The following is a 72,089-nucleotide window of genomic DNA, read 5'->3' on the forward strand; positions in this document are numbered from 1 at the left end:
GCATACAATGTTCTCTTAATTTAAGAAAAACACAATAAATTGTATTAGCAACACTTCAAAATTTGAAAATATAACTTAAAGCTCATCTAAATTACTTTTTAATTCATTTTACACACACACAAATAGCTAAAGTAGAATATGGAAATAAATGTTATGGTATCTTCTGATCATGTAGCACACAAGGGTAACACTTTATAGATTAGGGACCAATTCTTACTATTAGCTAGTTGCTTATAAGCATGCATATTATTAACAGATTGGCTGTTTATTATATGTAAAGCACATATTAATGCTTTATTCTGTATTCTAGATCCCTTAAACCTACCCCATACCTAAACTTAACAACTACCTTAATAAATATTAATAATCAGCTAATTAAGAGTTTATTGAGGCAGAACTAGTAGTTAATAGTGAGAAATGGTTCCTATAGCGACAGCCTATAGCCGCTGAGAGGCTATTTTTTCTGCATAACCCTTCTGGATAACCCTTCTATTATATTGTAATTCTTTTATATATAAAATAATAAATTCAAATGTATTAAATAAAAATAATATATAAAACAATATAACTATTATAATAATAATAATGAGTATTATTATATATTAATAATATATATATAATTTTATATATACAATATTATTTTAACATATTAATTTAGATTTTATATCATATTATATATAATTATATAATTTTTTAAATAATATATTTTAAGAATGAAGTCTGTAGCAGTCTGAAGTCTGTTTTGACTATAGAGAAACCATGATTGGTTCATATTTCAAACAATCGATTATGCTTTTTTGAGAAGTTTAACTGTGAATAGACTACTAATTAATCCCAACACAACCTCTGGAGGAGGACAGATAAATCAGAATTAATCATGTGAGGTTTATCTTTGCTTCATTAATGCAGATGTTCAAGCCCTCTGATCGCATGCTGGCTCAATTCCCCTCTGACGCGGCAGCGGTTCAAAGAGGACAATGAAAAAGTTCTTCTAAAACGGGAAGATTTCTCTTCATCTTCCAGCTTCTTTCTTTCTCTCTCTCTGCCTCCAAGAATGATCCTCCACTCTATTACACCCACTTTTCCTGCTTCCCATCTCTCCGCAATCTCCTCGCTCTCCCCCCCGCGCCGCTTCCCTCTGTTCGTCTCTCTAATGATCAGTGGAGCAGTGTCTCTAAATTATTTAATGATCATGGGAGGAATTTTGGATTCTCTCTCACCTCTCTCTCTTTTAGCACATCCTCTCCTCAAGCGCTCGACACGGGGAGGAAATTCGAGAGCGAATAACCCATTTGCTCATTTGGTTTCTGTGCATGTGAATACCACCTTCATGTGTTTTCTTCCCTCTGAGAAAGAGGCCGAGTGCGTGAGCGTTAATGTGTGTCCGGGAGCAAAAGGGGAAGGATTGACGAATCCATCATTCCCCTGTGATCTGCTCTGATCGGATTTGGAGATGCACAGGGATAGAGATTGCTCAGGGGAGTGTGTGTGTGTGTGTGTGTGTGTGTTGGTCTGTTCAAATGACTGCAATTTGTTTCCCCCAGGAATATGGTTCATGTGTTTTTGTTAGAAAATACAAACAGGCAAATCATGCAAATGCTCTGAAACACACATATAAACAACATATAACAGATATGTATTTGTTTTTTGTGAATTGTATCTTTTATTTCTGACACTGGAGATTTTCATCGTCTCTCATGCAGCAGAATGAATATAAATGCTGTGCTCCTGCAAGATCTCTGGCCCGTGAATCTCTGAGGGCGTTTAACACCAATACAATCTCTCTCCAACTGCTGTTCCTTCCTTTCAGAACAAAATCCTCTGCATTATCTCATATAACGTAGATTTTGAAATTATGTAAGGCCTGGAAGGACTCTATTGTTGTGCACTGAGTCATGAAGGATTTGTATTATTCTACAACTTACAACATTTCCATCTGTTTGTTTATTATACTTTTTTTTAATATTATGGTGTATTATATATACCGTACATACCGTGTGTGTGTGTGTGTGTGTAACCCTAACACTATATACAGTATAATCCACAAAGCTTCAACCCAGTTTCAACACCAAAAATAAATAAATAAAAAATTTCACTCAAAAATTGTAAATAAATTTCACAAATAATTACAAATAAAATAATTACAAGTAAATCTCAAATATCATATTACGTAATAGTTGAAAGCCATTGAGTAAATCAATTAGTAATGTAATGTTTGCCTAGTGTTATTTAATAATAGCAACAACAACAACACTACTACTACTACTAATTATTATTATTATTAATAAAAATAAATAACACTAGGCAATCTAACATTACATTCCTAAGTTATTATATAATATTATTTTATTTATATAATTTTATTTAATATTGTTTTTTTATTTTCATTTTCCATTGATTTATAATACACCTAATTGGGTGTTTAAGGTAACTGGGACAATAACTGATTTGGCGGTCTTAAAAAATCCCAAATGCCAGCGTTGATTTCAACATGACCTAAATATAAGAAATATGTATTATAAATGGGAATAATAGGGTAACACAACTGATGGCCAATTTAAAATCAATTTAGAATCAAGATTTCATATCCATGTCTATAATATTATATTTTTCAAAATTAAAATAATTGATAACGTTAGAAATATTAGTAATTCCAGGGTTCAGGCTAATAAATTGTATAATGCTCATTTTAGATTGACATCTTGCAATCTGTAAGAGAAAAACAGCATGTAGATGATCTGTTTCTGTTTTCTTCTCCCTCTTGCTTTTCTCTTCTTTTCTCACTGACATTTTACATAAGCTGAATATTATTACATGTGAAGCATCTGCCCTGCATTTGGAAACATGACCCTCACGAAGCTATACACACACACACACACACACACACAGAGACAGAGGAGGATCATTACTAGAGAAAATGAGTTATGGATTTATCAAGGATATCACATGATACATTCTTCATCAATCCTTCCATTTAAATCCGCCGTTATCTTTCCTAGTCCAGGCACAGAGTCTCATGTTAACGGATCTGAGAGAATGTAATTACCCACAGCTAATTTAGAAACTTCTCAGAAAATGAACATACAGTGAGAGCAAGAGTGAGATAATGGCTTATGTAAAACACACACACACACTACTTACACTATCAGCCCATTTCTCACCATCAGATTCTCCCATCAGGGCTTTTCTTTCTTATAGCAATGGCATATCCTGAATAAACCACATCTGGATGAATCAAAGGGCCTTTTAAATGGCAGAAAGAGAGAGTCATATCTTGTTCAAAAACTTACTTAGTGTGTTAAATCTTTAGATGCAATAGATGCAATCACAACAGCCGACTACTCAATTAGTAGGGTTGAGAAATTGATCTAGATTTTTTTAAAGTAACTTGTTTTTGGTCTTTTAAAGGGCTTAAATCAAGAAACACAACATCTGGGTGTTTTGACAGTTCAGTTGCTTAATTTCTTTTTTGTGAGGAAATTCTATAGATCTAATTTCTATTAAAATCATTTGGATTCCATACGATAATTTTGCACATCCCTAGCGAGAATCTTCTGTGCATAAGGCAATCCCAGAATACAATGCAAAAAAAACCCCAGAAAGACGGTGGAATAAAAATTGATAGAAAAATTGGCTCTGAATATACTTACTTAGCAATCTATATATGATTTAATTCTAAATATGTTGGGAATGAATTAGAATTTTAATTAGAATATTTGTAATTAAAAGTCCAATTAAAATGCATGTTTAATAATAGTGTTGAATAATAATTAAAGAAGCTTTAAAAATACATTTCCCATAATGCTTTGCAGATGAGTGAGAAAGAGAACTGAGTGAGTGATTCAAAAAGAAATGATTTAAACCGTTTATAATACAGATCGGAAATTCAGTAAACTGTTTGTTTTATTTTAATTCAAGTTGTCAGTTGTTATTATTGCATGCTAAGAATAAATGTTATTAAGCTAATTATAAAAATGCAAAAATGGCGGAGTAAAATATTTATTTAAATATACTTAACAAATAATATCAATATAAAAAAAGGAGGCTCTACTCCTCTGACCTGCTTGATCCTCCTCATCTGCAACACAATTCACTGACATCGGTAATAAGCAAGAGAAAGAGCCAGAAGTGGAAAGAGAGGGAGATTTAGAGGTGTATTGGAGCATAACACCCTGAGAGTCGGATGGACCGGAGGTGTTAGCGGAGGAGGACATTTATATTCATTCCATTTGTGTGTGTGACAGGAAGCGAATGCATATGTGGCCAGCGTTTTTACCACTCCGTGAAGGTTGTTTGATTGAATATCGTATAAGTGAATTCAGTTGACCGCTGCACTGGACAGACGGATTTAGCTGGTAAAAAGGACCTGACTTTTAGAGTTGGACACTTAAAATCATTAGATACTAAATAGTGAAGCTGTGAAGCATCTGGGCCTGTATTCCTAAAGATTCTAAGAATCCTTTTAAAGAGCTCCTAATTTTGCTTAAAAATGTCTAACTAGGAGTCTTAGCTTAAAAGTGATTCAGGACCAATCTAAGAGTAACTCTGAGCGAGGAAAAGACAAAAACTTTTATCTTAGTGAGGAGGCGGGCTGACCCTGTTGCTAGCTATGACACAGTCTTTTGAAGACTGTGATTGGTTGGTTGTCGAAGAAGGAAATAAATGAACGCTTTTAAGAGTAGGGTTTATTATAAGCCTTCACTTTGAAATTATAGGCGTAATTTTTCCTGTTTTACCGTACTCTCTCTCTCTCTCTCACACACAACATACACACACACACATTATATATGTATATATATTCTTTATTTTTTATTTACCATGCTGTCATACTTATTTAATAGGAAATTAACAGTGACATAATAAGGTTCTGAAAGTGCTGTAAGAGATCAAAATCATCACTGCTGCATAGTTGCATTTTTCAAGTTGCCAAATATGTTAATGTAGTTAATGTAGTGATTACGTCCATTTCTGGCGCTAGGGCATTTCTGTGATCATGATCCCTGCAAGATCTAATGTGTAGCGTCTTATTAACTCACTGTCATGGATTGTGTGCAACACATTTCTTTTCCCTCCTCATGTTTCGTCCATTTTCTCCACTGCCAAAGAAACTCCTAAGTCCCTTAAAAGTCCTCATCCGTACTCCTAACAATTTTGGACCTTAAGACCTCTTTTAAGGGTTAAGATGCTTTCTGAATGACTTTTTTCTTTACTAGGATCTTTTCTTTAATTTTAAGAGGAAACACCCACATTTCTAAGAATTTGCTTAGAATTTTATTACTAGGAGCAACTCTTAGCACTAAGATTTTTCATGAATACGGGCCCTAGTGTTTTGGTGATTTAAAGTGGTTGCTTATATATAAATAGCTTATCTAGAATGTTCCATAATGGTTATTTTAATATTTCACAGCCATAAAATATCTGCAAATCTAAAAAAAAAACATTATGGAACATTCTAGATAAGCTATTTTATGGTTTTGAAAATAAAGCCTATATAAACTTAAGGGAACATCCAGTTTGAAAAACTTCCCTGAATGTTTTTGGGATGTTAGTTTTTGATTCCGAGAATGTTCTCATTACATTCCCAAAACATACACTTTTAAATTAATTTTTTTTTTTTGTTAAGCAATAGAAACTTTATTTACTGAACTAGTCCGTTTTTTCTAGAATTTCAGAATGTTTACTAAAGGTAACTTTTAGGGAATTTTTATGGTTGTAAAAATGAAACCTAAAAATAACCTTTAGGGAACATTCTGTATAATCTATTCTCTATATGTATGTGTGTGTGTGTGTGTGTGTGTGTATATATATATATATATATATATATATATATATATATATATATATAAAACCCTTCCTGCAGCGTTCTGGGAAACAAAAAAAAATAAAAGAACATTCCTATAACATTATTATTTGGTTAAATAAAAAATAGTAAGGGAATGTTCTGTATTTGCTGGGAAATAAATACAACACTGATTTTATATAATGCAAAGACATTCCTGTAATCATAAGTGTTTTTAAGTGCTTTTTGGGGCTGTTCACTCTATGAATCACAAAATCTGATCATAAGTGCTCACATGAGGTGCATTTGAGATGCATTCAGTTCACTTCAGCTCTCTTCCCTCAGTTTCCCGGATTGTGTCTGTGAACTTCCTGCATGACCTTCAGCAGTTGTGTCACACACTTACAGCCCTACCGCTTATTAAAAATCCATCTGAGAGAGAAGAAGAAGCCTGGGATTTTATTTGTCCTTGTTACAGCTGTGAAAAGACCTCTGGATAGTAAGACTGTCTGCTGACTCACTGTCTGTCCTGCTCTTTTGTTCTTGCAAGACTCTCTCTTCTCCTTCAAGCACTGTTATTACAGCTTCACTCATTCTGTGCTCTATGTATTAATGCTTCAAACAGAGTATAGCAACTTTCGTCCTTTTACAGTATCTCTCAGAGAAACTGAACTGAAGTGGTCCGTTAGTAGACTTGAGGTTGGGGGTGAAAACTCTTAAGGGAACAAGCGCTGGCAGAAATATATTAATCAATTGCAGTCTTATGCATAATTTAAAATATCTCCTGTTGATCCAGCAACATGTTCAAACAGGTCCAGGGTTCACTAAAATCACTGATTATCCAGTTATTTGGTGATTTCAGTTTTTCAGTTTTCTTCTGTGCACTGATCTGATGTACCTTCAGATTTTGAATAGAGAAATAGAATAGATTTGTTCTTGTCAATCTTCCACAGTTTACAGAAATACATGTTGTATAACTTTAAATCTGCTCCCACAATAGAAAGAAAGGTTAGTGCAAGAGGATCATGGGTAATGGAATCCAAAGCAAGAGAATATAACCCGTAAGGGGTTGTTCAGAATAGCATACTTTCATACATCTCTTATAATTTCTGTTTCTAGCTATATATTCTAGATAATTTACACACACTCAGGCCATCCAAGATGTAGATGAGTTTGTTTCTTCATCTGAACAGATTTGGAGAAATGTAGCATTACATTATTTGCTCACCAATTAATCCTTTGCAGTGAATGGGTGCCGTCAGAACGAGAGTCCAAACAGCCAATAAAAACATCACAATAATCCACAAGTAATCCACGCCACTCTAGTTAATGTCTTGTGAAGCAAAAAGTTGTATTTTTGTAAGAAACAAAACCATCAATACGTCAGTGGAGGAAGATTTATTATAGATTATGGACTCATATTTGTCCAGAGGTGACATTAATGTTAAAATATTTTAATCCTGGATTTGTTTCTTTAAAAAATGCAGTTTATCGCTTCACAAGATGTTAATTGATGGACTGGAGTGGGGCGGATTACTTAAGGATTATTGTGATGTTTTTATCAGCTGTTTGGACTCTCATTCTGACGGCACCCATTCACTGCAGAGGATCCGTTGGTGACATACTGATGTCATGCTACATTTCTATAAATCGATAAGGAAAAAAATGTGTAAAGGATAAATTATTTAGAATTTTAAAAAATACTGTTAATTTCACTGAAGAAGACAATGAGGAATAAAAGGAAAGGTGAAAATGAGACCAGACAGGTGAAATAACAGTTTTTTTTTAAATGAGAAGAGAAAGGTGAAGACAGAAGGTGAAAAGTGAGAGAACAAGAAAGTGATGCTGCATTATAAATTGTTATTATAGACAGACATTCATCAGGATTTTTTCCATAACCACAGCCACTAGATGAATAGATGTGTTTTTATTTATTTATGTATGGCTCACAGTTTTGGACTTCCTGTTTCTGACTCTAGTTTAAGAAACCTGTCCAGACCTCCTGCAGAGAGCTGAAGGAAATCAGCAGTTCCCTCGGAACAGTGCAGACAGAAGTCAAAGGTCATGGTGGAATAAATAGACATTGCTGGATAAAAATGAAGCGAGGAAGGGGGGAGGAGAGGGATGTAAACCAATGAGATACAACCTGCATTTCTGAAACTCCTTTTAATTTCATTCGCACTGATTTGTGTAGGGAGTTTCAGTGAACCTTTAAAAGCTGGAATCTCTTTCCACCACAAAAAGACACTGAGGGCCTCATTTATAAAGTGTGCACACGCTCAGATTTGATCTTAGAGTGTGCGTACGCTTAAATCCACACCAACGTTCATATTTATACAGACGGTCTTTAACGTGGAAAAGTGCTTAGTGTCACATCAGGGTCTGAGCAGACATATGCACTTTTTATTGTTGGAGTATTGCAAGTTTTTTAAAATATAAGCTGTTCTTGCAGCTCGCTGTTCTAAACTATGATGATTGGTGATCTTTTATATGTTAATGATATTAATTAGGAGTCGTTTACAAGGCAGAGAGCTGAAACCAGTCAATTGCGTGCAAGCTCAAGATCATTTGCGATTCATAGATTTCACATCTGAAAGAGACGCTTACGCATATCTTAGAAATGATCGGAAGATCAAATTCAGGATGGTTTCTGTGCAACATTTTATAAATGAGGCCCTGAGAGTTTGTAAGCAGTAAAACATTAGCCTAAATCAATATACAAACAGGTGAAAGCGCAGCTAAGTGATTCACTCACGGCTGGTTTTGTGTGCACATTGTGGGGAAGTCGTGGCCTAATGGTTAGAGAGTCGGACTTGTAATCCAAAGGTTGCGGGTTCGAGTCTCGGGCCGGCAGGGATTGTAGGTGGGGGGAGTGAATGTCCAGCGCTCTCTCCACCCTCAATACCACGACTGAGGTGCCCTTGAGCAAGGCACCGAACCCCCAACTGCTCCCCGGGCGCCGCAGCATAAATGGCTGCCCACTGCTCCGGGTGTGTGTTCACGGTGTGTGTGTGTTCACTGCTGTGTGTGTGTGCACGTTGGATGGGTTAAATGCAGAGCACGAATTCCGAGTATGGGTCATCATACTTGGCTGAATGTCACTTCACTTCACTTTCACTTTTCACTTTCTTATATTTGAACATGATGTGAATTCATTATCATTTAAATGAATGCAGAATTAGCAAAGTACGGTATAAGCAATGGACTGAGTGAGCAAATCCAGTGTTTTCAAAAAAGAATAGCTGGAAAAGAATGATAATGTTCATTTGTAAATATTATTATTTATAAAATATTATAACATTTACTTATCTGACTAATACAGAAATGTTCAATAGCTAAATTGATTTGATTGATTGATCATAGTCTATTTATTAGGTTGTATTAATTTTGTTGTTTATTTACTTTTTGTTTCTATTTATGTATGTTGTTAGTAGGTTAGTTGTTTTTTTAGTTAGTTATTTCTACATTTAGTTGTTAAAATAATTTTTTGTTTATTTATTAGTTACACTGTAGATGTTTGTTAGTTGTTTTTATTTATTTATTTGTTTTTAGTCTGTTATTTATTTACTTGTCAGTTAGTTGTTTACTTAGTAGTTTATTTCTGCCTTAGTCATTTAGTTAGTCTGTTATTTATTTATTTCAGTTATGTAATAGTCAGTTATTGTTTTTTCTTTTGTTATTTATTTAGTTTTTTGGTTCATTTAGTTAGGTGTTTATTTAACTAATTATTTTAGTCTGTTGTCAATTTATTTAGTTATTTATTAGTAGTTGTTTATTTAGTTGCTTATTTAGTCTAACTTGTTATTCACATTATTTTAGTTGTTTATTTAGTAGTCAGTTGTTTATTTAGTTGTTTAGTTTTTTGCTTGTTTACTTAGTTGTTTAAATATGTTAGTTGTTGTTTATTAATTTAATTGATTAATTAACTAGTTGTTTATTTTATTTAGTTGTCTTTATTTATTTAGTTGTTTTAGTTTGTCCGTTATTTGTTTATTTAGTAGACAGGCTCATGCTGATCATAACGTGATGCTCAAATAAGGTGTATGGCTGTATGGGAATTCATATATGTCAATATAAATGTAAATCAGATGATTTTTTTTTTTTTTTTTTTTTTTTTTATGGATTTGTGTAGCTGTAGACATCCTAGGATCTGCTGTGAAGTGCAGATCCTCTGATGTGGACAGGAGGATCTGGTAATTTACGGGCAGGTGCATTAAGACGAGGACGGATGATTTGGGGTTGTTGTCAGATGCTCAGGAGTCATAATGAACCATCTGTGTCCAGCAGCTTCAGCTGATGTGTGTTCTTACGTGTCTCTGTTATCATTGTCTATGATGAACATCACAGAATTACATCACCCCACAGACACACACGCGCACCACATATGCAATCTCCAGTTTCATAGAAAATACTGTAAGGTGTTGTAAGTGGAAACTGATTTCCATTTGAAACTCATTGGCCATTGCAACACCCCCGGGGCACATTGACACACACACTGTGCAGGGTTCAAATAACCGAGGTGCTCCATTCACACACAAGACGTTTTGCATATGAAAATAAGGAGTAAATGTTTGCTTCCTCAGTAGATTAATAAGCTCATTCGCAGGAAATGGAAATTTGATTATATTCTCATCAATTAATGTTGTCATCTTGTCTTTATGACTAATAGAGTTGCTCTGACAAGGATGTGGCCTACAGCCTCTCTCTCTCTCTCTCTCTCTCTCTCTCACACACACACACATCTGTACAGAGAAATGTAGACATTAGGTGTGTAAGAGTTGATTCTCTTCCTCAGGTCTCACATGAACAGATGGAGTTCATTGATTATTCATAGCTGCCAATGGATGCGTCTGTCACATTATGGGAGAGAAAGAGACTTGCGTGTGTGTGTGTGTTTGTTTAGATGCAGAGCAATCCTTTGGTGAAGTGATGAGATTTTAGATGAAATACACCATCAATAAGAGAAGGACAGATGGGGAATATACCGACACACAGGAAGAAAATTGAAAGATAAAATGTTATTCCATAAGATCAAATTTATAACAATTTAACTACCATTATGAAAGATTCAAATACTTTTACTCCTACATCATTTTTAAATACTAATTTAAGTAGAAGTTTCAGGGTTTTAAGTTTTCACAATATTGTGAAAGTGAAAACAGTAATATTGTAATATATTATTACAAATTAAAAATAACTGTTTTCTATTTTAATACATTTTAAAATGGAATTTACTCCCGTGAAGCCAAGCAAAATTTTCAGCATCATTACTCCATTAAACCATGTTAATATGCAGATTTGGTGCTCCAGCAACATTTCTTGTTATTCATTTCTTAATATTATTAATGTTGAAAACAGTAATTCTGCTTCATATTTTTGTGGAAACCATAATACATTTCATTTCAGAATTTCCTTCAGAATTACCATCTCTTACTCGTGTGTGTGTGTGTGTGTGTGTGTGTGTGTGTGTGTGTGTGTGTGTGTGTGTGTGTGAAATGCACACATGCTGCATTATTTTATTTTATTGTTAAGTAATTAATTTACTTGTTTATTCATTCATTCACAGCACTAAATAAAACAGGTCACAAACGTCTAGATACATGTTTGAAAACTTTAACTAATTTTACGTCACTGTCGTAATTCACTCCCTAGTGAACACCTCTCTCTTAAAATTAAATGTAAAGGTTAATCTTCAGGGCTGACAGGTGTGTGTGTGTGTGTGTGTGTGTTTCAGTGTCATCTCAGGCCATGGCTTTTATCCAGATGTGGGATAAATATCAACTCATTTCAGCAGCTCTCTCTCATCTGCTGTGTGATTGGAGCCAGAATTCCGCTCAACAGGTGCGTGAGGACGGAGAATCAATCTGGAGGCCGCTTGAATAATGAGGAGAGCAGGTGTTACTCAGGCAGCAGTCTGGCAAAAATCATAATGCCCAGATGACATCACACTCTCAAATCTGGCAACCTGGGCATGTGTGAGACATGAATCCCAATTTACATAATTCTACATATGAGAAGTATGTACTGTTCTAAGTTAGAAGTACACTATTATGTGCTTTTCAGCTTTGAATTTGTATCATATTTAAATAATTTAGCATTGACTTGATTTATTTTCCTTTTTGTTACTGTGAAGCTGCTTTAAAACAATTACGATATGTATTACGTACAGTATGCACTATACGTGTTATTATTTCATTATTTCATTATATACTTTTGAGTCTTTTGTCTTTAAGCTTATGAAATTTATTTGATGTTTTTGTTTTTTTGGTTTTCTCAAAAGAGAAAATAATGAAGATGAAGCACATTAATCTGAAATATATTTCATTCACTTAAAAATAGGCATTAACACATTATTTAATCTAAATTCCATTTCATTTCATTTCATCTAATTGAATTTCCAGCTCAAATAATTATGACATTATGAAATGTCACAGTAAAAAAATGAGTGTAAATAAGGTGTGTGTGTGTGTGTCTATTAATTTAAAAAGACCAGTAAATCCTTTTAGGTATTATCTATTTTAATGCTGTTTTGCGTGAAAAAAATATTAGGCTAGTTATTTAAGTTTAGTATAAAAATACTGCAATCATGTTTTAAAATGAAATAAAAAGGCTGAGTGATACAAAATCTTAAAATATGAAAGTGCCACTTTGTTCCACTATCCAGTTTGCACCTATGAATTGAGAGTAGTATGATTTTTTTTATGTTTTTTTGAACATGTTTTTTTTTTTATGTAAGTCTTCTGCTCACTGCATTTATTTGATTAAAAATACAGTAGTTTGATTAAAAATACAGTTTAAAGCACCCCTGTTTTAAAGCACCTTAGAACAACACACACCAACACTACATTTGAGCGGGTGAGGTGAAGCATGGGGTCTCTTTTTTTTTTTTTTTTTTATCTCACACCCCTGTTCTCTGTTCTCTGTCCGGGGCCGGGGGCTGCGAGGATGAGCTGGCCGCCCGGTCGGGGTCTGGGCTGGTGGTCTTCTCTGCTGCTGCGGGGACCGGGGTGGTCTTCCTGTCCCCACGCCAGAGCGAAGGGGGTTCAGCTCCGGGATCGGGCGCTGATTACCCCTCTGGGGGTGGTGGTGCCTGGATCTAGGAGTATAGAGTGCATATAGGGAGTGTGAGTGTGGGTACCATGTCCATTTTTGTGTGTCTACATGTGGGGCGAGGGTGAGAATATTCGTTGCGTGCATGAGGGTGGGAACGTATGCTTGTGTATATGTGTGCTTGTTCGTCTACGTCTATGTGTCAGGTCGGGCCTTAGACTCCACCTCACTCATCATCTCAGTCGACCCCCACCCCACCACCATGCCCTGCTGGTGGAGGATGCCGCCGGTGCATTGGTGGTTTCTCGCGCCGGGGCAGGATGCTCGGGTGAGCGCTGGCCCACTCTCGGCGGTCGCTTGGCGGGGCCTGGCCCTACTGGCCTTGCTGGGCCCCGGTTGGGGGGTGGGGGGCCCTTGGATCTCCGGGCCCAGGGCTCGGTCTGCCCTGGTGTGGTCGGCTGCCGGCGGAGCCGGCGGGCTTGCCGCCACGGCACCCTGGGGTGTCTACACTGTGGCTGTCGGATGTCCCACCTTCGGGCTCTCCTCTGCCCTTTTCTGGGTGGGGGCCGCAGTTGTCCCTGCGGTGGTTCCCCTGGGGGTCCCGTGCCCTGGGGGGCCTCCGGATGTTTGGGGCCTGGGTCTCTTCCATGCCTGCTTCATGCCTTGCGGGATGGGGCTGTTGTTCCCCACACACACACTATTAAACATTTACATGGAGGAACCTTATGAACACAAGCGCGCTCACACACACAGGTGTACACTCAAGCATTCACATTGGTGTAAAAACGGGTGCTCACAGACACACATTGTTCTGATCTGCTGTTGCTTCAAAACTTATTTTGTAATATTAGTTATGCGTGTTGCTCAATAACATTTAACATTTAGAATTTATTGTGATTCATACAGATGTTGGTTGTTGCTGCAGTTTCTCTGATGTTGTGTCTTCTGTTGTGTCTTCTGTTGTTTTCTCTTTTTGTCAGCAGGTATCGAAGCAAATTGTCTGTTTTTTTTTTTGTTGTTTTGTTTTTTCCTCTCTCTCTCTATCCCCCATTCTTTTTTTTCCTCTCTCTCTCTCCCCCTTCTCTGTTGACTTTATCCACAATTTTTTTTTTTTTTTTTTTTTTCTAATTCCTTTTTTTTTTTTTTTTTTTTTTTTTTATTATTATTATTATTTTTATTATTATCATTATAATTATAATTATTATTTTTTTATTATTATTATTATTATTATTATTATTATTATTTTTTTTTTCTCTCTCTTGTTTTCTCTGTCCCCTGGTCTTGTCGGTCATAGTATGGTTAAATAAAAGGGTATATAAAATTTAATTAATTAATTAATAAAAAAAAAATAATATAAAAAAAATAAAAAAATAAAAAAATAAAAAAAAAAAAAGGCTGTGAATGATGATAGCATAACTACACATACGTACTGTCATGTGTTATCTGTGTTACTGACAGGCCAAAAGAAAAAAAAAAAAAAAAAAAAATACAGTAAAAACGGAAATATTGTAAAATATTATTACAATGTAAAATACCTCTTTTCTATGTGAATATATTTTAAAATTGAATTTTCAGTATCATTCCTCCAGTCTTCAGTCACATGATCCTTCAGAAATTATTCTAATATGCTGATTTGCTGTTCAAGAAACATTTCTGATTATTACCAATGTTGAAAACAGTTTTTGCTGCTTACCAGTTTTATGGAAACAATACCATTCAAACATTTGTGGTAAGAAAAAAGAGAAATTAATACATTTGTGGGGGAAAAAAGGAGAGAAATTAATCATTTTATTAATCAAGGGTGCATTACATTTATCAGAAGTAACAGTGAAGACATTTATAATGTTGGAAAAGATTTATATTTACTAAATTGTTTAATAAATTTAATAAATGTTGTTCATTGTTCTTTCTGCTCATCAATGAATCCTGAAAAAGGTATTACCATTTCCACAAAAACTGCTAAAAAGCAAAAACTGTTTTTTTATAAGTATAAGAAATGTAAAATTCTTTTAATAGAAAAATAAAACAGTAAATCAGCACATTAAAATCATTTCTGAAGGATCATGTGACACTGAAGACTGGAGTAATGATGCTGAAAATTCAGCTTTTTATCACAGGTTATAAATTATAATTTACAGTATATTAAAATAGACAACAGTTCTTTTAATTTGTAATGATATTTTATACTATACAATATAACTATTTTCTCTGTATTCCTAAATGCAGACTTAATGCAGACTTAGTCAGCAGAAGAGATTTTTATTTATTTGTTTGTTGTTTTTTCAAAAACATTGTAATGTTTCTAAAATTTTGACAGGTACTGTATAACATTGTTACCTAGTGCTTATATTGCTTAAATAGCATTAATTGGAAGCATATGTGGCTAAAGATGCTGGGATAGGCTTCAGCCCCCATGACCCTGGAGAGGATAAGTGGTTTGGAGAGTGAATAGATGGATGGATGAACTTCCAAACTTCTTTGACTTGCTTTGATTTTGTTTCTATTCTTACTGCTGTTCAGCTTAAAAATATCTTTGTTTGTTATTTTGCATCATTATATCTGTGCTAAACCTATGAAAATTAAGAAACTAATGAAAGTGTCTTCTTTTTTTTTGTTAGAGGATCCTATGTACCCAGCCTCAACCATCCATCAAAAGGACGGTGAAAGCGGGAACTCTTTGACCCACCTGTGGCAGTTTCCACGGGATGAAAGAGGGCATACTAATGGATGATGGGGGTACTGACATTAACCTGCTATATTCACTGTATTACACACTAGGGATGGGTATTTTTGTAAATTTTTCATTTCAAGTACTGGTGGTTTTGATTTTGTCTGGATGGCATGCTGTCCTAACACTAACAGAGCTCAGGTACCACCCAAAATACTGCCATAACCAATCAGAAAATGAGAAATATATAAAGTCAGGTGATCATCGAGTACTCAGACTTGACAGTGATGATTGATCATGAAAACGAGGATTGCAGTGACTTTAAAAAATGATCAGTCATTGCTGTCAAGTCTGAGTACTCTAGTACTTGTGCACATCCCTATTAAACACATTTACACAGTATTGAGGTATGATATATTCTGCATTGATGTATACTGTAAATGCAATAAACATTTTAATCATACATCTTGTTAAGTCGTGTTACTTCTGGATTTTCTTTTTTTTATTATTATTTTATGAACAATCCTATTAAAGAAAATTTATAGTATGATAAATGTAAGGATATTGATCTGGAAGAAATGGGGCCATAAAGAACCCATTCATCAGTGGTTCTTTGAAAAACCTTTAAAAAGGGTTCTTTGTAGTACCAGAAAAGGAGCTTTACGGCACCAAGAAAAACACCGGTTCTTTAAAGAACCTTTCACAAAATGGTTCTTCAGGGAACCAAAAATGGTTCTTCTATGGCATCGCACCGAAAACCCCTTTTTGGTTCTTCCTGGCACCTTTTTTTAAGAGTGTAATTCTTTCTACAAACCCGATTCCAAAAAAGTTGGGACACTGTACAAATTGTGAATAAAAACAGAATGCAATGATGTGGAAGTTTCAAATTTCAATATTTTATTCAGAATACAACATAGATGACAAAATGAGAAAATTTATAATTTTAAGGGAAAAATAAGTTTATTTTAAATTTCATGGCATCAACACATCTCAAAAAAGTTGGGACAAGGCCATGTTTACCACTGTGTGGCATCCCCTCTTCTTTTTATAACAGTCTGCAAACGTCTGGGGACTGAGGAGACAAGTTGCTCAAGTTTAGGAATAGGAATGTTGTCCCATTCTTGTCTAATACAGGCTTCTAGTTGCTCAACTGTCTTAGGTCTTCTTTGTCGCATCTTCCTCTTTATTATGCGCCAAATGTTTTCTATGGGTGAAAGATCTGGACTGCAGGCTGGCCATTTCAGTACCCGGATCCTCCTCCTATACGCAGCCATGATGTTGTAATTGATGCAGTATGTGGTCTGGCATTGTCATGTTGGAAAATGCAAGGTCTTCCCTGAAAGAGACAACGTCTGGATGGGAGCATATGTTGTTCTAGAACTTGGATATACCTTTCAGCATTGATGGTGCCTTTCCAGATGTGTAAGCTGCCCATGCCACACGCACTCATGCAACCCCATACCATCAGAGATGCAGGCTTCTGAACTGAGCGCTGATAACAACTTGGGTTGTCCTTGTCCTCTTTAGTCCGGATGACATGGCATCCCAATTTTCCAAAAAGAACTTCAAATTTTGATTCGTCTGACCACAGAACAGTTTTCCACTTTGCCAAAGTCCATTTTAAATAAGCCTTGGCCCAGAGAACACGCCTGCGCTTCTGGATCATGTTTAGATATGGCTTCTTTTTTGACCTATAGAGTTTTAGCCGGCAACGGCGAATGGCACGGTGGATTGTGTTCACCGACAATGTTTTCTGGAAGTATTCCTGAGCCCATGTTGTGATTTCCATTACAGTAGCATTCCTGTATGTGATGCAGTGCCGTCTAAGGGCCCGAAGATCATGGGCATCCAGTATGGTTTTCCGGCCTTGACGCTTACGCACAGAGATTGTTCCAGATTCTCTGAATCTTTGGATGATATTATGCACTGTAGATGATGATAACTTCAAACTCTTTGCAATTTTTCTCTGAGAAACTCCTTTCTGATATTGCTCCACTATTTTTCGCCGCAGCATTGGGGGAATTGGTGATCCTCTTGCCATCTTGACTTCTGAGAGACACTGCCACTCTGAGAGGCTCGTTTTATACCCAATCATGTTGCCAATTGACCTAATAAGTTGCAAATTGGTCCTCCAGCAGTTCCTTATATGTACATTTAACTTTTCCGGCCTCTTATTGCTACCTGTCCCAACTTTTTTGGAATGTGTAGCTCTCATGAAATCCAAAATGAGCCAATATTTGGCATGACATTTCAAAATGTCTCACTTTCAACATTTGATATGTTATCTATATTCTATTGTGAATAAAATATAAGTTTATGAGATTTGTAAATTATTACATTCTTTTTTTATTCGTAATTTGTACAGTGTCCTAACTTTTTTGGAATCGGGTTTGTACTTCAGAAATTTTCACATTTCAGAAAATTCTGAAATTTTCACATTTTGCACCATTTTGTTGCCAATTTTCCTTCTTTTTTTCAAAGTAGTATGATTTGGGACATTCTAATGTTAGTCTAACATTCTTCATAGGGTGGATAGTATGCAGATCGGAATTCGGTCCATGTCATGTATTTGACTTTTCGAGGAGTTTCAGGGTGATTTTTAGATTGAAAGTATGACATTGTTACAGTCTGTGTATGATAATCTCGCTGAACTTTTGCCAGACAGACCTTGGTGTGGTCACATGTTCATGATTTGTGTTGCACTCTGCTAATTGACGACTGTTGAATTTTTCACACAGAGCGCTCTTGTGTGTCAGCGGGTCATATAAAAATGATTGACAGGGCGTTTTTGGCCTGCGGGCCACAAGTGGAACATCCATGGCGTAAATGGCTGGCAGAGAGAGAAGAAGGTGAGAGAAAGAGTGATTGATGAAGAGGTGGAAGATGACAGATGTGAGGAGAAGAGCTGAGCTGGAGAGAAGAATCTCGGCCCTGTTTAGGATGTAGATTGATTCAGTCCAAATGACGGCCCATTGTTTCACACAGCGAGAGTCTGTTATTTCACTCTGTATTTTGTTCAATCTCTCTGTTTCTCCCAGACCGAGCGGCTCAGAATAGAAACAATCATTTATTCATCGATTGAAACATCAAATGAGAGAGAAAGGGAAGGGAGAGAGGAGAGGATAACAGGATGGACAGCTTGCAGGGGGAAAGAGAGAGAGAGAAAGGGGGTGAGTTTACGGAGGGCAGGAGAAACAGGAAAGATGAGGGAAGGGGGAAGGGAGGAATTAGCAGATTGAAGATTTATCATTGAGCTTTACTGAGAGCGACTGTAAAAACCCACATGAGAGAGATAAGAACACTAAATGGAGAAGGAAAGAGAAAAAGAGATTCAGAAGGAAGCGCTTGACTTGTCAGGGCCGTTTCCAGAGAGATAGAGGGATGATAGATGTCTAATGCTTTTTGCCTAAATCCCATCATATTTTCATCAGAACACGAGGGGTCACTAAGGTCTCTTATATTCATGGGAAACTGTATCTGCTCACTGCATTACTGCCCATTTCAGTTCCATTATTAACTTAGAAGGTGAAACGCTTCCTCTGGTTTTTTTGGTTCTTTTTTTAAATCAACATAAAACTGCTTTTGCTACTCATTTGGCTCCAGGTGTTTCCTAGTAGTGAAGCAGTAAGAAATCTATGGCAGGATTTTCTCCACTAAGAATTATTTGGATGATGAAAATATATACATATATAATTTTTTATTTCAGAATTTAATTTTAATATTATACATTTAATTTTAAATAATGTTTTTATTTTATATTTTTATTATTATATTATATTATTTTATTGTATTATGTCAGGTTTTATTTTATAATTTAATATATATTGTTTATAATATTTTAATAAATTGTAATATTCTAATTTAACTTAATGTGTCAGCATATGTCATGTATAATATATATATATATATATTTATATAATATAAATATATACATATACTTTCATACACACACACACACACACACACACACACACACACACATATATATATATAAACATAGTATTGAAACATAATCAGCATTGTTCAGACAGGGCTTAAAAATAGGAAACAGAAAGCAATAATCTTTGATCAGTTATGTTACGTAACTGGATGCTTTTTTAGCAGTTTAATGCAGAATCTGTTCATGAACTTTAATTCACCCTATCCTCCGCATGCAACTAATGAAGCTTGTCTAACATCAATTAACATCTAGGTATCAAGGTATTCTTGTTGGTTAAACTATAGAAAAAACAGCATCCCGAAGCCAGTTTGGGTGCTACTTTCTTTCAGCATTTGGGATGAAACCTTGATCTCACGATGAAACACACTTAGAGATCAATACCGAATGATGACATCAGGACATAAATCCTCTTTTATTGATAAGAATCATCGTATTGCGGGTACAACATACATCCAGCAAAGCGCAAAAAGAATGAAAGCTGGAATTAGCTAATTAGCTTCATAAGACAGTATGAACCTTGATAAAAATGAGTACATTATATATATTAGACTGCTCAATTATGTTATAGTTTCATATTCATATTTTAGATGTTCTCCAAAGTGACTTAGAGACATTTTACATTCTGATATCAATCTTTTTCGTGACAGAAATGTGGCTTTCTAATGTCAACGAACTAAAACAAAGACACTGAAGCATCACCCAAGCAGACGGTACTACTGTAAATTACAAAAAACATCAAACTGTAAATCTACAAAAATCAAGAATGGGCGTTAAGAAACAAGCCACTCGAAACAAACCAGATAGAAACAAGCATCTGTTTTTTAAATTCTCAGGTTTCTAAAGACTATAACCAACCTCTCTCCCACCATCCCTGATCCCAAATCAGTCATGTATGGCGTCACACAGGTAAACATTCCTTTGAGCACACCTGCGCATGTTAAATCTGCTCATGCAAAACTAAAGAATCATTTTACAAGAATTCACCAGCACGAAGACTAAATCAGAGTAAGATTGTACCTGAACCATCTGCTAGTAAAACCGGCACATCTGTTACGCGGAGTTAGCGTATCGTAGCAATCACGATGCAGATGCAGCTGACATCCATTTACAAGCACAACAACGTGTGTATCAGTAGCCTGAAGGGTGATAAACTCACCAGAGAAGGTTTAAAGTCAACATGAAATTATGTTTTTGTGTTATCAGGATATTCGACAAGAAAAATGCTGGATGAGACTTGATTTTATCCATTGGGAATTGATTGCACTGGTAAATGTGACCAGAATGATGGATATGTTCAAATAAGTTCTTGAAGATGTCGTCCAAAAATGAAGGTCGTTTCAGAGGTGGAGCAAGTTATGGTAATTATGCATATTAAGACTGGGAATGTGTGATTTCATGTTGACTTTAATAGCACGCTTTGGTCTGTTCTCAGGTGCTACATACATGTAGGTTGTTATAAAATAGCATGATATGGTCCGCGTCACAAGAACTTAATCGCAGGTAAGTTCAAGTAAAATCTCACGAGAGTCCTTTGATCAAGCTTTCAACAGTCAACGCCTTCAGCCAATCATATTTTTCATATTACCTAAAGAAATTAGCTTTGCAAAGCACACAAATTGGACTTAGGATATTGCACAGACTGGTAAGCCGTCCGTGTTAGTTTGCCAAGTGAAGCACCATCGGATTTCCTTCACACGCTCAGTTTATTAGGTTGAGTGAGAGCTACTAGTCCGTAACTAATCCCAACATTCCCTACATTTCAGTGCACAGAAAAGCATGGAGAAATGTCTTTTTAGTGCTACTGGAAAACATCTGATCAGACAGTGTCCTAGAATGCAAAGTCGTTTTGTAAAAAAAAAAAGAAAGGCGTGGCTTTGTTTATTTCAATTTTTGGCATCTGTTCATGATTTTGTGTTCTATTTTCCATTCACATGTCTATTGTTTAGGTTTAGTTTTCATTCAGCATTACATTTTTTATTACAATCTGTTGAAGAACATTCCTAAAGATTGTCTTCAGATACTCCCGCCCAAATCCTCCAAGGTTACAGTTGCTCCGAGCGGATGACGTGGAAAAGCGTAACATTGTACAGGACTTGATGTCCGTTATTCCAGGCATACAGCGCGCGATCTCGTGGGTTGTAGTCCAGCATGGAGATGTGCGAGTACTTGTTCTGCAGAACGATATCGATGTACTCGTACGTCGAAGAGTTGGTGTGGTAGGCATAGTAGACTTTCGTCCCTCCCGAGTAGCCGTTGGTCACGTACAGCGTCCCGCAAATCATAAATGACTCCCCGGCGCTGCGTCTCGGGTGATTGGTCGTCCAGCTCTGGATTATATGCAGGGTCAGGGGGTGGAGCTTGCTGATGACGATGTTCCCCGCGTTCTGATTGGTGGCGTAGACGGCCCAGAGCCCACCCTCGTCAACCATGAGGTCGATGTCGGAGTGTCCGCCCCAGGCGTAGTGGTAGGTGTTACTGTTGCCCGCGTTGTCCAGACGCTGAGATTTACTTATGGTGGACGTCCTGAAGTCAAACTTGATGATCATGTTGCTTTGGAACTTGTTGAAGTAGATGGAGCCGTTGTAGACCACCTGACCTGTCCCAGACCAAGGGTGTGGCAGGCGGTGAGACGTGAAGTTATCTGACGTCATGAAGTCCGCCATAGATTTATATTCCCGCACAAAACGGTTGTTATGATAGCCGTCCATGTACCACACCTGAACAGAAGTGAGAGAGTAAGTGATTAATATAAATGACTTAACAATACAAGGAATTGATTTAATGAGACATATCCCTATAGCATGAGTATGTTGAGCAGATGTGCATTAGTTTTCATCTGGAGGATGTCGTTTTTAGCATTTACTCAACTGGAGTATGTCTGCCGGAACATTCCCTGTCGGATGCTTGCGCAACATGCAGCAGATGTTTGTCAGAATGTATATTGAACGCAATCTTTTTAAGATGTTCATTTGGGTTGTGCACCATTTTTAAATGAGAAGTAGTATACATGAACTTCAATTGAAATCCAGATTTATTTTGAATCTTGAATGTTGGCTTTACAAAGTCTTATTTGAAAACCTTGGTGTGTGTAGATGGATGGATGGATTGAGGGACAGATGGATGGACGGATGGATTGAGGGACAGATGGATGGACGGATGGATGGATAGTTGGATGGATTGAAAGTCAGATAGATAGATAGATGCATGGATGGATTGATAGAAGAATAGATAGGCTGATGGGTGAGTAGATGGATGGCCAGAATTCTGGCTTGACATTCACAGAATCAAAACTCGAGTACAGAAGGTTAAACTATAGACTCATCCTTTCAACGATTAATGGAAGTAGGTCAAGTTGTTCCTTATTTTGTCTGTGCTTGCATTAGATTTTTTTTGTTCTGGATGAATTTGCCAGCACAGCAGGACGTGTTCAGCGAGGTCTTAATTAAATTCCAGACTGAAGGTGTCCATCCTTCCCTGGCTGTGGCAGAACGCAGGCGGTGAAAACTGACAGCCAGGAAGTTGCTGTGTGCCAGGCATTACGAACCCTATGGGGATAATTCCAGATCATTCCGGATAAAAGCGACTCTCCGTGGAGATTTCCCAGCATGGCTGGGGCTTCTGTCTCTCGGTGAGCGAATGGAAAGGTAGAGCAGTCACGCTTATGGAATATTCCAGAGCCTCGCAGCCCAGCGGGACGTCTGTGTGCTCTCTTATATGAGGCACGAAGCAGTAAACAACATCTACTGTAAATATCAACATACAAACTCACTCTTTGTGCATGTTTGAACATACTGCACAACCTTTATCTCTTTTGAAACCCACATTTGTTCACTATAAGGCTGTAGAAATAACATTTGATTAGATTTTGTTGTGTTTTAACAGCATTCTTCAAAATATAAACTGTTCCAAAGCAGCTTTACACAGAGCAGTGTGGTAATACTCTCAGTGAGTGAGTCCTGGGCATAAGTGGCAACTATAAAATCCCCAAAAGTAGAAGAATGTGCCAAGAATCAGCTGAGGGAGCTCATCCTTTGGCCAACACCGAAATAACACCATAAAACATTTTTTCCCCCCAAACAGATGTTTTTTGAACCAGGATCTAGTCAGCTTTCCATGTAAAATTTGGTTGTTGTTTAAATGTTGTTTGAAGAAGTCTCTTATGCTCGCATTTATTTGCTAAAGAAATACAGTAAAACAGCAGCATTGTGAAATATTATTTTAATTAAATGTGTTTTCTATTTAAATATGTTAAAAAATGTAATTTATTCCTGTGATGCAAAGGTGAATTTTTAGCATCATTACTCCAGTCTTAAGTGTCACATGATCCTTCAAAAATTATTCTATTATTATTAATGTTGAAAACAGTTGTGCTTCTTCATATTTTTGTGGAAAATGTACTCTTTTCCACAATTCTTTGATGCGGTGTTATTTTAGTATCATTGAGATACTGCTGAATCAGGTTTGATTTTTTTATTTTAAGTTTAGTAATTGTTTTAGTAATCTGGTTGTGTTTTTCTCTTTTTTTAGTAGATTTAGTTTTTTTGTGTCAATATAGTTTTTATTCATTTTTGTTTTATTATTTTAGTGCATCAAGTTCAACTAAATAAAAATGAGAAATATTGCCTTGGCAACTAGCTGAAATCATTTTTAAATATATTTTCTTTTACTTTCATTTAACATTTATTTTATAAGTAACAACATGTTTTTTAATGGTTTTAATTTTAATTTCCGTTTTAGTTAACTACAATAATCCTGCTTTAATGAATAGAAATATCAAAAGTATAACATTTATTTGAAATAGAAATTATTATACATGTCTTTACTGTCACCTTTGATCAAATTAATAACTAAAAATATGAATTTATTAGGCACCCCAATGTATAATAAACAATACAAAAAATGGATATTATGAGATCTGAAATGTGATGTTTATATGCAAATAAGTTGCTTTAGTGAGTCAGATGTCAATCATTATGCTAATAAACTCCTTTGCAGAGACGAGTGTGTAAAACACGGTATATAATCCTCTCTGATAATCATATACATGCAGAATAAATATGATCATATCCTGTGCGATTTGGATGCCTGGACACCTTTTTGTTGATTTGTAAAGCTACTGGTTGCATTGCTACTTTAATTTCTGTATGCATCATCTTCAGGCCACAAAATACCTTTATGGTCAGAAGTTGGAAATCAAATAGGAATATGATCAGAATATAGAACGCTGCATTAATATTTGACCATATTCTGGTCGGTCACAGGGTGTTTGTTCGGCTTTAACTTAATGCTCACGCAGAGCTTGAATGCTGCTCCATCTCTGCTTGGTATCTCTGACAGCAACACGCTGCTCTGCCAAAGCTTTTTATCTTTGAAGAGCCAAAAACCGCTCTGAGATATTGCTTCTGAGATATTGCTTATTGTTCACTCCCACACACACACACACACACACACACGTCTCTCTCTCCATGCTCTGTCTGTCTCACACATCCAGCCTACGGTCTCATCAATCTTTGAGAACAAGAGCCTCCAACCCAAAGTGTGAGAAAACCAGAATAAGAGGGAGGGGGAAGCACTAAAACCGGGTCTGTGGGTGCGAATGAAGGTTATATGTTCACCAGCCTGATTTATAATTGCTCTGCTGTGTTAATGGGGTTTGGAGGGACTAGCGTGCACAAGGCATCACTTTAATGGCTTTTTGGGCTCGTAATTGTGTATTTTGAGGTGAATGTGTCTTGTTGCTAAATCAAAGGTCTAGTATGAGTGTTTGCAATGGGATCTAATATTTTTTGGTTTTGTATTGGAGTAGCTATGTGTTGTTCTTTTGCATTTTCCAGTCTACTGTACACTGTAAAATTAGTTTGCATTGTAGAGTGCATTGTACGTGAAAATAAATTTCAGCCTATCTACTTCAACATTTTACGTTTAATTGAATGGAACACATGGAGTCTTGCCATTTTTTTTAATTATTTGTGGAATTTACTAGCAATTTGTGAGTAAAACCTTTATCACTAATTGTTTTTTTTTTCATTGTACCATTTTAATTCTTTGCAAAATGCAATAAGAGCTGAACTACATTATGAATATAGCCACAGCATTGCTATATGTGACCCTATTGCTATGTGATTCTGCTGTAAAGCAGCTCCACTGAAGACAATGTTGTCGTTATTCAGTTCAGGCCAGTGATGATTCGTTTCAGTTCAATAACTCTCTTGATGTTGCAAAAATGTTCAATTATGAAACCAGTTCGATTCAGCTATAAAGCAGCTGTCATTATTCAGCTCAATTCACTTTAAGTTTTGTTCTCATCAGAGAAAGCTGCTTGCTGAGAAACTTCTCACAAACGCAGCAGTTAAAGCATATGGGATGCCAACTGCTAATTGCCAATTTGTCATTTAGCCACACTTTAATGCAAAGTTGCGTGCAGGACATTTATTACAGGAACAGTCACTTGCAACTTGGGGTTAAGATCCTGGCCACGGATGCAGTGCTGATGCTTCATAGATCAACCCGTGTGGGTTCGATACTATAACGTTTGGTAACCGGCCCAGATCGTTAACCACAACGGCATGCGATCCAGATAAATAGGTTATAGCACGCTTCTGCTCTGCCATACAACATCACCACAAACCCTCTTCACACTCTCACAAATGTCTGAGAAACGATTAGGCTAAGAATCAGCTTATATACACAGGCTATCAGGAACGTCTCACGCTCATTTCCAGCTGCCCTCATTTATCCTCCATGGTCTGCTGTTTCTTAACCTCCACCCTTTATCACAAGCCCCTCGGCAGCCTCCATTATGAGCCCCGCTGAAGCACTTCACATCTGGACAAGTGGAAATGATCTGGCCTCACTTATTTTTCCCTCGTGCCACTGAGTGTTAGTGACCTGACTTCAACTCTGTGAATGTTCAACTTACAAACAAATTGCTGTTTTGGACTGGATCTTTTTATAAGTGATTCATAAACTGTTTATAAATGTGTTTGAAATGATAAACGGTGTAAAAGTAAACTCACAAACAAATTATTGCGAACTTGTTTGATTATTTTGTTCCAGTGGACTCACAAACTGTTTGTAAATGTTGTTTGAATGATAAATAATGTAAAAGTAGCCTTGCAAACAAATGATTAATGATTTTTTTTTCGTTCCGAGTGATTCAGAATTTTTTGTAAATGTTGTTGGAATGATAAACAGTGTAAAAGTAAATTCGCTAACAAAATGAAGAATGAAAAGAATTATAAGAAGTTTAAAAGAAGGATAAAATGCAGTGCTTTGAATCCTGGGAACGTTTATGAGTGGATTATTTCTTTTTTTTAATTTTTTTTTTTTAACCAGTTCACAAAGACTAATTATCTAGGAACCAATTCATCTCCCACACAGTGATCATGTGATTTTAGCAGATCCTGATGATGGACTAAATATTTAGATGATGAATTTTCTGAAATGGCATGAGGGCAAAGAACTTCATTGTGCATTTTCCTCAAACATGTATATTTGCATTTGTGTATGATGGCTCGGCCTTGAGGTTTGTTTTTCTTATGATTATAAAGCAACATGGTTATAAAGCGGTTGCCAGCAGCTATGTGCTTGTTGGTTTTTACTGCGGGCATAAAATAACCAGCTATCCTCCACTACCAGCATGTTAATGAAGAAATGAATCCTGTTTGTCCTACAGAAGGAATTTATTGTTATACCAATGCTAAGAAATGCAGAAATGAAAGGAATCCACATTAAATTGATCAAAAGTGACAGCCTTGACATTTATAATATTTCAAAAGATTTCTATTTTGTATAAATGTTGTTCTTTTGAAGTTTATTTTCATCAAAGAATCTTAAAAAAATGGTTTCCACAAAAATATCAAGCAGCACGACTGTTTTAAACATTGACAATCATAAGAAATGTTTCTTGAGCAGCAAGGTGTCTGAAGGATCATGTGATACTGAAAATTCAGCTTTGCATCACAGGAATAAATTACATTTTACAATATATTTCAATAGAAAACTGTTATTTTAAATTGTAATAATATTTCACAATATTACTGATTTTTGGTCAAATAAATGCAGCCTTGGTGACTTGACACTCCATTTCCCCAAACGCCTGAATGGTATTGTATGTCTGATTGCATGTGTGTATATATTTAAAATAGTGAAATATGTATATGTTTTTGAGTTTACACTCACCCTAGTGTCTCCTTCAGGAGCGAGAGGGTCTGTCATCCAGGATCCGAATCGAGACCCGGATGTTTTAATAGTGATTGCATCACTAATGCCGGTCAGTTTACCACACGCTGCAGGATGCACAACACACATATTTAATTACACACATGTATAATTGCACTCACACACACACACACACACACTCTTACGAGAAGCATATTGTCACACACACAAGTTTAATGAGTTCAGAGATTTAATGCTGTAATGTTATGATGAGTCTGATTCAGTCATAATTACTGTGGTAATCTTATATCTTGGTGCGAAGGTTATGATTAAATGACTTTAACTGAGTCACACTAAGCTTCATTATGAGTTTTCATGACGAAGAGAGAGAGAAAAAGACTTCATTGATAATAGAGGAAAGCATACGAATGTTTTTCATGTGTGTGACAGGGAGAGAGAATATAATATACAGATAAATCGTAAGATAAATATTAAAAATGATGGTTTTTGACGTCCTGTGGTGATAGTGAGTAATAACCGTGGTGTGTGTGTGTATCTTCCTGCTCGGCCTCAACCATTCTACACACACACACACACACACACACATACATGATTGAGATTAACACACTGAGCTGTAATCTGTTGTCTGGGGGGGGAGATACAGGACTAAATTATTACGCTACTATCTTTAGACTAAAGCCCTGATTCTCTCACACTGCAGACACACATCTGCAGAAAAACACACAACCCTCTAACACAATGTATGAGATTACTGATTCATTGTCAATATACACTGTAAAAATAAACTAATACTTAAAATATAAATTTATTTTAAGTATTAGAATGTTTTCTACTTCTATTTCATGTTTATTTCAGTGTTACTTCGAGTTTCTTTTCCATTATATGTGAAATTTACTAGCAATTTTTGAGGGGAAATTGTTTGTACACCATACAGGAAAAAACTAAACATGAATTTCACGTGTAAGCACATGTGAGAACATGTTAAATTCATGTGTTCTTGTTTAATCTCATATGATCGCATCAAAATGGCATTTGAGGATTTATGTTTGAACAAGTGAAATAGTGAACTACATTTTTAAGTTTCTGATGAAAATGTGATTTTTGCTGTAAATCTGAAGGCTTAGAACAGTAATAGTGCTGCATCTTTCCTTGACAAAGCACAAACTCATTCATGTCACGTGTGGGATGAAAGGTGCATGGGAATATTTGAGATTCATATGGTTTCAGAGGTGGGTAGTAACGAGTTACATTTACTTCGTTACATTTACTTGAGTAAATTTTTTGAGTAACTAATACTTTTAGAGTATATTTAAAATTGGGTACTTTTACTCTTACTCAAGTACATTTTTAGTGAAAAAACGGTACTTTTACTTAGTTACTGTGGGTGACGCTCTTCTCGTTACTTTATCTTAATGCAATACGTAATAATAAAGACAAAAATGCTTCAATGTATCCCAAACGCGCCGTCTACCTTTCTCTGGTCAACGAGCGATGTCCGTTCGCGAATGATTCATTCTTTTGAGTCAATTCTGTTCGAAGGCTCGATCAAACCAGTTGGCAAACCAGTGAATCGGTTCGCGAATCAGTTTGAATGATTCGTTCAGTTCCCTGCCGCACGCGCCGAGTCGCTGAAGCGGTTCTCACTCAGATAACAGAGAGTTTATGAACATCAAGAGCGATGAAGACGTGGCTTTGGATCTACAGTCAGTTGAAAGCAAATCTGCAAAGGCTATGGTTTGCTAGCTATGAAGATCTTCATTAGATGAACACCGCGTGTGCTGTCTACTGTTCCACAGGTATAGGCCACGATACCACTATGACATTACCAGTTTGTTGTAAATGTAGCTTACATTAAATACAATCTAGAATTAATTCATTAAATAAGTTACTAAGCTTTGCTTATACACAATTAATATTGATATTTTCACAATATTTACGCTTGCAGAAATAAAAGCTACATTTGTTTACATTTTGCGGATTTGTTCTGTTGCGGTCTTTTGAGGAGATTTCTCTCTTCTCCGTGTCAGAGGTTATATACATACAAAATACATAATTAATAATGAATTAATATACTTAATTAATAACATAATTAATATAGCCTACTTTAAAATATAATTTAATTCAGTGATGCAAATCTGAATTTTTATCAGCTGTTACTCCAGTTTTCAGAGTCATATGATCCTTCAGAAATCATTCTAATATATTGATTTATTATCAGTGTTGTTGAAAAAAAACAGCATATGCTAGTTTGGTATGTTTTGAAGCTGTGATGCTGGTCTTTTGCTGGTTTATGCTGGTCATGTGCTGGTCTTAAGATGGTCAGACCATTTTAGGACCAGCTTAAACCAGCCCAAACCAGCATCCCATGCTTTAAAACATACCTATACCAGCATATGCTGTTTTTTTCAACAGGGTTTTGCTGCTTTTTTTGGAACCTGTGACATTTTGTTCACAATTCTTTTATGAATAGAAAGCTGAAAAGAACAGCATTGATAATAAATCAAGATATTGGAATGATTTCTGAAGGATTATATCACACTGAAGACTGGCTTAAAGGCTGATAAAAATTAATTTGCATCACTGAAATAAATTACATTAAAAAAACATCTTTTGAACGGCAGTTGTGTGTGTGTGGGTGTATATATATATATATATATTATCTAAATATCTATACATCTAAATAAAAATAGACTATATTCAGTATATGATCCAAAGTAGCGAGTAACTAACTACTTGAGTAGTTTTTTTATCCGATACTTTTTTACTCTTACTCAATTATTCAGACTATTACTTTTACTTTTACTTGAGTACAGTTTTTGGGTACTCTACCCACCTCTGTATGGTTTTCCTGTAAATGTTTCATACTCATCAGAAGCGACGCACATGGATGAAGCTCAAGTGTGTGTGTGAAGGAGAGATCAGTCAGTTGTTTTAAAGCTGTATTGATCGTACAGTGAAACTGGCCCAGATTTCACTTCCAGAAACTCGGCGTGAAGGAGAAAGAAAGATGATACACACCAGAGAAAAGATTCTTGTGTGTGTTTGTGTGTGTGCGTGCGTGCGTGCATGGATGCTGGGAAATGGAGGCTGTGATGGTGAATGCATAATTTTACTCTCTTATAGCTCAGGAGACTTGAACTAAGTTCTCAGTAATGCTTCATTCACGTATCAGCTCAGATGTTTCTGCTAAAATAAAAACAGACCTAAATGAAAGAGCAGTAGACATACAGTAAGAGTACAGAGTTGTAAAATGAATGTGGAGAGCAGCTCAGAACATTTGATCTTAGTAGAAATGGGTGAAAAATATTGAATTCTCTGACTTTTTATTACAGACGTTTGGTCAAATCACACAGTTTGAGATGTTGAGATCTCCTCTGAAATACTGGGCTCATCTGAAACATCTGAGAAGCAGCAGATGTAAGCAGAAGTGTCCAGTTGTTCTCCATTTCATCAAGTAGAAAAAGTCCATTTGAAGAAGTCTCGTTTAAATTTTGTCTTCATCATTGGGAAACGGCAGACAATGTGTTTAAGAAATCTGATTAGAGTGAATTAGAGAGAGGTGAGTTTAGATTCTGATTTTGACTTAATTTCTCTTATAATCAATGCCTTAAATTTGCACCAATCTTTATAAATAGCTCTTTAGTTTGCTCTTAAAAATAAAGGTTCCAAAAAAGGGTTTTTTTTGCAGTTATGTCAGAAGAACCGGCTTCCTTTCAGTGAACAGTTCCATTTTTCTTAGGGTGAAAAACTGTTTCCACTATAAAGAAACTGAAATGGAAAGGTTCCATTGATGTTAAAGGTTCTTAATGGAACCATGGATGCCAATAAATGTTTGTTTATTTTTATGTGCTTTTGAAAACCATCATGTGTTGGTGCTTTAGTGAACAGAGGAGCCAAAACATTGATCTTAAGAACCTATAATGTGACAAGAACTTTTTTTAATCTCCAAAGAACCACACAGAAAATCTGGAACTGGCCCAAATAGTTCTTGATCGGAAAGTTCTTTTAAACTGAGATGCTGCTAAGAACCTTTAGTTTTTAAAAGCGCCGCTGGAAGTAATTAACGCCGTGCCCTTGTTAACCATCCATCAGACGTTTGTGACACATGGCAGCTCATGCCCATTACTTTTTTGGCTGTTACGTTAGAAAGTCCAGCGTCTACTCGCATACTTGGGTTAGTATATTTGTGACACATGTTTAGTCTGTGAGTAGCTAAATCAGACAAAGTCTTCTTCTCTCAGCAATGTCCTCAAAGAGCAAATGATTCATAAAATAAGTAAATAATGCTTGTTTTAATTCTAAAATGATAGCTTTTCTTAAATTAATACTACAAGTTTGGTACAAACATGTGGCATAATGTTAATTGCCACAAAAATAATTTTGAAAAAAAAAAAAAATTGAGGTTACAACAAGACAGGTACAATGGAAGTTAACGGGGCCAATTTCAATTTCTGGAGTATTTACAGTAAGATTTTCATTTTATAAAATGAGTTCTGTTAAAATGTGTATTGTTTTAGCTGTAAAGGTGTTTAAGGGATCATTTTACAGTTTTTAAACTTTTTCTACAACGCAAATTCTAATATATTTCAAGCCAAAAAAGCATTTCACTGCACATCAGATGTATGGTCATGTTTGACAAATAAAATGTCAAACATGTTGTTTTTTTTCATGCCAAAGTTGTAAAATTGGACTTTACACACAAAATAATGTCAATGCCTATGGTTTACATCTTGTGGCTGTAATACTAATAATGCTGTAATGTGGGAAGTCGTGGCCTAATGGTTAGCGAGTCGGACTCGTAATCGAAAGGTTGCGGGTTCGAGTCCCCGGCCGGCAGGGATTGTAGGTGGGGGGAGTGAATGTACAGCGCTCTCTCCACCCTCAATACCACGACTGAGGTGCCCTTGAGCAAGGCACCGAACCCCCAACTGCTCCCCGGGCGCTGCAGCATGGCTGCCCACTGCTCCGGGTGTGTGTTCACAGTGTGTGTGTGTGTGTGTGTGTGTGTGTGTGTGTGTGTGTGTGTGTGCATTTGTTCACTACTCACTGCTGTGTGTGTGCACTTGGATGGGTTAAACGCAGAGCACCAATTTCGAGTATGGGTCACCATACTTGACAATACGTCACGACTTTTTACTTTACTCAAACAGTGAGTATTTTAACGTTTACAGATTGGCTCCATTCACTTCCATTAAAAGTGCCATAATTTTATTTTCCTAAACAAAAGAAGGAACAAGTGGACATTTTGTGGTGATCAACAAATTTTGAGCCAGTATCGTGTCTTGGGTAAACTTTGTTGAGAAAAATAAACGCGTATTTGTTGTGTGTCTTACCGAGCTTCTGCATGCACGCACGTAGCCGCTCCTCGAGACTAACCACGCGGGAGTGCAGGTCGTCGTAGTCGTAGGCTCCCATCTCCTGCTGGAGGAGGCTGAGGCTGGACGTCAAGTTCTGCACCTCCTCCTTAAACTGCTGAACCAGCCGCGCGTCCGCTTTGTACTCCTCCAGCACAGGGATCAGCGGACGCAGCTCTGCCATTTTTGCCTTTATGGCCTGTAAGTATGTAACGTGAAAACATTGGAAAGTCTTGCCTACTGTACGTTCGGAAACCTGTTTTCCCTTGCTGCCTCTGCTAATTTGAACAATCTAGGTGTTGAACACTGTTGTGTATAGTGTGTTTGTTCATCTGGACACTCTTAAAATAAAAATTTCAAAGGGTTTTACAGCCATTGGAGTTCTTATAGAAAACCATATCTGCCTCAAAGTATGTGGACATCTAAACATCACACTAGTGTGCTTCAATTTCAAAAGCATTGGCCTTTACGACGAGTTGAGACCCATTCACACCAAAGATAAAGCTATAATGATAAAGATATCGTTCTCGATTTAAAAGAATGGCAGAGTCCACACCACTTTTATAATAATAACAGCACAACTGAACAATGCCGTTGGAATCACTTACAGAACGATTTTTCCAGCTGATGGACGATAAAAATATTGACAGCCAATCAGAATTCACCTGACTTTAAAGAGTGCAAGCAGACAACAGAACTGCAGTGTGCTTGTAATAAACAAAGTTATCGTGCGTCTGTGTGGAGGCTAATCATTATAGTCATCATTGTTTATGGTGTGAATGAGTATTTGTTTCGCATCATTGTTTTGCTTCTATAACAGTTTTTACTCTTCTGGGAAAGTTTTTCTAGACGTTGAAACAAGGCTGCAGAGATCTGCTCCTGAGCATCAGTGAGGTCAGGAATCGATGTTGGATGATTGAAAAAGGTTGCAAAGGTCTTCTATGTTCAGGTCTGGGTTTTTCCCCACCAGACACCTGGATAAACCATTTTTTTATGAAATTCGCTAGTGCAAAAAGTTCCGTACTACTTTAAATGCTGGTTTACCCTTGTGAAAAAGAAGTGTGCTTCTTGTATAGAATTGAATTAATTGTATTGAATGTGCACTTAAAATCAATCATTGTTTATGGTCGTACTTTGAAGAAATGCACTTATTTCAATGTGTTGACTAACGTGCATGTAAAGTACTTGATTATGTTTTTAACTATAGTGCGTTATTCAATGTTACATTTAGAGTTAATATTTTTTGTAAATGTACTAAATCGCAATTTCATCATTACAAAGGACCAATAAACAATGACATGATTTTAATAGTACACTTTAAAACCATATTTCAGACCATATTTTAAAATTGTATATAACAATGAACTTGAGTCCTAAAATCACTCTAATTGCATTTAATATAAATGTAAACTAATACAGTTTCATTTAAATGTAAATAACATGCAATTACTGCAAGTGTCCGAAAATATTACATTCAATTCACACTTGAGTATATTCTTAAGTAAATTATGTACTTAAGTAAATGTGTACTTATTTTTCACAAGGTAAAGAGAATAGTCTTGATTTTATACATTTTTAAGTGATGTTGTAGAGGAAAATTGTTTAACTTTAACGTGTCCACATACTTTTGGCCATGTAGTGTATGTACTGATGCTTAAAAAACCCACTTTTGTAACAAATGATGCTAATATCAAATATAATACAGAAATAAATTTGCATATAGCACCTCAGGAACCCTGAGAAATGGATTTTAATAAGAGGATTCTTTGCTGAAGTGCTTTAATAAACCAATAAAAACATTTATTTTTAGCGGTTTATGTTTGTGTGTGTGTGTGTGTGTGTGCTTGTAGAGCCAGTGAGAGACCAGAGGCCAAGTTGCAGTAAAACTACTCATATCCGTATAAAAATGATATATCTACAAACATTTATCGGCGAAATCAAGCGCTCTGAACACGGTAAACAATTGGGAAAAGACTTTATTTGTTGTCGTTTAGAATGCAACAGCAGAAAGGGACACATGCTGAAATTACAACTCACATACAACAATGTGATGTTAAGATTAAATTCTTTACTTCAAAAACGCATATTACTTCAAAAACCAAAGACTCATAGTGACAAATAATAAGAGTAATAATAATAAAAATAAAAACTTAAGCAATACTAGCAAAGATGAGAATAATAATGGTAGTAATAGTAATAATAATAGCAATATAGCAATGAAACTAAGTAAAACGTAACAATTCTTTAGAGTAGCATGCAGGAGGAGATCTGATTGGTGGTTGGATAAGGGAGGGGGAGAAGTGTTTCTTACAGCTAATGTCGAATAGAATATGAGAATCGTGACTTAAACAGCGTGACTGACGCCCACTTCAGCCAATCGTGGGTTAGACCTGCCTCTTCTGGCCTCTGGCTCTCCTATCATGTCTTTATAGTTAGCCCTGCAAGCAAGAAACAACACACTCAGCACAGGGAGCTAACTCACTAACCTAGCTAACACATTCACTTGCTCTCACAGTCACACATCTCATGCACTCGCACACTCACGCTTGTGTTACAAAGTGCAAACAAAATTACAGTCCATGCATGTGTCAGGTAGTATAGTGTGTGTCACGGGATGCTTTGATTGCTACATTATAGAAAAACAAAATGTGCAGATCCTTTATTTATTATTAATATTTTTATATTTTAGTTAATTTATTCTTTTTTTTTTTTAATTATCATTTTTATTTTAATAATTCATATTTAATTTAGCATTTTTTTGTTTGCAAATGTAAAAATACAAAAATGCAAATATTGCATTTGACCAAAAGCGCACTAATTGTTTGGATCGAATCGGACAGTTCTGCACATTTCGCAAAAATCACACAAGCATTTATAGGTGTGCATGCAATCTGCAGTGTTTGTGTATGAAAGTGTGGAACGATGTGTGCAATCGTGTGAAATATGTGCACTGTTTGCATTTAATTGTGTGTTTACCTTGTATTGCTTGGCGATGTTTTGTTTGTGGTTCTCCTCCACCTGTCTGAATTTGGTCTCCAGGCCACGGAGTTGATCTTCCATCTTCACAACATACTGCAGGTCCCTCTGGGTCCGCTGGTCCAATACTTGGATTGATTGCGTCATATTTTGCACCTAAAAACACACACACACACAAGTACCATAAATAAAGTGGTTTTGTAAGTAAACACATTTCATATAATTCTTCTTATATATATACATACACACACACAGAATATTGACTTTATTTTTTTATTTAGAATTTTATGGCAGATTTTTTCTTTAATTTGTTATATATTATAAAGTTTATACATTGAAATTAAATATTAAAATACATATCTAACTATATTAAATATTAAAATAAATATATAACTATATTGACTCTAAACATCAATGTATAACGAATCTAGTGACCTTCAGCAAACTAGCGAGTTCTGCAGCTATTCCACGTCTGCTAATGATCTGATGTGTCCGAGGAGTTGCTTTATTGTCTTTTTGAGGAAAGGGTGTTTGCCTTTGTGCCAGCCGTGTTCCAGAGGAACTCATTAACTCTTGAGTGTTTGTATGCGAATAATATTGTTGTTAGGCTCATGCCTCTAGGTCACGTTGATCTCTGGAGGAAAGCTCTGGTTGTCATTGATTCTGTGTCTGTGTCAACTTTAGGTAGGTAACATGATGCGCAAGGGCAAACCAATAGAGCATTATGGGTCGGGAGGTCACCTTCTCCAGTAGCTGGCGGAGTTGTTTGGTGCGGGCATCTCTTGAGCACATGGTCTGCTGAGGTGCGACGACCGTACACACACACCTGCCCTCGCTGTCCTGAGCCGAGCTGTACACCTGCCAGGACTCCTCTGGGTTAGCGGGTAAAACCTGACAATGAGAAATATTACAACATCTAAAGTTTATAGTTTCATTTATAATCCCAGACTTTTTGGCATTACAAACACATGACACAAGATTACGCAAAATCCCATCTGCTCGTGCCACGCCAGACCATGCCCACTTCCCCACCTTCCAATCAAAACACAGCGGCTTTACATCAGTCTCATTCACACGCACAGTTTTGCAGTCTATTTGACTGACAGCGGTTAGAGAGAGGTGATCTATCCTGCTCAGCTGTGTCATTTTTGAACTCCTGTAGAGTTACAGATCCAATCACGGTCTGTCTGGAGTTGGTGAGAGTGAGGGACAGATGGAGGATTGATGAACATCCGCTGATGCAGGTCTGGAAAATCTCCACACCAGTGGAATATTATAACACTACAGATTCTGTCTGCTTTGCAGTCTTTTCATGTTATGTTGCATTTTTAATCTGGCCTGTGGTAAAAACCCATAGAATTTTGTTAATATTCAAAGTGATATTAATATTAAAATTGTGCATAAAAATAAAAAAAGACTGAGCCATGAAAGAGCTACACAACCGCGTTACATCCACAGAGTTTGTGGTGATGAAGCCTGTTTGTTCCATCCGTTATTCTATATTTTAACATAAGAATGTGCACAAAACACGTTCTTGCGTTCGAAAGGGACTCGAGACGTGTTAAAACGCTATTTTATGTCTTTATGTCTTAGACCTCTTTGCTTCTTTCAGTGGGCTTTTCCATGCTCATTATAGTAAAATCACGAAACAAAATCTCCTGATATCTATTGACTTATTGCCGCAATTTTAGTTTATTAAAATAAACAAGTTGTGTTCGAGTTAATTAGAACGCGAATTGTAATATTAATGAGCTGAGCGTTCGAAATTCCATGACATCACAATCAGCAAGTCCGTGAACGCCACTTTTTGAAACCGAGAAAGCGCAAGGAGGCGCGCACACGTTCCTGCATGGGAAACATTTAAAGAATGAATGGAACATAATGCAAAAGAATGAACATTTGTATACAAAAAGCGCTTTATAAATGTGGAAAAACGGGAATTGCGACGCGCTGCTATAGTGGAAAATATTTTTACATGTTAAAGGCTTAATATTTGAACTTTTCGTTTGAATTTTCAGGGGAAATAACCCGAGACTTACTCCTATACTCCGGTCGGGATAGCCGCCCTGCGCCGCGGTCAGTTTGGTGGTGTTGAGCCCCACTAGTGATGGCAGTGTCTGGGACATCCAGTTGGTGATCATTGCCATGGTGCTGAGCACCACACCGATCTTCAGCAAAGGCACCGACATCTCTGCGCAATGACCCAAACTCTCATTCTACACAAGCCACCGGGGAACCGTAACGGCGAGCATCGCTGCCCGTGAGCGCCTCGTGCATCACCATCATCCGCATCATCTCCTCTGACGGTCCCGGTTTTGGTCTCACAGTGCTCATCTTGATGTATGCCAGTGATTGAATGGACTCCGGTGTTGTTAAAGTGATCAAAACTGAGCGGTTGTGACCCTCGTCTCCGCGCGCTGCTCCCGTCTGGTGTCTTTTCTGTTATCCGTGCCTCTTTTGTGTGCGTTCACGCCCTTATTGGTCCGCCTTCCCCACGCAAGTGAATTACTCGGGATGGATTACAACTGCACACACCGACTGCTCTCCGTGGATGAGAAAGGAGGCGGCGCCACGCGTTCCTATAAGGGAACGCGTGAACGCGTCAATCGCTCCTCTGCTCACGAGATGCGCCACCGGGGATTTGCACTTGGCAACGGATCGCGTTAATGGCCCGATATTGTCCTAGCCACGCGCCCGGGACGGTTGTAAACCGAGCATCCCAATGTCACGCCCCGGTCCGGGTCAATGCGAGTGAAACGATCACATTTCTCCCGCGGGCCCATTATTACTGTTGCTCTATTGTAGGCTAATAATTTTAAAATGTCAACACTGTGCAAATGATAAAAAACACTTTGAGGGGCGTCAAATTGTCGGTCAGTAATTTTTGCGGCAAACAAAAGCTTTTTTTTGTGATTAAAAGGGAAAAAAAACGCAAGCAGCTACTTGATGTTTTCTGACTTGTAATGTTATTTTGACAAGCACCCTGTCGTAAGTCACTTTTATCAGTGCTTTTTTTTTTTTTAGAAACAGTACCATTAAAGGACTCGCGAGGTGTGTCAAGATGATATATTACTCATATAAGCGCCTGTGAAATAAATGGAAACATAAGTGGCATATTTGTTTGCAATCTCTTTATTGCAACCTTAAACATATGTCAATATCTGACATGCACATGTGTAGATGGATTATATATATATATATATATAAGAGGGTCTCGGAAAGGACCCGCCCTGCATGCTTCCTACACATTCAGTGCCGTAAGTGCATTTATTAGAATGACTCGAGCGCCCCCGTGTTGTGATCGGCGGTACTGTGATGCAATTACACCCGAACACTGTCTGGCAGCATGACAATGAGTAGTGCAGTCTAATGCATCACTTGTTTAACACCTATTATTCACAGACCTAGACATGTCAGTGAGTAGTCGTGACAGAGTAAGAGGTGCAAAACAGGTTATAGTTAGATATGCATGAATCGTGATACCATAAATATACTGGGGAAAACCAGGACTATGTGTCACATTTCCTAGCCCAGTGAATATTTCTCAGGGTATGTTTATTATTGTTGTTTTTTAAGACAATTTTTGTTGAAGTTCAGGCTACATAAAAGGCTTTAATATTTAAACCCAGGGAAAAATAGATACAGTTCATTTTGTACGTTTAACTTTGTCCCCTGCACTTGGGCATTTTGTCACACTACATGGGGTAAATTGTCACAATGGGAACCTGCTTTTTGAAACTGATTTGAGAATATTTTATACAGTAGTTTGAAATATGAAATAAGTTTAGCTGAATAGGGAAATCAAGTTTAAAAGAAAAACTAGAATGTACAATATGTGACAGTATTGAAAAGCTGAAAAAAGAAGAAGAGAAAAAAGAGAAGCTGAATTTAAAGAACAGAACCCTATAAATGAACCAGATTATAAATCCAAAATAAACTGCTATTTTTTTTTTTATATGAATATGTCAGGTATGGCACTTTACGTAGATTGACCTTTGAGTCAGAGAGAAACAGGCTGAGAGACATTCAGGCATCCAGTTGTGTCTCTGTCAGCATATCCAACCTCACTTTAATAAATCATCACACAGAAAACATCTAAAACACTGAATCTAGGGCAGATATTCTTTCCGGGCCTGTCACTGTCTATTACATACACATGCACACACACTTTTTGGTTTGCTTGTGAATCCACAATGATCCGATCTTTCTGTACTGGCCTTAAAGTACTGGTTCTGCCATCATTTACTCATCCTCATGTCCTTAGATACCTGTATGATTTCCTATATGGTTTCCCGTAGAACACAAAAATAGTTATTTATAGCAGAATATTCAAGGTGTCCTTTTCCTTACAATGTAAGTGAATGGTGACCACAGCTGTCGGTCAAGTTTGAAATGTTAAGACTGAAATTTCAGGCTGTTCCTCTCACAAAGCTATGGTGTGACTTGAAATTTAATGCACAACTTGAAGTAGCCTAACTACCTTTTTAAAGGAATAGTTCACCCAAAATAAGTATTTGCTGAAAATTTACCCTCAAGCCAAGATGTAGATAAGTTTGTTTCTTCGTTAGCACAGATATTGAGATCTTTAGCATGACATCACTTGCTCACTGGAGTGGTGTGGATTATTGTGATGTTTTTATCAGCTGTTTGGACTCTCATTCTGACGGCACCCATTCACTGCAGAGGATCCGCTGGTGAAGCTACATTTCTCCTAATTTATTGAAGAAACAAACTCATTTACATTGTGGATTGCCTGGGGGTGAGTACCTTTTCGGCAAATTCCCATTTGTGATATATTCCTTTAATGTGTTTTCCCTCATTTTTACAGTTCAACTTTCATTGTATGGAAGTGAACAGCTCAGTCATTCTGCTAAACGTCTCCTTTGGTGCTCCATGGAAAAAAATCAGAGGTTGGACCAACATGAGGGTGAGTAAATGATGAATTTTCATTTTTAGGTAAACTGTCCCTTTAAATATCTTCTGAACATGTCATCCCTATAGGTAACATGGTTACCATCCTGCGCTATGGTTGCGTTTTCATGTGAGAGGAGATGGACAGAGACATAAAAGAGAGATGGAGTGAATGAATGATAGAGCCATAGAAATAGAAGGTCACTTCAGCACAAATCACTCTGGGCTTGAATTTGTTTGGCCTTGAGATCCCTCAGCGTGTGTGCCAATGAACTATACAACTTGAATCACATTGGCTTGTTTTTATTTCAGAGGTTAATGAGTAACATATCAGCACACATGGTCGGACTGCGTTTTGCATAAAAATAGTGCAGCACAGACTTTTAGAATGCTCTCAATGTTGGGCTGACCTCGTGTCACGGCCTCGGACTTGTAAGCGGCAAAAAGACACTTATCTACAAATTAGTGCCCCTGGGAGGTTGTTTTTCTTTGTTGATGGAACATTTGGTCTCGTTAGTTCTCTCTAAACTCTCTGAACTTGACCGTGTTAATTAAATACTTCTTTCAAACCTAGATTTATTTCTGGCTTTTGATAAAAGCTGACAATTTTTTTAATTAAAAAGCTGTGCTAAATAATACTTTTCAATAAAGCAGTTTTTGGCTAATGAATCAAACCATCAAACTTAATGCCAAATGTCTATGCTGATTAATTTATGCAACACCAGGAACTTAACTGAGTTTATTAGCTTTTTCTCTATACGCATTAACACTAGAATAAAAATGAAATTGTGATGTCATGGAGTTTTATATGACTTGTTTCATGGAATTAAGACAACAAATTGAAAATTAAGCTTGGATTGTCGTAAATTAAGCTGCAAACTGATCAACTAATCAACATTCAACCTCAACCAATGAGGATAAAGCTAAATCCTTAAAGGGATTGTTAAACATTGACATCATGTACTCACCCTCATGTTGTTATTTTTTGTCATTTTTGAAGCTTGATAGCATTTAGTTTCATTAGAAATGAGCAGCATGAACATTCTGCTAAACATCTACTTTTGTGTTCAACAGAAGAAAATGGGGTTGGAGCGACATGAAGGTAAATACATTTTTTATTTATTTATTTTTTTTTTTCATCAATGAACAGCTTCTTTAATCTATGGAAGTCTGTTTCCGCCACTGAATAAAAAATGTGATTTGTGAATTTTTATCTCTCAATTCTGACTTATTTTCTCAGAACTGTGTTTATCTTGCTATTTTGACTCTAAAACACACAATTTTGAGCTATAAAGTCATAATTATTAAACAAACTTGCAATTGTAAGAAAATATATTTTTATTCTCATTATTGGGATTTATAACTCAGTTTATATTTCGCAATTCTAACTTTTTTTCTCGCAACTGCAAGTTTATATCCTGCAATTCTGACTTTATAACTCAAACTTCCTAGTTTATATTCCACAATTCTGAGTTTATAACTCGCAATTGCAAGTTTACATCCTGCAATTCTTACTATATAACTCGCAATTGTGTTTATATCTCACAATTCTGATAAAAAAGTCAGAATTGCATGTTTATATCATGCAATTTAAAAAAAAAAAGAAAAAAAAGTCCGAATTGTGAGATATAAACTTGCAATTATGGAGTTAGAAAAAAATGATTATATTCTTACAATTGTGAGTTTATAACTTGAAATTGCATGTTATAGAGTCAGAATTGCGACATAATAAACTCACAATGTTTTTTTTTTTTTTTTTTTTTTTTCTGGTACTCACACTCATGTTATTTTTTTGTCATTTTTGAAGCTTGACAGCATCCGTTGACATTCAGTTTCTGATTTTGTGTCCAATAAATGACATGAGGGGTGAGTACATCTTTTTTTTTTTGTGGGTGAAGAGCTTCTTTACTTCTGTACAAACACATGGATTAGTTTTACAAAAGCGCTGATCTGTTTGGTCAGGTGCATATTGCTATTCATTCTAAAACAAGATATGCAGTAAACGTCTGATATGAATGTTTTATAGCTGCGTTCTCTAAGGCAACAGCGATCAATTTTACTTTCATCAACGTGAGAGCAGCAAAATTGTAATCTCGAGCTGGGATTCCCTTTAACACTGTTCTTTCTGCTTTTTATCATCTTTTAATAATTCATGTGTAGGCTGTGTGATTTCTGCAGCCCCCAGCAAAACGATAATGTCCTGGAGATCAGGAGCACTGGATGACGATTGTTTCAGAATGTACCAGTAGAAACCATCTGAGCTGTTGGACAGAAGGAGACTGTGGCAGCAGTAACTCATCTGTAATGGTCTACTGTAAAGCCATCGGCTTGAGGCTGAGTGTAAAAAAAACAGTCTAACACGATATGAGTGATTTATCAATCGGTCTGTGCTGGAGACCTCCCAATGGTTCTGCAGTGTGGAGAGGAAGAGGAGGAAGAAGTAAAGTCCATGTTTTTAGAAGTTTTCTTCTGCAGAACTTCAAATGGTCTGCCTCGTGGTGCCCGTGGTACTGCAGAGGTGTTTGGAACGGAGCCCTGCTGTTTGAACACTTACTCTCCCCTACCCCTGCGCCTCCTCCTCTGCCTCCCCAAGCAGCCTGTTCTTCCTGCTGTTTTCAGTGGTAGTTTACAGAATATCCGTCGGCAGCTGAAATACTACTGCTTCAAAACATAGCGATTTATTTTGTGATTTAGGAACATTTTGTTTTATATCTTGGTAAAGGAGAGCGATGTCTGTTTGTGTGTGAACAGATGGTAGATTTTTACATTTTCTTGAAGAAAATGAGTGGTGCTTGACTGTGCATATTTCACAGACGAGTTTCAAGGGTGTTTTGGGTGGTTGCCAGGGTGGTATAATGGTACTAAAGTGTACTTTAGTACCAAGCCAGTTGCTATGCAGTTGCTAGGGTGTTCTGAGTATTTGCCAGGGCCTTTGCTATGATTCTAAAGCGTACTTAGTGATGTTAGGGTGTTTTGTTGGTATTTGGTTGCTAGGGTGTTGCTATGCTACTAAAGTGTGCTTTAGCACTATGTCAGTTGCTATACAATTGTTAGTGTGTTCTGAGCTCTTGGCAGGAACATTGCTATGATCCTAAAGTGCACTTAGTGATTGTTAATGCATTGATAGGATTTTTGTTCTGAGAGGTTGTCAGGGTGTTGTTGTGCTACTAAAGTGTGTTTAGTGATTTTATGTTGCTTTGCAGTTGCCAGGGTGTTTTGATAATTTGTTTGTGTGTTGCAGTTGGGTTTCTATGGTGTTTTGGGTGGTTCTCAGGGCATTTCTATGCTATTAAAGTGTACTTTAGCACTATGTCAGTTGCTATGCAATTGCTAGGGTGTTCTGAGTATTTGCCAAGACCGTTGCTATGATTCTAAAGCGTGCTTAGTGATGTTAGGGTGTTTTGTTGGTTGTTGGTATTTGGTAGCTAGGGCGTTCTGGGTGGTTGGCAGGGTGTTGCTATGCTACTAAAGTGTGTTTAGTGATTTTATGTTGCTTTGCATTTGCTCGGGTGGTTTGAAAATGTGTTTGTGTGTTGCAGTTTGGTTGATATGGTGTTCTGGGTGGTTGCCAGGTTGTTGCTATGCTACTAAAGTGATTTTATGTTGCTTTGCAGTTGCAAGGTGTTTTGAATAGTTGTTTGTGTGTTGCAGTTGGATTGCTAGAGTGTTTTGGGTGGTTGCCAGGGAGTTGCTATGCTATTCAAGTGTACTTTTGTACTAAGTAGGTTGCTGTACTGTTGCTAAGATGTTCTAAGTGGTTGCCAGGGCTGTTGATATGATTCTAAAGCGTACTTTGTGATGTTTGTGTTGCACGGGTGTTTTGAATAGTTGTTTGTATTTTGGTATTTGTTTACTAGGGTGTTCATGGTTGTTGCCAGGGCATTGCTATGCTGCTGAAATGTTTTTAGTGATTATGTGTTGCTTTGCAGTTGCTAGGCTGTTTTGAATAGATGTTTGTGTGTTGCAATTTGATTGCCAGGGAGTTTTGGACAGTTCCCAGAGTGTTGCTATGCTCCTAAGGTATATTTAGTGAATAATAGTGTTGCTAGGGTGGTCTGAATGGTTGTAATTTGTTAGTATTTGGTTGCTAAGTGTACTTTAGTTATTGTTAATGTTTTGCTATGCAGTTTCTAGGGTGTTCTTGAATGGTTGTTAGTATATTGTGTTTTAGCTGCTTTGCTGTTTACTGATGTATTAGATGTATTGATGATATGGTTTCTAATATTTTCTCACTCGCTAAGGTTTCTGTAAGGTTTTTTAGTGGCCAAGATTAAAACAGCCTGACCTATAGTCTCTATAATATCCTGGTCACTGGTTATCATATTTCTCACTGTTAAAGAGTAACAACACACCTTTTTGAATCATTCACCGTCCTTAACACAGAAGGGACAGTCAATGTGTCTCTGCATCCTCCTGCTGTCTGTCTCTTTCTTTACAAAACAGTAAACACACACACTTGCCCTTTCACAGTTCAGAAGCTACAGAATTATATGATGGACAACACAAATATAAAGATTGAGCGCATGCTGATGGTAGATCTGTCTTGCTATCGATTGGAGATTTTAAAAAATGTGTGTGCATGTGATTTATGGGTTGTTAGAGAGAAACAATGAGTGTCACTGCTGGTGAAATGCCATCATATAAACACCAGCTTGTGTATCCCTTTAAACGCACACATACACACTTTCCTTTTATCTCCCGTTTATACTCAAAACCAGACACAATCGATTAAAGGCAGAGCCATTACTAATATGATAATTCTTCTCATCCACAGGCTAGATTATTCTCTTCTGTGAGAGCGTAGTGATGACCTTTATCTCCATGAAGGTGATAAGACCATAGAAGACACGTATCTGTACTGTGATAATCAAGAACTAATCTCATTCATTCTATAGCTGGGGGAGAAAGAGACATTATCCTCTCGCTCTCTTTCTCTCTCTCACTCTTTCTCTTGTTAATGGAAGTTTGAATGGATTCTACATTTGGACTTGGGCTACATACTGAAATACGATTAGGGCATTAACACAAATTGAAAAGACAGCATAAGCACCACTGGGAACAGAAGCACCAACTGAAACTAAACACGCACGTGCCCTGTCAGAATTATTAGATAAGTGTTAAATACAGCTTTATATAATGTATAATTTATTTTAATCAAGATTCTTTTCAATTAATTCCAATTAAACTATTTTTTAAAAAATATTGTTTTTACTTTTTTTAAATTATAATTTTATATATATATATATATATATATATATATATATATATATATATATATATATATATATATAATGCAAATATATAAATATTACTAAAAGTTAATCATTCACTTCTGTCATTGTGGCTTCATGGCACAAGAGCATTTTCAGTACAGAAGAATTCATGATGATCCCTGGCTGTCAAGTTTAGTTGTGATTTTGTGTAGTTTAGAGACTGTGAAATCATTTGACGATTGTAGTTTGCTTTCCTGTGTTAACTTTTTCCATTGAAAACAGGACATATGGGTGGGACATATCTGACATACAAATAAAGAGCTACCCATTTATTAGAAATGAGGACAATTCTTTGGTCTTATGTCTCCTAGGACTTTAAGTGGTGCATGATGCTCCTGGCTAGGAAGATCTGATGCTCATCTCTATCCTGCATATATCTGAAAGTTCCAGTCAAACAAACTCAAATCAGCGCTGTGCTTTGCATGATCACACAGTGAGGGGTCATCTTGTGTAATCTGACCAACTCAATGCTTTAATACAGTAGTTTTAGATCTATTAGGCCCTCTAGAAAAACTGCTGGGTGGACCAATTTGAATTCAATCGATGGTTGGCGCATAACTTGGACAGGGAAAATATTTTGTTCCAGCTTGCATTCTGACCTAAATTATGTTACTGGTTTTCAAATTAGCTCAGTTTAGACCTCATTCTGTCAAACTGTTTCAGGTTGGGAACTAGTTGATAATGAGTGGGTGAAATGATGGAGGTGTTTAGCAAATCTGTAGTATGAGATCTTTCAGTTGTTCTGTGGGTGGTGTTATGGGCTTTTTTTCTGAGTGGTGTTCAGTGAGGGATGTTTAGTAGATGTTCAGTGAGTGGTGTTTCCATTAAGGAGATGTTTTGTGGGTTGAGTTTAGTGGGTGTACTTCTTGAGCTTTTGAGTTTTGGTTCAGTCGCTGTGGGCTTTAAGCAGTGCTTTGTGTGTGTTTAGGGGTGTTCTATTTACATTTTAGGAGATGTTTTGTGGGTGGTGTTCAGTAAGTCGTGTTTTATGAACCATGGTCCATGTATTTGTTGGTGTTTAGGTTAATGAGTGTTATTATTTTGAAGGTGGTGTTATGTGTGTTTTGTACACTCTTTAAAATAAAGGTTTTTAATTGGTTTTTTTCTTCTCAACTTGAAGAGAAAAAACACTTGATCCACTCTTAAAAATAAAGATTCCAAAAGCGTGTTTTTGCTGTGATGCCATAGAAGAACAATTTTTGGTTCCCCAAAGAACTTTTCAGTGATCAGTTCTTAAAATAACAATTTTTTATTATTATTATTATTAGCGTGAGGAGCGTTTTAAAAATCTAAAGAAACTTTTTCCACTGTTATGATCCCTTTGTGGAATGTAAAGGTTCCATGGATGTTTAAGATTCTTTATGGAACCATCAATGCCAATAAAGTTCCTTTATTTAGTTCTTATCTTTCACTCTTAAAAAAATGTTCCAAATGGGTTTTCTTTTTGTCGTGATGCCATAGAAGAACCAATTGTGGTTCCCCCAAGAGCCTTTCTGTAATCATTTCTTAAAATAACCTTTTTTTTCTTGGTGTGAAGGACATTTTTAATGATCTGCGGGGGAAAGGCAACGTCGGTCCTGGAGTGCCAATGTCCTGTAAAGTTTAGCTCCAACCCTGAAAATAAACTCAATTGCCTGTAGCCCTAATAATTCTGAAGACCTTGATTAGCTTGTTCAGGTGTGTTTGATTAGGTTTGGAGCTAAACTCGGCAGGAGAGCAGCACTCCAGGACTGACCCTGATCTAAAGAAACTTTTTTTTTTTTAGCAATGGAAATGTTCCATGGAAGTAAAAGGTTCTTCATGGAATCATCAATGCCAATAAAGAACCTTTATTTTTAAGAAGAACCATTTTGATTCCCCTAAGGATCTTTCAGTGAACAGTTCCGTTGTCAGAACCATTTTCTTAGAATTGATCCATGAAGGTTCTTCAAGGAACCATAGATGCCAATAACCTATAAGCCAGATCCTTTATTTTTAAGAGTGTTCTTTGGAAGATACTGAAGTCACATCATACATATTCAAGATAAGTGCTTTGGTTCATGATCCATTAAAGCACTACTACACAACTGGTTTTCTAAAGAGCTAGAGGATAAAAAGCTCTTTGAGGAGCTCAAGTAGACTCTCCTTTGACATTAATCCATAAAACTCTTAGGTTTCTAAACATAACCTTTATTTTTTAAGAGTTTTGAATCCAGTAATAAAGCATGTAGGCCATGCTTAGAACAGAAAATGGGCCCTGTGAGTCATCTCAACTCCTCCTAAACACACACAAACTGAAAGCCAACTCAATTTCCACAGCGCAATTATCAAACAATGACAATTTCCTGAGTTTGAAACTAGATCACTGCATTTGTGAGAGACGAGCATATGACTTTGTCCCGACATGCATATGCTCACAACTGTGCTCCTATGGTACGTCATGTGTATTTAACATTGACAGTAGCCCAGAATCCCAGAATGCTGTTTTTGTCCTTGTGTATTTATGGGACAGTTATGATTTTTTGATATGAAATGATTATATATGACATGTCTTTAATCTAATACTTGTATGCATTTGATGTGTTTGTGTATGTTGCGAGGTCTTCTCAAACCTGGCTAAAGCTGAGGAAAATGCCAAATTGTCACCGATTCAATGGGCCGTAAATCTCCGAGATGAGAAGATGAACAGAGCCACGCGGCGGTAATTGATGGGTTTGGCAGAGTCAGTTTGAGATTTACTTGCGCGCACATGCCGAGTAAGCATGCTGCCCCGCTGCGAGCCTAATGCAACATTTACACAGGCTGTACGGTTCACATGCTCATCCTTTCTGATCAATATGAAAATACATGCTACAGTGAGATGCTGGTTAAAGTAATAACTGAAGCGTGAAGAGCTCTGTTTGCATATGTAGGAGCCAAGAACACTGCGCACTGGGGAATGTTAGTAAGAGCGGCCAAATGCTCTTCAATTCTCTAGTGCAAAGCTCTAGTTTCTTTTTGTAACACTTTACCATATTAATGTCCGTTTTACCAGGGATGTACACCTTTGGGGGAGATGCCATATTTAATATGACATGTATGAAAGTAAGGGACACTTACAGGTTGTATTTTTTTGGCATATTTAATTGTAACAGCCCCTTTTTTGTTTTTTTTGGTGTGTCTCATTTCAGTGTTGCATTGCTGAACAATTAAAATAAAGACAGAGGTACAGTTTGACCCATTAAACACTATACATCTACAACATATTTTCATTCATGCACAATTAAATATGGCATATGTCCCAAGGTATATATGACAGGTGGTAACTTGTCGGCCCCAATTTGAGAAATTTCTATATTCGTTCCCTCTCTTTTTGCGAAATAATCATAATCAGGCCCTATTATGTGCACTTTTTCGAATTATTCCTACTCTCTTTCATGTAATTAGTAGTGCTAATAATAGCAATGTGCAATTACATCTCTACAAAATGTGAAGTGCATTAATATTTCTTAGCACCTCTCATGTTCTGTTTGGGGTCTCCCAAGGCCTTCAATAGCTCAGAAACGTACTTATATCAGCTTGATACTCATTGACTCGCACTAGTTATATATGTGAGCTTGTTATAACACACTTAAAACATAATTTAGGTCTCAGAAACATGAGTAAATGCAATTAAAAGCAACATAAAATACAGTTCTGCTAGATTTGTTTTGTGTTTTTCTGCAAATGTATACTTTCAATGCTCAAAATGACCCCAAACAGAAGCATCTGGTCACATTTCTGAAAAGTGTATGTCATCTTTAGAATAATATCTGCTGGATGGGGGTTGATTCCATTAGAAGAACATATAAAAAGCTTAGGTTACACTTTATTTTAAGGTGTCCTTGTTACAGTGTAATCATACATATAATTACTGAGTGATATTAATTAATACATGTATTTAGGATTAGGGTTTGGTTTAGGGTTAGTTGCATGTAATTATGCATCATTTGTTGTTATTATAATAGCAAGTGCATGTAACCTGTAACAAGGACACCTTAAAATAAAGTGTTACCAAAGTTTATTTTCACTATTGTTATTTCTACACTTACAGAAGTGGAGTCATTGGGACCTCAAACAAAGACTGCCAAATCAGACTAAACAATTGATGAGGGTTGAATACACAGTAATTTAAATGTTTGCTTTAATGCATGAGGTGTAAATACGTAAATAACGCGCTTTTCCTGCAACTTGGTCGAGCTTTGATTGTTTCTCCTGTTTGCTGTGAGCTATCATTGAGTATAAACGTGGACTCTTCATATCTCTGGGCTTGTAATCCCATTCGTTAATCTCTTCTGCCCATTAATTCGGCTAATTCACCGCAGTCGGATCTGTGTTAGATGTGTGTGTGTGTGTGTGTGTGTGTGTGAGAGAGAGAGAGTATGTGTGGGAGGTAAAGATGGCGATAGACCTACTTGCGTGAGTTCCGTGCCCATCAGCACCAGCACGATGAGACTCATGAGCTTGTTCACGCGCTGCATCTCGCGCCTCCGCTCGCTCGGTCTCGCTCTCGCATGCAGATCCGGTCCGGTGCCTCGTTAAGACCCGTTGTTCGGTGCTCTCTCCTCGCTCCTCTGTCCCCGGTTCTCGCTGCTCTCTCTTTCTCTCTCTCTCTCTCTTCTCAGCAACGGAATGACAGAGAAACAGCACTCGGTCTCGCGCAGCCGTCTCTGGGCATCTCGCGCGCGGAGCGTCTTCTCTCTGCCTCCCTGCGACTCCCGTTCCCGTTAGATGAGCGGCTCCGGAGGTCTGGCGTCACGCAGGGAGGTCTGGTTAGCTCCAAACTTTGTGTGTATCTCGTTGTGCGAGGCAGATAGATTGGGGAGCTGTCCTAGGTGCTGAAACCGGATGTGACATACGGCGCGCGTGGGAAATTCAACGGGGATGAGCGAGAGGAGGAAGAGCGGGACTGACCTAATTGGTCGAACCTTGCGCGGCGTCAAAACAGTCTTGATATACTTGTTAAGGACATTTTATCTGCAAAAGTCATTTGAAACGAAGAATAGACTACAAGGTATTTCAAACGAAATTAGATGGTAATTCTTGTATGTATCACATTTTCCGCAAAAAAGAATCAGTCTTTTGATACATTATCTGAAAGCTGAACAAATAAGCTTCCCTTTGCATGGTTTGTCAGGAGATGACAATATTTGGCCGAGATGCAACTATTTGAAAATCTGGAATCTGAGGATGCAAATTTTTTTTTAAAAAGTTGTCCAAATGAAGTTCTTAGCAATGCATATTACTAATCAAAAAATAAGTTTTGATATATTTTACGGTAGGAAATTTACAAAAATATTTTCATGGAACATTATCTTTACTTAATATCATGATGATTTTTGGCATAAAAGAAAAATCGGTCATTTTGACCCATACCATGTAGGCTATATTTGGCTATTGCTACAAATATACCCGTGCTACTTATGACTTGTTTTGTGGTCCAGGGTCACAAATACCCAGCAGCATAGCTGTTTTCTACATTGATGATAATAATAAATGTTTCTTGAGTAGCAAATCAACATATTAGAATGATTTCTGAAAATTCAGATTTGAATCAAAGGAATAAATTAATTAATTAAAATATATTACAATACAAAACTTTTTTTATTGTATTTTTAAACAAAAAAATGCAGCCACGGTGAGCCTAAGATATGTCTTTAAAAACTTTTTAAAAAATCATACCAACCTACACCTGACAGCAAACAAGACTTGGGAGTTTTATGGTTTTTGTTGTTTTAAATTGTAATAATATTGCACAATATTCAGTTTTACTGTATTTTCAGCCTAGGTGAGCATGGCATAAGTACTTTATAATGACCTCTAAAATTTTGGGAGATTATTAAGTGTGATTTAAGTCTCACTTACAGTAAATTATATTTTGACTTAATTGCTTTAGGTAACAAAATATAACACCAAGTGGCATTTATCTTGAAGAAAGTGAGCACACAACACTTTTCAAGCAAAACTTTTAACACAAAGAAGTTTAGGGTGTAAGATATACCGTTCCTCTAAAAACTAAAGTTACAAGTCATTGAGCAAAAATGAAGAAAATTAAGGTCATTCCTGAGAAAAGATGCTGCGGCATTTGTCAAGATGCCACTTGAATTGATGTTTTATCATCTTTGCAATAACATTCAGACATTTGAAGTATCCAAATATATTTTGGGGCCACTCTATGTGTGTGTGTGTGGAGAAAGTTTGTGGTCAGTTTGCAAGATTTATATATTTCAATAGCAGCATTATTCTAGTTCTATGCATTATTGATTGGTGTGTGGAAGCTATTACGGCAAATTGATATGCCTTTATTTCACGGCAGAAACGACGAGTAATGTGTTCAGCCCGTATAAGACATTTAGACTAACAACCATGTAGATAATATAGTAAGGTGTTTAAAAATATAATTAAATATGAACATAATTCATATCAGCAGCACAGGGTTTAATATAATTATGAGAAGGCCACATTTTAGGATTCAGTAGAAGCATTAATGATTCAGTTTGGTTTAGAAATTTGTGTTAATGCTTATTAATAAAATAATCATAGCAGGTGCTTTTCTAACATCTCTGTCTTATTAAATAAACTCACATCTTTGTGACCAACAAAGGTTTGCAGAAGGTAAAACATGTATTGTTGTGTTTGTGGCATGACAAAACACATTTACATGTAAATCGATGTAGTGCATCTTATTTTGCATATGCAATTTTGCTTTTGCTATTAATCTTCAGTGGATAATTTCTCTAGCTGCATTACAACATTATTGGTTCTGTTTGCAAAGGAAGTTTTGATTCCTACTTTGTAATACAAAATGTTTTCAATTAGACAAGCCTGGTTATCTGTTTTGTTTGTCTGAGCCGGTTTGCCACAATTTTGGGTGACGTTACCATTCAAACATTTGGCAGCATATTTATTCAATTAATTAAAAATATTTATAACAGGTTCTGTTGCTGAGCAACACACCAGCTTGCCGGTCTATTGATATTGGTTGTGTAATGAGAACATTAACATTTCCTTGATACACAATGTAGCCATAAATTTGAGGATTCAGAAAGCTACATTGAACGTCACATGGGAAATAACGGTCTTGTTAACTGTAGAACTCTTGGTGCTACTGCATGCTCTCCTGTGGTGTATCTTGAAGTCATATCATATATATATATATATATATATATATAAATAGACTGTCCAGAAGTAATAAGTACTGATTATTACTTTACAGAAGGAATATACAGTTCTGTTCATGGATCTCTAGTTTGCATGCTACAAAGTGCCTCTTTTAAAGATTTTATGCTGAACACATCAATATGATGATTAGTTCTTCCACAGAAATGTTTTATAATATCCCTCTAGTATCTTTTAAAAAGATTTTGCTTCTTAGCGGACTGATAAGAACCCACTGACCTTGCATCAGATGAGCCTTTCCAGACTGAGACTAGGAGCCAAGAAAATCACTGTCCTTATTGCATTATAAACTCTGGTAATATATATCCAGTGCAGTTTATAGACCTTTCACATGAATTATCAGTGATTCAGTGTGAAGGTTTAAAGAGTTAGTTCACCTAAAAACGATTTGCTGAAAATGTCCTCATCCTCAGGACATCCAAAATCTAGAGTTTGTTCCTTCATCAGATTTGGAGAAATTTAGCAATACATCATTTGCTCACCAGTGGATCCTCTGCAGTGAATGGGTGCCATCAGAATGAGAGTCCAAACAGCTGATAAAAACGTCACAATAATCCACAAATCCACACCGCTCCAATCCATCAGTTAATGTCTTGTAAAATGTGATTGTAAGAAACAAATTTGTCAGTAAGCCGTCACTTCTGGCCAAAATATGAGTCCATAATTACAAACATGCACCTTTTCACTTCTTTTCACAAGATGTCAGTTGATGGACTGGAGTGGTGTGGATTACTTGTGGATTATTGTCATGTTTTTATCAGCTGTTTGGACTCTTATTCTGACGGCACCCATTCGTTGCAGAGGATGCTGGAATGATTCATTTCTGCAAATCTGTTCCGATGAAGACACAAACTGCATCTTGGATGGCCTGAGGGTGAGTAAATGTTCAGCAAATTTTCATTTCTGGATGAACTATTCCTTTAATCACTTTTATATTTGCACGGAGGTGCACAGAGATCTGGTTTCTGCTTTTAAAGGCCAGCTGAAATTTGTCAGCAGTTCATGGAGTGTGAATGCAATGTCACAGAAAGATTGGGGTTGACTAGACATCATTACCTTATTCATTAAAACGCCCTTGTGCAGTTTTATTCACGCCTTTTAACATTTAGACCAGTTATAATGCTGGAAAGCATGACTTTGGAGCACTTTTTATCGTATAAATGGGAGTGTTAACCAGGATGCTTTCACTATTTTATTCGTTTTCACCCCTGATGTCTCACCGTGTTACAGAAAATCTGTAATGATCTCTTTCTGTGGCTGTGAAAGATTTACTAAAACTGATTTTTCCCTGCAGAAATGTCAATATGAACCTGAACCTCAGATCCTCCTGTGTCGCTGCAGTTTATTCTGTCTTGGCAGAAAACTAGACACGGGGAACAGAGCTTGTCTGGGTGCTTTTATATTTATTCGACTCTCTGCGTGTATGTGGCGATCTCCTCGCTGGGAATGTTTCTCATGGGAACACAACCTAATTGGTTTCATCTCAGCCGGCTGTTTTATGAACATTAGCGCTCGTAAAATATCTTAATGTGTGTGTTTTTGCACGCCATGTTTGGAGCATTGATCAAGCTGAGAAACTGCATATAGCATTCTTTAATGGAGTGAAATAAAGGCAGCACAAATGTGTGCTCTATTTTCGCTCACATCTATGTGTTTATGTGTCCATGTGTGTCAGTGAATGCTTTATATAACGTCATTAAGTTGTGTGTGTGTGTGTGTGCATGCATGTGTGTTGCATGCTCTGTTTCACATATTGTTTATGGGCTTTCTGCTCCTCTCTCTCATTCTTATTCAGACTCACTGTGATTTGCTCGGACTGTAGCTGCCAGACATTATGTAACTTGGGTGTTTTGATGCCATCCTGAATCAGTCACACAGATAAAGACAAACATAGCCACCCACAAACTCTGTCACTCTGCTGCTTCTCAAGGAGGTCTGAACATTAATTTTCTGCTTTAACCAGAGGCAAAAAGAGAGAAAATCTGCTTCACAATCTTGAGCTTACATGATATTTGCTGTTTTTATAGGCAAGCTTGTCTAATTGTGCATGATTTTTTTATAGGATGTCTCTGCATTAGAGTTCACAAGTTTAGCCACCGTAGTCTTTACTGTTTATTATGAGCTTCCTTGCACAAAAATGTGTACTTTTGGGCCCCAAAGTAAGTTTTCACCTAATGCCTGAAATATGATCTGCTTCTAGTCTATATATTTTAAATGTATATAAATCTTTATATTTCTGATATTTGTGCTACCATTTAAAAGTTTGTGGTTGGGCAGTTTTTTTTATGTTTTCGAAATTCTCTTCTGCTCACCAAGGCTGCATTTATTCAAACAAAAATACAGTAAAAAGAGTAATATTGTGAAATATTAATTCAATTGAAAATAATAGTTTTCTATGTGAATATGTTTAAAAAAGTAATTTATTCCAGTGATGCAAAGCTGAATTTTCAGCATCAGCACGCTACTCTTCAGTGTCATATGATCCTTCAGAAATGGTTGGGATCAGTAGGATTTTTTTTTTGTTTTCTTTTTTTAGGATTCTTTGATTGATAGAAAGTTTAAAAGAATAGCATTTATTTGAAATAAAACTATTTTGTAACATTACAATTGTTTTTACTGTTACTTTATAATTAGATTAATGCATCCATGCTATAAAAGTATGAATTTCTACATATATATACATTTCTATATATATATAAAACTGGTTTAAAATACAAAATTATATCATTTGAGAGGGTCTGAGAGTCTGAGGCATTGAGGGAAAGGCAGAGGTATTCATCTAGAGATCAGGGATGATGCAAGACCCAATATGCATTTAGAAATGTTCCAAATCCGTACTGACTTCCTTCTTCTGTGGAACACGAAAGAGGGTATTTTAAAGAATGCTTCTGCTGCTTTTGTCTATGCAGAGAAAGTCAGTGGGGTCCAAACCAATACTGGACTCCACTGACTTTCATTTTATGGATGAACAAAACTGATTTCAACATATCTCTTTTTTATTGTGTGTGTTCCACAGAGGAATGGAAGTCATACAGGTTTGGAATGACATGAGGGGTGAGTAAATGATGACAGAAACAGAATCTATCACTTTAAATAATTACATTTGGTCCCTCTCCATTCTGATGGGGTTACATCAGTGCTAGTGATTAAAGGAATTTTTTTATTTTTTTATTTTTGAGATGCATTACGAATTCAGCGGTGTCTATCAGGGGCTTAATTTACTTCCTCAGATTTAAAAATATATCTAATTATGGTTTGACAGACATCATGAGATGGGGTGACCTAGTTAGTGTTAACATCTGCATTTTAAACGAGCCGCAACAGGGAAAAAAATCGGTTTCAGAAGAACTGGACAGAATGAGGAACAGAAGAATCATTGTGTAAGAGAAGAAAATGTTCCCTCGCTCGTGAAAGAGAATGAAAAAAGTGAATAATTGCATCGTGTGCGCTGTGTTTTGAGTCCTGACCATTTAGAGAGGATCAGTGCCTATTAAAACTAATCTCAGCGCTCATCTCACTTACACACACACACACACACACACACACTCATCCCAGAGCTTATCACTCACAATAAACAGATCAATACGGAGATCAATATACAAACATCCACACACAAGTGAACAAACACTCCCACACACAGGGCAAAGTCTGTATAACAAACAAAACCCAGGTCTGATTACATCCAGAAGACTGTTCAGATACTAGCACCAGAGTTCAGACCAGGCTGGCTGGTTCTGGCATCACTGGTGTTGAGGAAAAACTAGATAAAAGCTGCAATGCTATTAACTGTGTTTTTCAGTAGCATGACTGTGAATGAGCTGTTTTCATAATAGTTATTCCAGTAGCAAATATTTTATAATGTTTTAATCTATAGCAATAAAACATTAAACAACTATTATTAATTATTAAATTATTAACTATTATATTAACTATAAATTATAATTTTTAAATATTATTTTATCTTGAATAATTAAATGCATTCTAAAATATCATCTCATTTTAAGCACACTGCTAATTAGCAATTATTAAGATAATTATTTTTCTTTAAAAAAAATCAAATGCCTTTTCCTAAAATAACATTTGTAGTACACTGCGTTTATCAATAATTATCAATTATGAACAAATTAAATTGATAATGATTATTTAATTTTTTTTTATATTTAAATGTCATTTAACTGGCACTTCTAGCACACTGCATTAACAATTATTATTAATTATTAATCAGTTATCATTATTAAAGCTAATTATTAATTCTAATTATTCATTATTAATATTAATTTTCTAATGACTAATTCTGATAGTAATTAATTGTATTAATGACTAATATTATATTAATTAAATTCCATTTATTTCCTCTGTCTAGCATTCATAGCACACAGTTTTAATAATTATTTTCAATAATTATTATTAATTATTAATCAAGAATACTAATACTAATCAATAACATTAAAGCTAATTAGTAATTATTTTAAATAATAAATTAAACACCTTCTCCTAAAATAGCATTTTTGTGCACACACCTTTAATAATTAATTATTAATACATTAAAACTAATTATTAATTATAACTATTCATAGAGAGAGATTCATTTTTACAATTATTTATTTTATAAATGTAATTATGTTTTCAGTTATATACAATCTGTTTGGTTCTTAAATTATAAATTACATCATCTTATATATTTTAAAAGGTAATAAATTGCTGTAATTTTTGTTAGTTGCTTGTATTGTAGCTCTTTTGTGTTGTTTTTGTTAGTATTGTAGTGGCTTGTAACTGCCTGTTCAGAAGTACCACTCAATGTAAATGGGCCTAATGGTTAGCGAGTCAGACTTGTAACTCAAAGGTCAAGGGTTTGAGGCTTGTACCGGCAGGGATTATATAGATGGGGCGAGTGAATGACCAGAGAGTGCTATTCTGAATACGGGACACCATGCTTTGCCACATTTCATGTCCTCCTCCTTTAACTTCACAAACTACAGTTTTATAGTAGTTTCCACTGAACTTCACAAAATCAGCTATTGCATAAAGTGATGGGGAAATATCCATATATTCTGCTACCCATCATGCAACAGGAAAGGCAGGAGCGGAGATGTGTGATTTGGTGGCTCAATCCATTCTTGTGTAATTCTCAGCCTTACCGTGTGATTAAGAGTCGTCTGCCAGACAGGAAGCGCTCTGACATTTACGCTTCTTTACGACACCTGATATTCTTGTCAAAACCAGTGAAACACGGAGGTATAAATAATAACTCAACTAAAAGTTGGTTTGCTTTGAACTTAGAAAAGATTTATGCTGAGCTTTACAGATTCACATCCTGTCAGAGAGTGTTGATCATTTTAATCGTTTCATACAGGGTCCTCCTGACTTCCAGCAGGAGATATTTTCCAATATTCCAGTTATTTCAGTGATAAAAACGCATTCAGACTAGTTATTTGAACAAACCACCAATCCTAAACTTTGGTGCATAACTAATCCTGCACCATTTCTGCTGCAGACATGAATGACACCTTAAAGGGGGCATAACACACACAGTTTCACCCAATCTCGTTAATCTAGAGTACCTATAGAGTAGTACTGCATCCTTCATATCTCCAAAAAGTCTTTAGTTTTATCATATTTATAAAAGAAAGGCTTTTCGATTCTCTTAACATGTCTTGTCATCAAAGATAAAGCCTGAAGTCATCAAAGATAAAGCCTTACTTTACTCATAAAATAAGAAATATTACAGAAAATTACAAATTATTGATAAGATTATCCTCAGGATGTTACAGAAAGTCTGAGGCTGACTCTTCTGACTCAAAACCAGAAACCATCCACAACACTCACTGTGGCTGACAAACACCACCCACATTTCCACCAGAATCTAGTTGTATTTATGATTTAGCAGATGCTAAATATTACAGCGTACACCGCTGGAGCTGTCAGTCACAGATCCGTCTGGTGGGCAGGAGCTTGTGCGCTTCATGTTGATGTCCATGCTCATGATTGGCCTCCAGAGCTGTCAATCATTAGCAGGCATTACACAGTCTGAGTGCAGTGCACTTGATCTTGCTGATTAGAAGAGGCTGTATCTGCCTCGGGGGAGTTTAACACATCTGACGAGATCTTAATGAGGCCATTCACCTTTTCAGGATCCCTGTAATGTGAACCTTGACAGCGCTGGGAAAACACTCAGACGTACACGCACGCAGTCAGTGAGATCCGTTATTTATGGATGAAAAAGGGCCAGTCGCTGATGGCTGTATGCTGACACCCACGTCCTGATGTCATGTGGTCCTCGTGCATATTCGTAATGATCCAGAATGTTCCACATCTATTTTTTGCCCAACTTTCGCTGTCAGCCCCTCTCGTCAAACTAGACGGATGCAGGCCAAGACATCTGTGTTTCTCAACACTACAAGCCTATTGCGTCAGGTGAAAATGCCAAAGCAATGTAATTATGAGTTTAGGATGAGATCTGGAATCTGGATTTATGTTCTGGAATTTGGAATCTTCTTTATCTCTCTCATTTTCAATTGTCAATCTTTGTCCTACATTCACCACACTCTCTTCCTTTTTTCTCGCTCTATTTTTAGCTGTTCCCATCTCTGTGTTACTCCCAATTTTCCCCCCCCATCTTTCACCATTCCTCTTTCCACCAGAGTTTCTTCTTCATATTAATTTTCTTTTCAATTTCCTTTCTCTGCCATCTTTCTTCCCTTCCTGCCCTTCCAAATGGAAACCAAATCTGAAACCTACTTTGCATTATTTATCAATGCATTAAATTGACATTTATAATGTAATATCATTTCTAAAAATAAGCAGCACAACCGTTTTCAACATTGATAATAATAAGAAATGTTCCTTGAGCAGCAAATCAGCATATTAGAATGATTTGACACTAATGTGACACTGAAGACTGGAGCAATGAGCTTTGGATCACAGGAATAAATTACATTTTACTCTATATTCAAATCGAAAACAGCTATTTTGAATAGTAACAATACTGTGTTTTTGCTCAAATAAATGCAGCCTAGGTCATAGACATAGATAGATATTCGACCGCTCCAGGCGCATAGATGCGACCGCCATAGGAACGGTATTTTTGACATCATTCACCATACTGTAGGTTCGCACAGAGCCATTGAGCTGTTCTGTACATGATTGTGGCATCTTTCGAATATTCAGTGATTACTAGGTGAATGATATCAAGTATACCGCTGCAATATGGCGGACGGCTTACGTATAGCCGCCCATAGAAACAGTCGCTAATGAGGCATCTAGTATTTCTATGGCCTAGGTGAGCATAAGAGACTTTAAACAACAATCTTAACATCCCCCAAATTTTTTTTATTTTGTTGTGTCACAATAAATCAGTGTAATATTTTAGGAATATATTGTTTCAGACAAATAAATTTCGCTTTTATTTAGCTTGCATATTTGCAACAAACAGCACAGGTCATCATGTATCCTGCAGTCACTAGTGAGTTTCTCAGTCATAAAAATATCCACTCTCATCCCAATTTACTTGCTTATATTTCTGTTTTGGCGCTGAAATGTGTCAGCACATGGTGCTCTGTGGTTACGGCAAAAGCAAAGAAACGCTTGGCTTGCTGCTTTACTGCTGATGGTAAATTTTCATCTGTCCAGTAACTCATTTTATTTGCTCGCCAAAGTACATTTTTACTCACATTTGGTGCTTGGTGAGTGTTATTTTTTTATATTATGTGGGAGTAAGTTTCGCAATGTTTTCTTAATGTTCAGTCATTAAAAAGTTTGAAACAACAGTTCATTTTTATTGGTGAATCACAAACAAACATGATGAGCATGAACATGTCTGTTTATCAAAGTCATAATCAGAGTCGATTGTCTGCAAATCAACAAACCCATGTCTGCTCTATTTGTGTAACTTTCCAAAAATTTCACTTCCGTTTAAATGATTATGCAAAATGTCTTCAGGACATGAACAAAAACCAATGATTGCTCTTCCTTCTGTTAGGAAATGATTTGCAATGTCTCACATTGAACCACAGCTAATTAGCCTCTTTATAAGCTCTGCTTTCGATTCGCACAATTGCAAATTTGCCATGTCTTGTAAACATTTTTTTCATTTCATTGCTATGGAGAGTCTCTGATATTAAATACACTTGTTTAAAGCAGTGAAGGCTGTAATGTTCTGGTTGTTCTGGGTGGCTCTGAACTCCAGCACACCTTTACGATTGTTCATTCGTGTTGGACCGAGGCTGGGATTGCCCTCGGCCACGGGTTCAAAATGTCTCGCCAGTAATTTACTTGATGTTGGTGTTCAATAGTCATTAAAGAAACTAATTGGGAGATCTCCAGCAAGTATGGATTGAAGATTGAGTGCGATCGCATCTCTATTACACAGAACGAGTGGAAGGGAGGAGCTGGGAAAGACGAGTATGTGATTAGTTTCTAGATGAAAATGGAGGAGGTGATTCGTTTTCCCCCTTTTGATCTACAGCACACTTCAATCTCCCACAGGAGAGAAAAATCTGAATCTGACCTTTAATATCTCAACCATGTCTCCTGGACTGCATTAGAAATTAAATGGAGAGCAAAAGAAGACTTTTGGAGATTCTCAAATGTTTATCCTGATTTCCATATTTGATTGTATATTATGCATTTAATGACATTCTCCAAGATCATGTGATCTGAGCTGCTCCATATTTATTTTATAGCTCTTTGCTCTTATTTTACGACAACTGTGGACGTATATGTGCCCATTTTGTCCTCCAGAAGGAATTTAAGAGTCAAAGTTTATAAAACTTCATTAAGTCTCATGAGCTAATAGTGCAATAAACTGTTCCTCTGGGCTGGATCCATATAAAACCATGTAACGCGTTGTGTGTGTGTGTGTGTGTGTGTGAGAGAGAGAGAGCAAGAGAGAGATACACTCTTCTACATGCAGCATTGATGCCCGGGGTGTATGTAGGTCACTGATGGCTTCCCAGTTATGGAGACTGAATGAGATTGGGAAGAAATAAAACACTAGAATGTAAAGGATGAGGAAACCTTAAAGGATTACTTCAGCCAAAAATGAAAATTATGGCATCATTTCACGCTCCTTCATACTTTCCTCTGTGCAACACAAAAGATGTTATCCACCACCTTATTCTGCTGAAGTAGGCTATGCTATTTTCTGTCCATGTGAGAGACTTCTGATTCATTAGCCACTGTAGGTATAGGCAGTTAACTTTAAAACTATTTGTGCTATAATCCAGTGTGCTTATAATTAAGACAATACATTAAAATATTATGATAAAAAAACACCAGTTTGCATAATTAAGCAGCATAACGAGTGGTTTTGTATAGCAAAAACCGGAAATCTCGCACATTCAAATTGTAAATGGCCATGTCTGCATTTTTGTTATGGATAGAGAATGTTGACACTGCTCTTTTATATATTAATAAATGTGGACGGAGACCAGGATAACAGAAAATAATAATAAAAAAAATCTTTCACTTTCAAACTAAATCGCTTTCTTGTAATGCTGTGAATTTGTGTGACCAACTTGAACGGTTACGAAATCCACAATTCACAATTACTTCATTCCTATTGAAAGAAGTTCACTGGCAAAATTCTCCAAACGAAGGAAAATTTGACTGCACCTTCATAGCCTAAAAAGTGGTCCATGCAAGTTCAATATTTTTGTGTGTGGAAAATACCAAACTAACTGGAAGTCTTTGGCTGTAACATTTATATACCATTGTTGTGATTTGAATGAGCATCATTAATGATAAACCTGCCGTGACACGTCTTCATTTAAATTTTTGCCTGAATTATTTCTTTTAGGGCATAAGGAGGACAGATTGCAAACTCCCTCAGGCATTACGCTGGTTTGGTTTAAGGGGAGCATGTGTTGGTGTGTGTGTGTTTGATGGTAGAGAGTAAAGAGACTCTCTGTGCTCAGGGGGGTTTCGGATCCGTCTTCACTCGTCTCTTAATTACACCCTCACATAGGCTCGCTGACGGGTTGCCAGGTTGTTTAGCGTCTGGGCCAGAGAGGGTCTGTGTGAATGAATTGCCATGTTGAGATGTCAGAACGTGTCTGAAGGGATTCTCAGGTACAGAAAGTCAAGTGATATGAGGACGAAACACTGCTGCACTCTATATGTGTGTGTGTGTGTGTGTGTGTGTGTGTGTAGGCCAGGTTTTGTATTCATTCTGGGGACCAAATGTTCCCAAACAAGAGAGCAAAACCTGAAATAACTCACCTTGTGGAAAGCAGCCAAAGTCCCCGTGAGGAAACAGCTTCATAAACATTAAATAATATTATTACATAATAACATTAAATGCAGAAAGGTTTGTGTGAGTGTTAGAAAATGTCATTAAAGGGATAGTCCATCCAGAAATTAAAATTCTCTCATAATTTAGTCACCTTCATGTGGTACTTTTCGAAACGGTTTGGTTACCAACATTTTTCAAAAATGTTTTATTTTGTGTTCCACAGAAGAATGAAAGCCATACGGGTATGTAACAACATGATGGTGAGTAAATAATCATTTTCATTTTTGGGTGATCTGAATTTATCATTCTATATTTCTGCATAAATATGACCCAAAACATCATCAGATTTACATATACGTCCTGAAAGTAGACAAAGAGAACCAAATCAAACAAGTGAGAGAAAAATGTATTGTCTTGCTGTATGACCCACGTTCTCTTGAGACTCTGTTCTTAAACAGATGTCCTGATGTTTTCCTTTAGAATTTGCTGGTATAATTCCAAATTGATTGTTCCATCAATGTTGGCAGGCTATCCTGGCCAAGATGCAGCAAAACAGGCCCAAGCCATGATACTACCACCGCCATGTTTCACAGATGGGATACGATTCTTAAGCTGGAATGCAGTGTGTTCTTTCTCTGAACATAATAGCTTCTCATTTAAACTAATAAGTTCTATTTTGGTTTCATCCATCTATTAAACCTTTCTTCAATAGTCCTCTTGCTTGTCCACGTGATCTTTAGCAAGCAATTTTCTTTTTAGAGAACAGTAGCTTTCTTCTTGCTACTCTGCCATGCACACCATGGTTGCTCAGTGTTCTCCTGATGGTGGGCTCATGAATATTAACATTAGCCAATGTGAGAAAAGCCTTTAGTTGCTTAGAAGTTACCCTGGGAACTTTTGCAACCTCGAAGACTATTACACGTTCTGCTTTAGAGTGATCTTTGTTGGTCGACCACTTCTCGGGAAGGTAACAGTGGTCTTGAATCTGTGGATTTGTAGAGTCCAAACTCTTTAGAGATGGTTTTGTAACCTTTTCTAGCCTGATGAGCAACATCATCTCTTTTTCCGAGGTCCTCAGTAATCTCCTTTGTTCGTGACATGATTCACTTCCACAAACATGATCAGACTTTGATAGATCCCTGTTCTTTGCAAAAAACAGGTCACGTAGTGACATTTGATAGTCACCGCACTGACTGAAATCTGCACAGATGGACTCTAATTTCACCTTTAAATTAACTGCTAATCCAAGAGATTCACATACTTTTGCCACTCACAGATATGCAATATTGGATCATTTTCCTGAATAAATAAATGACAAAGAAAATATTTTTGTCTCATTTGTTTCAGGACTTGTGCGAACATCTGATTATGTTTTGGGTCATATTTATGCAGAAATATAGAAAATTCTAAAGGGTTCACAAACTTTCCAGCAGCACTGTATATTAATTAACTAAACTTAATTTACAATTGAATTAATTTATAAATAAATGAAAATATATACTGAATTTATATATATTTTTTCTTTTTTTTCAATTTGGGATTATATACGTATTTAAATAATATATAAATATATGTAATCAAATATTACAATTATATATATATTTATATATATATATTTATATATATATATATATATATATATATATATATATATATATATATATATATATATATATATATATATATATATACAGTGCCCTCCATAAGTAATGGAACAGTAAAGACAAAATTGCTCTGTTGGCTGTGGAGTCAAGACATTTGCAAATATGATTAAAAGATGAATATGAAACAAAACTACAGAATGTCACATTTTATTATTAGCCGTCCTTCACTGAACTGGCAGGGTGTTTTGGGTCATTGTCCTGATGCAATATGAAGCACTTCCCAATGAATCTGGTGGCATTTTCTTGAATATTGGTAGGCAAGATGGTTTTGTACCCTTCCAAATTCATTCTGCTACTGTCATCATACATTAAGTCATCAGTAAAGTTGAGAGGGCCTGTTCCAGAGACAGTCATGCATGCCCATGCCATGACACCACCTCCACCATGCTTTACAGATGAGGCTGTATGCTTGGGATCATTTGCAGTTCCCTTTTTTTCTCCACATTTTTGCTTTCCCATCACTTAGATAAAGGTTCATCTTTGTCTCATCGGTCCATAAACACAGTTCCAGAACTCTTCTGGCTCACCTTTGTGCTTTTTTGCAAACTCTAATCTTACCTTTCTATTTTTGGTGCTGGTCAGAGGTTTGCATCTTGCTGTGTAGCATCTGTAATTCTGTGTCAAAGTCTCCTGAGGACAGTAGATTGTCAGAGCATCACCCCAGCTTTCTGGGAGTACAGACACATCTTATATGGTTCATTTTCACAGCTTTTATGATTTGTCTGTCATCAACTACTGTTGTTTTCTCAGCCGATCAGGTAGTTGTTGGTTGCTGGTGTCGCTGGTGGTTTCCAAACTCTTGATTTCTTGTTTTTGCTATAAATCTAACTGACTTCCTCTTTTATTTTAACATCCAAATTGCTTGCTTTTCTCTCAAAGTCAGCTCCCTCGTCTTCATCCTGGTTTGTGTGTGTCATCATGCAAGATTCATAATACAGAAGTAATGGATATAACTGATACGACACATTCCCTGCTTTTAATATCTGAAGAATTAATGCAACAGGACACAGCTGATCACTTAGAAAGACCTGTGAGGCAACTGTTCCAATACTTATGCTCACATCAGATAGAGGGATGAAACTCTAAAAGTGCTGAACTTCTTAGCTGGTAAAACATCTATGTGTTGAATCACCCAATAATAAAATGTGACATTCTGTAGATTTGTCTCATATTCATCTTTTAATCATATTTGTCTTGACTTCACAGCCAACAGAGCAATTTTGTCTTTTCTGTTCCAATACTTTTGGAGGGCTCTGTATATTCCATAATTAATAAATACAAAAAATTATATATAAATTACTATTACAATAAATTTGCTATTACTATCACATAAGTCATTTTAATATAATAATAATAATGATTATAAAATTTATAATTATAATTAACATGAATAATATCAATAATATATAACAAATATATTAATTAAAATATACAAAAATACAAAATTGCTATATATATATATATATATATATATATATATATATATATGTATGTGTGTGTGTGTATGTGTGTGTGTGTGTGTGCGTGGATTTTTGTGACAAATGAGGACATAAATTTGTATAATGACACAGGTATGACACAGGTATTACAAGGTGAAGGTGACTTTTCAGGACATTGACCCCACTTTATAAAACGCTTATAAATCATACAGAGTGAGGATTTTTCTGGGAAAGTTGAAATGGACAGTCTCCTGTGAGGGCTAAGTTTAGGTGTAGGGTTGGTGTAGGGCAATAGCGCATACAGTTTGTACAGTATAAAAACCATTACGCCTATGGGATGTCCCCACTTTTCACAAAAACAAACGTGTGTGTGTGTGTGTAGAACACAAACGTGTGTGTGTGTTTGTGCGTGTTTTATTTATGTGCAAATTATTTGTATAAAATAATTTACTATTGACTATAACATAAATAATTTTAAAGTATATAAAATTACATTATATAAGGACTACAGAAGAATATCTACCATGCAAGCTTATTGCCCAATAAATCAGACAGTTGTTGTGGTTCTCATTAACCAACTTATGCTTTTAAAGTCACGTAGCTACCTTAAAATGACGGTTTGTACGAGCATGTTAAAATAATGTTAAACAGACCTTTTTTACTACCTCCGCTTGCATTTTCTGAGGAAACACATGGCTTAAAAATGCTACAGTATAATTCTCTTCTGGTTTTAGCACTGTTGTCATAAAAATAATGTCATGATGCAAAAAATTCAAATGATCCTAAAACGTGCTTTATTTTTCTCTTTTTATACTTGCTTAATCCTCTTTGTCCCATGTGAGACAAAATTCACTTTTTATACATAATATTATTCACTATTTTCCTTTAGATTTGAGTGATTTTAGGACTAAGCGTGAAACAAGCAGCTCTCTCATAGTGTAGCCATCTTTGTTGATTAATAACGTGTGTGTTCCAGTTTAGTCTTGCAGCCAGAGTGCGTGTGTGTTCAATAATTGATGTTGAACAAAATGAGCAAATGGTTTGTCGAAGTCTGTGTGTGAGTGTGTCGTTGTGTTCGTGTCTGTGGTGCTTTTGATTACTACGATTTCTTCAGCAACACACATCGGACAAATGCGGTGAGGGTTCACACTCGACCCCATTCCACCACACACACACACACACACGTTATACCTTTCATTCCCCAGGGAATATACAGGAAATTACATTTTCAGTGTTTTATTGTCAGTATGTGCAAAAAACAAAGACTCAGACAGAGAAAAGAGGCATTAAAAACCTGAACCGAAATGACAGGACAATATAAACCCTGCAGACTCAGTCACAGTGTGTGTTTGTGTGTGTGTGTGTGTGTGTGTGTGTGTGTGTGTGTGCGCACGCTCGTTCTGTGCTCTTATTGGTGATAGTGATTTTGTAAAGATTTTCTCTTTGTCTTTGGGGACCTAAATGTCTTCTGTTTTCTGTCTCTATAAATAAGTCATGTTGGCTGCAGTGAAAAACAGACCTGCTGAAGGAAATAATGCATTCAAAACTCTCAATCAGCGACCATTTATGTGGACATAGTGACCTTGATCTCTCTCTCATTAATTGTGGGACAAATACAAAGATAAACAGTGATAAACTACCTCTGTTCCAGTCCCCAGTGAGCTCCCTAACTAGACAACAGAGCATCACAGGTGCAAAAGCTGTTCCAAATTAATAATATATGATAAAAGACAATGATGTTGGGTGTATGTTTAGATATCACAAAATGCAACAAGCTAAGTGAAAATATTCATCTATGATGTCTAAGATGAGAAAAATGTCAATTTTAATGAAGAATATAGATCTTATGTTTATTACAGTAATGCATCGGCTGGTCATGTGACTTCAACATGATGGCCATCATGAGGTCATATGACTGGAGTCTCTATAAGTGCATGTCATTCATAAACAGTTCTTTTATTTGTTTATGGTAGCATTAAATATATTTCAAGATTATTGCTGTAAAAAATCACCTTGTTTAAGAGATGTGCTAATGAGTCGTCGTGCAGTTGTAAATATCTGTGTTGGTTTATATTCTCATTGGAGCTGAAGGAGTGTGTTTTGTGTCAAATGAAGTGTGAGACAGTTAATCTCTTAGCCATGATGCATTCATCCTGCTTTATATTGATTTGTTTTGGACAGTCAGAAACACGCACACACTCACACCAACACACTGATTGAGCAATGGCTGAGATCGATATGAGTTCATTCATTCAGTCTGGAAGGAAACAGATCAATACAGCACAGGACATATTACACCTGTGGAGTAATGTGTGACACACACACACACACACACACAACCTCATATCCCTAACCAGTTGTATTCAGCATGAACTAAGAGTTTAGTTCTTTCGTTAACACTGAAGTAGCTGCTGCTACTACTATTGGAAAATCTAATTATTATTGGTATTTTACAAAATTCTTATATCCTTTCCACATTTCTGAAAGTTTCTAATACTGCTCAAAGGCAATGCCAGATTAAAGAGAATATTTTAATTTGGGGAATAAGAACATTTTGAGCATTTTGAATATTAATTAAAATATTAGACTACAACAATAAAGACATAATACCATTATTATTATTATTATTACTATTCACACTAGATCCTATATTCATTTAGGGAGAATATGTTAATTTGGAGAATGTGAACATGCATTCTGAATGTTAAAATATGATTAGATTATAACAATAAAGCCATAATAGCATTATTATAATTATTTTTATTATTATCATTAATAATAATAATAATAATGAGAACTCATATTTATTTAAAGAGAATATTTATTTAGGAAAATATGAATATTCATTATGAATATTTGAATATAACACGCATTATGGATATTGTACTTATTATTATTCATAATTTATGTTCATATTCTCTAAAATATTCTCTCTAAATGAATATGGGACTTACAACAACAACAAAAAAATAATAATAATGCATATTATGCTTTTATTGTTGTAGTCTAATCATCAAAAAGTCGTGGCCTAATGGTTAGAGAGTCGGACTTGTAATCCAAAGGTTGCGGGTTCGAGTCTTGGGCTGGCAGGGATTGTAGGTGGGGGGAGTGAATGTACAGCGCTCTCTCCACCCTCAATACCACGACTGAGGTGCCCTTGAGCAAGGCACCGAACCCCCAACTGCTCCCCGGGGGCCGCAGCATAAATGGCTGCCCACTGCTCCGGGTGTGTGTTCACGGTGTGTGTGTGTTCACTGCTGTGTGTGTGCACGTTGGATGGGTTAAATGCAGAGCACGAATTCCGAGTATGGGTCACCATACTTGGCTGAATGTCACTTCACTTCAAAACAATTATGCATGTGGGTTATGCTACACTTACAATCATCTGGTATTGGTCAAACAATATCATTATCAGGTGATTCCAACTTTAAATTAATTTGTTCATGCTATAGCAACTGAAGTAAATACGGATTTCAAGTTACTATGTACTGAATGTTTCAGTGTTAAATGTCTGAACCTCGATTCAAATCTGTCTGTATCTCTGCTACAGATTACTATCATTCAGATGCTGCTGGATGGAGGGAGTGAATAGGAATATTTATTCAGTCTGTTTCTTCTGGATTCCATTGGGACTCACCTCCGTTAATACATCAACGCGACACTATCACACACACACACACACACACATGTTGGTTTTTGTGGTTTATGGGGACTCTCCATAGGCGTAATGGTTTTTATACTGAACAAACTGTGTGTGCTATTGCCCTACACCAACCCTACACCTAAACTTAGCCCTCACAGGAGACTTTGTGCATTTTTAGATTTTCAAAAAAACACCATTTAGTATGTTTTTTAAGCCTTTTGAATTACGGGGACATAGGCAGTGTCCTCATAAACCACCTTCATATTGTAATACTCTGTCATACCCATGTCATTATACAAATTTGTGTCCTCATAAACCACATAAACATGCACACACGCACACACTCACACACACTCACACACACACACACAGTCACAGCTGCCCTTAAGAGCTCATAGTGAACCTGCGACCATGTGAAATTACTCTAATGTTTTTGCCCAAACATGAACAGCGTTGAACACAAACACTCTAATGAGGCCTGTATAAGAACAGCTGGTGAGCACAGCCACCTACACACACACACAGACCCTCTCTAATGAGTCCCGTCTCAGAACTGTCACCCTGAACTCTGAAACGCCATCTGAGGAATCGCAGCAGACGGGAATGAACCATTTTTAACTCTGAATTATTCCTCTGTTCCTTTTCCCTTTTGTTTAAATAAGAAACAGTATTCACAGTCTGCAGTCTGGAGTTCAATCACACTTTTTAGGGCTTCTATATGATTTATTAAAGTAAATTGAAGAGTTTTTAAGACCATTTAAGCAACACAATGAGTTGTATTAGCAACACTTTAAAAATACTACCAAAAAAGCATACTTGTTTTGCCATAATTCCAGTGTGAAGCCTCTCTTTTAATGTTGAGAGAGAGACAGAGGTAAGATGGAAGTAGCGAAACATTTAATATTTTACAACTCTTTAATTATAGAAGCAAACTACTCAAGATTTTTCCCAAATAGGGCTGTTTGGAATTGAAAATATGCTATCATTTACGAGATTCATGTAATTCCTGACTGAATGTGACGAGACACAACATTTTCTGCTTTTCACATATTAAGAATACATATAAGAGTGCATGTTTTGAAATGTTATTGGCAAATAGCTCAAAATAATTACTAGAATTAGACCTAGAACTATTCTAATATATGCTGTATTCAAAAAAAAGGGTCCTCCACATTGTTCAAGATTGAAAGTCTAGAGTAAGGAGTGTACGGTTAGGGTTAGTATTGAGTAAGGACATATTATGCCCTTGTAGGGGGTGTAGGGGGGTGGTGATGGCGCAGTGGATAAGGCACATGCCTTTGGTGTGAGAGACCCGGGTTCGAATCCACTGTGAGACACCAATGTGTTCCTGAGCAAGACACTTAACCCCCTAGTTGCTCCAGAGGCGTGCGACCTCTGAGATATATAGCAATTGTAAGTCGCTTTGGATAAAAGCGTCAGCTAAATGAATAAATGTATTATGTGACAGAGCAAATGCATGTAAACTCCTTCTCATCTTCAGTATGATCTCAGGACTGTATCCTTGATCTTTTACATCAAAATACAAACCAGAAATAGCTGCTGTGAATATGTGAAATGTGAATATCATCACATCACATATGATGTTTGTATCACACGTCGATTTCTAAAAAATGGCAAACAAAGATTTAAACATGGAGAACAGCACCACGGGCGAGACTGTTTTGCTTTTAAACTTTTCTGTAGTTGTGAACTCCTTGAGCTGAGACTATTTTCAACAGCATCTTTTTTATTATTTCACAGGCTCGTATGACTGATAAAACAGGGAGAAGTGACAAAGAGAACG

The 72,089-nt window shown here is 36.5% G+C and overlaps 1 protein-coding gene across 3 annotated transcripts; it reads right to left on the reverse strand.

Annotated features, from left to right (window-relative positions):
- Window positions 1–19,816: 19,816 nt before the first annotated feature.
- LOC306862068 (noelin-like) lies at window positions 19,817–50,986 on the reverse strand. 3 transcript variants are annotated; one of them, XM_079404670.1, is made up of 6 exons: window positions 37,988–38,450; window positions 36,690–36,839; window positions 35,949–36,104; window positions 32,952–33,171; window positions 27,619–27,725; window positions 19,817–22,154 (listed from the first exon to the last, which is right to left on the reverse strand). In XM_079404670.1, exons 1-6 carry the CDS (start codon window positions 38,135–38,137, stop codon window positions 21,480–21,482), a joined length of 1,458 nt encoding a protein of 485 aa, XP_079260796.1. In that variant the 5' UTR covers window positions 38,138–38,450; the 3' UTR covers window positions 19,817–21,479. The 3 variants fall into 3 exon arrangements, with proteins under 3 accessions (XP_079260796.1, XP_079260797.1, XP_079260798.1); XM_079404671.1 differs by lacking the exon at window positions 37,988–38,450 and adding an exon at window positions 50,545–50,933 and having other exon boundaries at window positions 19,824–22,154; XM_079404672.1 differs by lacking the exons at window positions 19,817–22,154; window positions 27,619–27,725; window positions 32,952–33,171; window positions 37,988–38,450 and adding exons at window positions 34,931–35,410; window positions 50,545–50,986.
- Window positions 50,987–72,089: the final 21,103 nt, after the last annotated feature.

This window comes from Barbus barbus (genome assembly GCF_936440315.1).
Source record: "Barbus barbus genome assembly, chromosome: 43".
Taxonomy (NCBI): Eukaryota; Metazoa; Chordata; class Actinopteri; order Cypriniformes; family Cyprinidae; genus Barbus; species Barbus barbus.

What these genes read in the sequence shown, in the direction of transcription:
- LOC306862068 (XM_079404670.1), bottom strand. Translation starts at nt 38,137, where the DNA reads ATGTCGGTGCCTTTGCTGAAGATCGGTGTGGTGCTCAGCACCATGGCA. An exon ending in TCCGCCAGCTACTGGAGAAG is followed by an intron (nt 36,105 to 36,689) that starts GTGACCTCCCGA and finishes GTGTGTTTTTAG; the next exon opens with GTGCAAAATATGACGCAATC. An exon ending in TGCGTGCATGCAGAAGCTCG is followed by an intron (nt 27,726 to 32,951) that starts GTAAGACACACA and finishes TGCATCCTGCAG; the next exon opens with CGTGTGGTAAACTGACCGGC.